This window comes from Micromys minutus (genome assembly GCF_963924665.1).
Source record: "Micromys minutus genome assembly, chromosome: 19".
NCBI lineage: Eukaryota > Metazoa > Chordata > Mammalia > Rodentia > Muridae > Micromys > Micromys minutus.
The window spans coordinates 32,227,657-32,280,184 of NC_137954.1; the positions used below are offsets into that span (position 1 = coordinate 32,227,657).

The window sequence follows — 52,528 nt, forward strand, 5'->3', positions numbered from 1 at the left end:
CTCCCTCCTCTATCCTCTGACCTCCCAGATCCTCTCTCTCTAGCTTCCTTCCCCCCCGCCAGTCACTGGCTTTTCTTTATTTTACTAATTAAAATGGGAAGGTTCAGATGAAGTCACCTCTTGAGTATGTGACTGGGCAACCCTTCTTGGGGAAGTTGAATTAACATTAAAATACGAACAACTTCAGGACAGCCCATATAGGGTCTTGCATATTCTAGGCATGTGCTGTGCTACTGAGCTACATCCACCGCCACGAGTTTTCTTCAAGTTACTCTTCTAGATTCCAGTGCAGATACACAGGAGATATTCTTGAGATGGTGGGACTATGGCTACTTTTCAAGTCATACCCCTTATGTCTCCTATACCAAAGGCCATTTAGAGGTAGCAAGATTTTTAGGTGGCATCCCATCTTCCCCTTAAAACCACCTTTAGTTTGGTTTACCCCAGAGAAGTGATCTCTCTCTTGGTTTCCTTAGTAACAAGATGTCCTACTTTTATTCTTCTTGCTGTGATAAAATATAACAAAAAGCAACTTAGATGGTTATTTTGGCTCACAATTTTAGGTGACAGCCTATCTTAGGGTTTCTCTTGCTGGGAAGAGACACCATGACCCCAGCAACTCTGTTTTTCCCCAATTTTATTGGATATTCTCTGTATTTACATTTCAAATGTTATACCCTTCCCCCTACTCCCCTTTCTCCTCCCCTCAACTTGCTTCTATAAAGGTGCTCCCTCTCCCAATCACCCTCTCTACCTCAGTGCCTTGGCTGGTTGATGATGTTGTTCTTCCCAAGAGGTTGCAAACCTTTCAGCTCTTTCAGTCCTTCCTCTAGCTCTTTCACTGGGGTCCCCGTGTTCAGTCTGATGTTTAGCTACAAGTATCCTCATCTGTATCTGTATGACTCTGGAAGAGCATCTGAGGAGACATCCATATCTGGTTCCTGACAGTAAACACTTCTTGATGTCAGCAATAGTACTTGGGTTTGGTGGCTGCATATAGGATGGATCTCCAGGTGAGGCAGTCACTATAGATCTTTTGTTCAATCCCTGCTCCTCTAGTTGTCTCCATATTTCCTCCCGTTTTGTCCTCCCTAAAGAAGAACTGAGACATCCACATTCTGGTCTTTCTTCTTTTTGAGCTTCATAAGTTCTGTGGATGGCTTCTTGGGTATTCTGAGCTTTTTGGTCTAGTGTACGTTTTAAGTGAGTACATACTATGAGCGCTCTTTTGTAACTGGGTTACCTCACTCAGGATGATAGCTTCAAGTTCCATCCATTTGCCTAGAAATTTCATGAACTTGTTTTTAATAGCTCAAAAAATATATTGCACCGGACACAGTAATAGTGGGAGACCTCAATACCGCACTCTCACCAATGGACAGATCATGGAAACAAAAACTGAACAAGGACACTGTAAAACTAGCAGAGACTATGAACCAACTGGAATTAATAGATATCTATAGAACATATCATCCTAAAACAAAAGAATACAACTTCTTCCCAGCACCTCACGGCACCTTCTCGAAAATTGACCACATAATTGGACACAGAACAAGCCTCAATCGATATAAGAAGATTGAAATACTCTCATGAATCCTCTCAGATCACCATGGTCTAACACTGGTTTTTAACAACGACAAAGACAACAAAAAGCACACATACACATGGAAATTAAACAATGCCCTATTAAACAATAGCAGGGTCAAAGAAGAAATAAAGAAAGTAATTAAGGATTTTCTAGAATTCAATGAAAATGAAAACACGACATACCCAAAACTATGGGATGAAATGAAAGCAGTACTGAGAGGAAAACTCATAACTCTTGAGTGCTACCAAAAAGAAACTGGAGAGAGCATACACTAGCAACCTGACAGCACAGTTGAAAGCTCTAGAACAAAAGGAAGCAGATACTCCCAAGAGGAGTAGACGGCAAGAAATAATCAAACTTAGGGCAGAAATAGACCAAAGAGAAACAAAAAGAACCATTCAAAGAATCAACAAAACCAAGAGCTAGTCCTTTGAGAAAATTAACAAGATTGATAAACCCTTAGCCAGACTAACTAGAGGGCAAAGAGAGAGTATCCAAATTAACAAAATCAGAAAGGAAAGTGGAAAATAATGAGTGAAACTGAGGAAATTCAAGAAATCATCAGATCCTACTACAAGAGCCTATACTCAAAAAAGCTGGAAAATCTGGAGGAAATGGATGAATTCCTAGACAGATACAAGATACCAAAGTTAAACCAGGACCAGGTAAACCATCTAAATAATCCCATAACAGCTAAAGAAATAGAAGCAGTTATCAAAAGCCTCCCAACCAAAAAAAAAAAAAAAAAAAAAAAAAGCCCAAGTCCAGATGGGTTCAGTGCAGAGTTTTATCAGACATTTATTGATGACATAATACCAATACTCTCCAAACTATTCCACAAAATAGAATCAGATGAAACACTACCTAACTCATTTTTGAGGTTACAATAACCCTCGTTCCTAAACCACACAAAGACCCTACAAAGATAGAGAACTTCAGACCAATATCACTTATAAACATTGATGCAAGGGTACTCAACAAAATCCTTGCAAACCAAACACATCCAAAATCCAACAACACATCAAAACAATCATTCATCATGATCAAGTAGGCTTCATCCCTGGGATGCAGGGATGGTTTAATATAATGAAATCTATCAATGTAATCTACCATATAAACAAACTCAAAGAAAAAAAACCACATGGTTATCTCACTAGATGCTGAGAAAGCATTTGACAAAATTCAACACCACTTCATGTTAAAAGTCTTAGAAAGAACAGGAATCCAAGGCCCATACCTAAACATAATAAAAACAATATACAGCAAACCAACAGCCAACATCAAACTTAACAGTGGGAAACTTGAAGTAATCCCACTAAAATCAGGGACTTGAAAAAGCTGCCCACTCTCCCCCTACCTATTCAACATAGTACTGGAAGTCCTGGCCAGAGCAATTAGACAGCAAAAGGAAATCAAAGGGATACAATTTGGAAAGGAAGAAGTAAAAACATCACTATTTGCAGATGACATGATAGTGTACTTAAGCAACCCCACAACTTCCACCAGAGAACTCCTACAGCTGATAAACAAGTTCAGCAAAGTGGTTGGATATAAAATTAACTCAAACAAATCAGTAGCCTTCCTATACTCAAAAAACAAACATGTAGAGAAAGAAATTAGGGAAAAGGTACCCTTCGCAATAGTCACAAAAACTATGAAATACCTTGGTGTGACTCTAACTAAGCAAGTGAAGGACCTGTATGACAAGAACTTCAAACCTCTAAAGAAGGAAATCGAGAATGATCTCAGAAAATGGAAAGATCTCCCATGCTCATGGATGGGAAGGATCAACATTTTAAAAATGATCATCTTAACAAAAGCAGTCTACAGATTCAATGCAATCCCCGTCAAAATTACAACCCAGTTCTTCATTGAGTTGGAAAGAGCAATGTGCAATTTCATCTGGAATAACAAAAGACCTAGAATAGCGATATCTATCCTCAACAACAAGAAAACATCTGAGGGAATCACAATCCCTGACCTCAAGCTATATTACAAGGCAATTGTGCTGAAAACTGCATGGTACTGGTACAGATATAGGCACATGGATCAATGGAATATAATAGAAGATCCAGAAATGAGCCCTCACGTATATGGTCACCTGATTTTTGAATAAGGAGCTGTAAGCATGCAATGGAAAAAGTACAGCCTACTCAACAAATGGTGTTGGTCCAACTGGCACTCAGCATGCAGAAGAATGAAAAGAGACCCTCTCTTACCTCCTTGTACAAAGCTCAAGTGCAAGTGGATCAAAGATCTCCACATTAAACCAGGTACACTGAAGCTATTAGATGAGAAAGTAGGGAAAAGCTTAGAACTCATAGGCACAGGAGAAAATATCCTGAACAGAACACCAATGGTTCAAGCTCTAAGGTCAAAGATTGACAAATGGGACTTAATGAGATTACAAAGTTTATGTAAGGTTAAAGACACTATCAAGAAAACAAAATGGCAGCCAACAGAGTGGAAAAAGATCTTTACCAACCCCACATCAGACAGAGGCCTAATATCCAAGGTATACAAAGAACTCAAAAAGCTAGACACCAGAGAATTAAACAACCCTATTAAAAATGGGGTACAGACTTAAACAAAGAGTTCTCAATCAAGGAATATCAAATGGCTGAGAAAAATCTAAGGAAGTGCTCAACATCCTTAGCCATCAGGGAAATGCAAATCAAAACAACCCTGAGATTCCACCTCACACCAGTCAGATTGGCCAAGATCAAAAATTCAGATGACAGCAGATGCTGGCGAGGATGTGGAGAAAGAGGAACACTTCTCCACTGCTGGTGGGGTTGTAAACTGATACAACCAGTCTGGAAATCAGTCTGGCGGTTCCTCAGAAAACTGAACATAGTACTACCTGAAGACCCAGTTATTCCACTTCTGGGCATATATCCCAGAGAAGCTCCAACATACAACAAAGATACATGCACCACAATGTTCATTGCAGCACTATTTATAAGAGCCAGAAGCTGGAAAGAACCCAGATGTCCTTCAGTAGATGAATGGATGCAAAAATTGTGTTACATTTACTCAATGGAGTACTACTCAGCTATCAGAAACAATGACTTAATGAAATTCTTAAGAAAATGGATGCATCTAGAGAATATCTTCCTGAGTGAGATAACCCAGTCACAAAAGAACAGACATAATATGCAGTCACTGATAATAGGCTACTAACCCCAGAAAGCTCTGAACACCCCAGCAACAACTCACAGACTGTGTGAAGTTCAACAACAACAACAACAACAAAATAATATATTTTAATTAAAACAGAACGGTGTCACATCCCCGTTTCCTCCGTACAGCCCCTCCCAGTCTCTCTCCTATCCCCTCAAATTAATAGCCTCTTTTCCTATCTTATTATTACATATGTACATATGTCTATGTATATGTACCCACAAATACTTAATTACAACCTTAAAATGTATTCGTATACTTTTATGCAAAAATGCTGAAAATTTGTACATTTATCTTTGTTTTTTAAAATAAAGTAAAAAAAAGTAGCTGAGTAGTACTCCACTGTATATATGTACCAGAATTTCTGTGTCCATTCCTCTGTTGAAGGACATCAAGGTTCTTTCCAGCTTCTGGCTATTATAAATAAGGCTGCTATGAACATTGTTGAGCATGTGTCCTTGTTATATGTTGTAGCTTCTTTTGGATATATGCTCAGTAGTGGTATAGCTGGCTCCTCAGGTAGTACTATGTCCAATTTTCTGAGAAACTGCCAACTGATTTCCAGAGTGGTTGTACCAGTTTACAACCCCACCAACAGTGGAGGAGTGTTCTTTTTTCTCCACATTCTTGCCAGCATCTGCTGTCACCTGAGTTTTTGATCTTAGCCATTCTGACTGGTATGAGGTGGAATCTCAGGGTTGTTTTGATTTGCATTTCCCTGATGACTAGAGATGTTGAGCATTTCTTTAGGTGTTTCTCAGCCATTCAGTGTTCCTCAGTTGAGAAGTCTCTGTGTAGCTCTTTAACTCACTTTTTAGTAGGATTATTTGATTCTCTAGAGTCAAACTTCTTGAGTTCTCTGTATATATTGGATATGAGCCCTATATAAGATGTAGGATAGATTAAGATCCTTTCCCAGTCTGTTAGCTGCCATTTTGTCTACTTGACAGTGTCTTTAGCCTTACAGAAGCTTTGCAATTTCATGAGGTCCCATTTGTCGATTTTTGATTTTAGAGCATAAGTCACTGGTGTTCTGTTCAGGTAATTTTCCCCCGTGACAGTGTGTTCTAAGATCTTACCCACTTTTTCTTCTATTAGTTTCAGTGTATCTGGTTTTATGTGAGGTCTTTGATCCACTTGGACTTGAGCTTTGTACAAGGAGATATGAATGGATCAATTTGCATTCTTCTGCACACTGACTGCCAGTGGAGCCAGCACCATTTGTTGAAGAAACTACCCTTTTTCCATGAAATGTTTTTAGCTCCTTTGTCAAAAATCAAGTGACCATAGGTGTGTGGGTTTATTTCTGGGTCTTTGATTCTATTCCATTGATCTACCTGCCTATCCCCCAGAAGTTTTTTTAATTGTTGAGAATGGCTTTTGCTCTCCTGGGTTTTTTATTATTCTAAATGAATTTACAAATTGCTTTTTCTAACTCTATGAAGAATTGAGTTGGAATTTTGATGGGGATTGCACTGGACTTGTCAATTACTTTAGGCAAATTGGCCATTTTTTACTATGTTGATCCTTCCAATCCATGATCATGGGAAATCTTTTTATCTTCTGAGGTCTTATTAAATTTTTTTCTTCAAAGACTTGAAGTTCTTGTTGTACAGATCCTTCACTTGCTTGGTTAGGGTCACCCCAAGGTATTTTATATTCTTTGTGACTATTGTGAGAGGTGTCAATTCTCTAATTTCTTTCTAAGCCTGTTTGTCATTTGAGTAGAGAAAGGCTACTGATTTGTTTGAGTTAATTTTATATCCAGCCACTTTCCTGAAAGAGTTTATCAGCTGTAAAAGTTCTCTTGTGGAATTTTTGAGGTTACTTAAGTACACTATCATATCATCTGCAATAGTAATATTTTTTACTTCTTACTTTCCAATTTGTATCTATTTGACCTCTTCTTGCTCTGGCTAGTACTTCCAGTACTATATTGAATAGGTAGGGAGAGAGTGGACAGCCTTGTCTAGCCCCTGATTTTAGTGGAATTGCTCCAAGTTTCTCATCATTTACTTTGATGTTGGCTACTTGTTTGCTGTATATTGCTTTTACTAATTTCAGTAAGAGCCTTGAATACCTGACCTTTCCAAGACTTTTAACATGAACGAGTATTGAATTTTTTCAAATGCATTCATAGCATCTAGAACGATAATCATATGTTTTTTCTTTAAGTTTTTTATATATTGGATGACATTAGTGGATTTCTGCATATTGAACCATCCTTTCATCCATTGGATGAAGCCTACTTGATCATAGTGAATGATCATCTTGATGTGTTCTTGGATTCCGTTTGCAAGAATTTTATTGAGTATTTTTGCATCAATGTTCATGAGGGAAATTAGTCTAAGGTTCTCTTTCTTTGTAGGGTCTTTGTGTGGTTTAGGAATGAGTGTAATTGTGACTTCGAAAAATGAGTTGGGTAGCATTCCCTCTTTTTCTATTTTGTAGAATAGTTTGGAGAGTATTGATATTAGGTCTTCTATGAAGGTCTGATAGAATTCTGCACTAAACCCATCAGGTTTTGGCTCATTTTTGCTTGGGAGGTTTTTGATGACTGCTTCTATTTCTTTAGGAGTTATGGGGATGTCTAGATGGTTTATTTGGTCCTGATTTAACTTTGGTACCAGGTATCTGTCTAGAAAATTGTTTATTCCCTCTAGATTTTCTAGTTTTGTTGAGTGTAGGGTTTTTGTATTAGGATCTGATGATTTCTTGAATTTCTTCAGTTTTTTTTCTTTTTGTTATGTCTCCCCTTTCATTCCTGATTTTGTCAATTTGGATACTCTGTGCTCTCTGGCAAGTCTGGCTAAGGGTTTATCAATCTTGTTGATTTTTTCAAAGAATCAGCTCTTGGTTTTGTTGATTCTTTGTATAGTTCTTTTTGTTTTTATTTGGTTGATTTCAGGTCTGAGTTTGATTATTTCCTGCTGTAAGCCCCTCTTGGGTGTATCTGCTTCTTTCTGTTCTAGAGGTTCCAGTTGTGCTGTCAAGTTGTTAGTGTATGCTTTCTCCAGTTTCTTTTTGGAGGCACTGATCACTATGAGTTTGTACTCATAAGTTTGGGTATGTTATGACTTCATTTTCGCTAAATTCTAAGAAGTCTTTGATTTCTTTCTTCATTTCTTCCTTGACCAAGCTATTATTGAGTAGAGCATTGTTTAGCTTCCATGTGTATGTGGGCTTTTGGTTACTTTTGTTATTATTAAAGACCAGCCTTCGTCCATAGTGATCTGATAGAATTCATGGATTATTTCGATCTTCTTGTGTCTGTTGAGGCCTGTTTTGTGACTGACTGGTCAATTTTGGAGAAGGTTTCATGAGGTGCTGAGAAGAATGTATATTCTTTTGTTTTAGGGTGAAATATTCTATAGATATCTATTACATCCATTTGGTTCATTACTTCTGTTAGTTTTACTATGTCTCTGCTCAGTTTCTGCATCCATGATCTGTTCATTGATGAGAGTGGGGTGTTGAAGTCTCCTACCATTATTGTGTGTGGTGTAATGTGTGCTTTGAGCTTTAGTAGAGTTTCTTTTATGAATGTGGGTATTCTTGTATTTGGAGCATAGATGTTCAGGATTGAGAGTTCATCTTGACAGATTTTTCTTTTGATGAGTAAGAAGTGTCCTTCCTTGCCTTTTTTCATGACTTTTGGTCCAAAAATCTATTTTATTTGATATTTGGATGGCTACTCCAGCTTGTTTCTTGGGACCATTTGCTTGGAAAGTTTATTCTCAACCTTTTACTCTGAGATAGTGTCTGCCGCTGTTGCTGAGATGAGTTTCCTGTATGCAGCAAAATGCTGGGTCCTGTTTATATCCAGTCTGATAGTCTATGTTTTTTTATTTGAGAATTGAGTCCATATTGATGTTAAGGGATATTAAGGAATAGTGATTGTTGTTTCCTGTTATTTTTGTTTTTAGAGGTAGAGTTATGTTTGTGTGCTTTTCTTCTTTGGTGTTTGTTTCAAGAGGATTGATTAGTTTATTGATTTTCTATGGTATCTACTGCTCCTGAGATTCTCTTCTCCATGTCTTGTTTTCTGTTGCTGATCCTAGCATCTATGACTCCCGATGTCTTTTCTAGGTTTTTGAACTTCAGGCCTGTCTCCTTTTGTATTTTATTCATTGTTTCTATTTCTGTTTTCTGTTGCTTCACCTGGTTGTTTGTGCTTTACTTTAGCTCTTTAAGTGATTTTTGTGTTTCCTCTTTAAGGGCTTCAACTTGTTTGTGTGTGTTCTCTTGTTTTTCTTATATTTCTTTAAGTGTGTTATTTATTCCCTTCTGAAAGATCTCCATCATCATTGTGAAGTACAATTTTAAGTCTAAATCTTGTTTTTTTCTGGTGAGTTGGGATATCCACTATTTGTGGTGGTGGGAGAACTGGGTTCTGATGTTGTCAGGTTGTCTTGGTTTCCGTTTCCTAGAGTGTTGCGCTTGCCTCTTTTATTTTCTTCTTACAACTTAATTTAAAAAAGAGAGATACATCGGCCCCGGCAGCCATCTTCCAGTTAACTCGCCAACATGACGAACACAAAAGGACAGAGGAGAGACACTCGCTATATGTTCTCTAGGCCTTTTAGGAAACATGGAATTGTTCCTTTGGCTACATACATGCGAATCTACAAGAAGGGTGATATTGTAGACATCAGGGAATGGGCACTGTTCAAAAAGGAATGCCCCATAAGTGTTACTACGGAAAAACCGGAAGAGTCTACAATGTCACCCAGCATGCTGTGGGCATCATTGTAAACAAGCAAGTTAAGGGCAAGATTCTGGCTAAGAGGATCAATGTGCGGATTGAGCACATCAAGCACTCAAAGAGCAGAGACGGCTTCCTGAAGCGGGTGAAGGAGAACGATCAGAAGAAAAAGGAAGCCAAGGAGAAGGGCACCTGGGTTCAGCTGAAGCGCCAGCCTGCACCACCCAGAGAATCCCACTTTGTGAGGACTAATGGAAAAGAGCCTGAGCTGCTGGAGCCCATTCCCTATGAATTCATGGCCTAATGTATAAAGATAAATAAAGGACCTGGACTACAAAAAAAAAAAAAAAAAAAAAAAAAAAAAAAAGAGAGAGCGATACATGTACAGATTTTTAAAGGCATTTTGGCATAAAACTATATGAATATATTTTTGTCAGTACTTAATTCTTTTAAAGGTTTGATAGTATGCATTAAAATCTTACTAGTTACCATAAGCATAAAGTACATGTAGAACACAATGTAATATGGAAACAGTCAAAGTTTTCTTGGTGTGTATAGATTAAACATAATGATTTTTGAATACCAAAAATTGCCACAAGTCTATATTCTTAGCTCTTGTATTATTAAAGATTTAAGGTCTTGGTATACCACACTCTGAGAGGATACTATATCCTTTTTTTTTTCTAAGAAACTGAGGCTTTCACTTTTTGGCCTTTGTTTTTCTTGAGCTTCATATGACCTGTGAGTTGTTTCTGAGGTATTCAAAGCCTTCTGGTGCTAGTATCCAATTATCAGTGACTGCATATTATGTCTGTTCTTTTGTGACTGGGTTACCTTACTCAGGATGATATTCTCTAGATGCATCATTTTCCTAGGAATTTCATAAAGTCATTGTTTCTAATAGCTGACTAACACACTCCATTGTGTTAATATACCACAATTTTTGTATCTACTCATCTACTGAAGGACATCTGTGTTCTTTCCAGCTTCTGGCTATTATAAATAGGACTGCTATGAACATTCTGGTGCATGTGTCTTTGTTATATGTTGGAGCTTCTCTGGGGTATATGCCCAGAAGTAGAATAACTGGGTCTTCAGGTAGTACTATGTCCAATTTTCTGAGGAACTGCCAGACTGATTTCCAGAGCAGTTGTACCAGTTTACAACCACACCAACAGTGGAGAAGTTTTTCTCTTTCTCTTTATCCTCAGCAGCATCTGCTGTCATCTGAGTTTTTGATCTTAGCCATTCTGACTGGTGTAAGGTGGAATCTCAGGGTTGTTTTGATTTGCATTTCCCTGATGACTAGGGATGTCGAGCACTTCCTTAGGTGCTTCTCAGCCATTCAATATTCCTCAATTGAGAATTTTTTTGTTTAGCTCTGTACCCTATTTTTTAAAAGGATTGTTTGATTCTCTGGCATCTAACTTCTTGAGTTCTTTGTATATATTGGATATTGGACCTCTGTCGAATGTGAAATTGGTAAAGATCTTTTAGAAATCTGTTGGCTGCCGTTTTGTTTTCTTGACAGTGCCTTTAGCCTTACAGATCTCATTAAGTTCCATTTCTCGATCCTTGGTCTTAGAACACAAGCCATTGGCTTTCTGTTCAGGAAATTTTCTCCTGTGCCTATGTGTTCTAAGGTTTTCCCTACTTTCTCTTCTAATAGTTTCAGTGTACCTGGTTTAATGTGGAGATCTTTGATCCACTTGCACTTGAGCTTTGTACAAGGAGATCAAAAAGGGTCTACTTTCATTCTTCTGCATGCTGAGTGCCAGTTGGACCAACACCATTTGTTGAATAGGCTGTCCTTTTCCCATTGAATGTTTACAGCTCCTTTGTCAAAAATCAAGTGACCATGCTTGCACTTACCTCTTGCCATCTTGTTACAGGTGATGCTAGGTGATCTTGTTTCTTACTGGAGCTTGTCCCTCTTGTAGGTCTATGGTCTCCAGAGGGAGATTGTTCCTTGGTGTTCATCTCTCTGGGTAGGATGTATGTTTAGATGGTAGAGATCAGTTCTGATGCAGCTGGGCCAGGACTGGCCTTGGGCCACAAAATTGTACACCCCCAGGCATTACTGCCACCTGTACTGTGAGAGTTCTGGGTGGCCTCTCCTGGACCCCAGCAACTCTTACAGGGAAAATAGTCAATTGTGGCTGGCTTGCAGTTCATAGGTCATTACATCGTCATCATTGTGGGAAGTATGGCAACACACAGGTAGACAGAGTGATGGAGAGGTAGCTAAGAGTTGGACATCTGGATTGGCATCTGGCAGCAAGTTTGAGTGAGCTGTTAGATCTGGCTTGAGTTTCTCAAACCTCAAAGGCAATCCCCAGTGACACTTTCTGCAACAAGGCCACATCTCTCAATAGTGTCACTTCTTATGAGATAATGGGTACCATTTTCATTCAAACCACTGCACAACCTATCATTACAGGGGAGTCAAAGTGAAAGGAACTTCACAATAGTCACATGACATCCACAGTCAAGAGTGAGAGAAATAAGTGCATGTGTACTTACTACTCAGTTCACCTTCCCAGGACAGTGAGGGCAGTTCTCTACAGACATGTCCAGGGGCCAATCTGATCTTGACAAATATTTACTGACATTCTTCTCAGGTGATGATTCTAGACAAAACTCAGTATCACCACCACATGAGGTAACATTTTCACTCCTATTACTGTTTCTTATGAACAAGAAATGATACATGATTTGTAGATACCTTGCACACACACACACACACACACACACACACACACACACACACACACATATATGGCTATGGACACACACATATACATATTTATGTATCTACTGCCTCCATGAGATCCAGTTGTATACACAGATATGTAGAAATGTGTGTATGACATTTTCTCTATTTTCTCACACTGATGTCTTTGTTCAGGGTCTATAATGTGTCTCAAGCTCTGTGCTCTCTTGGACTGAGCGCTGCAGGTAGAAGATGGTAAGTGTTGGCTTCTAGCCCTGCCCGGTTCACACCTTGCTAAGAAGACAAACAAGTGTGAAGTATTATGAACAAAAATTCAGCAAGACTTACTGTGTTTGGATATGTGTTAAGAGTTGTGAATGGATATTAAATTCCATACCCATAACCACCTAGCTGGTTCATCTTTGAGTTATTGTCTTAGTTTATACACAGGTTGTGTCGGGTATATAACATTTCTATCACAATGCATAATTTTCTTCCAGAAGAAGCATCAACAATTCAATAACCTAAATGCTGTAACTGGTCTTGACTTTTGCTTCCAGCTTGACTATCCCACTCACATTCTTGAATGTGATGTAGGTAAATTGTTTTCTTTATGAGATCTACTTTGAAATACTAACAATGGCCAAGTTAAGTGTTTATGCCTGCTGGTTTTGTATGTCCACTTGACACAAGCTAGAGTCCTCAGACAGAAAGAAGCATCCATTGACGAAATTCTTTCATGAGATCCAGATGTAAGGCATTTTCAAATTCAATGATTAGTTGGGGAGGGCCCAGCCCATTATGGGTGGTACCACTGCTGGGCTAGTAGTTCTGGCCTCTGTAAGAAAGTAGGATGAGCAAGCCAGAAAGCAGCACCTCCCCATGGCCTCTGCATCAGCTTCTGCCTCCAGGTTGTCATCTGCTTGACCTCATGTATTGACCTCCTTTGGTGATGAATGGCTATATGGAATTATAAGTGGAATAAACTCTTTCCTTCCCAACACACTCTTTTGGTCATGGTGTCTCATCACAGCAAAAGCAACTCTAATTAAGACATGGTCTCCCCAACCCTGTTATGGGTGTTTTAGAAGTCTTATTTCCTGTGCATTTTACAGCGACTCTTTGAATCAAGTATTATTATTTCTGTCAAAGAATTAAGGTCTAGAAAGACTGAGGCATGGCTGTCTGGAGTGGGGGAAAACCAATTCATGCAAGACAATCTCAGACTTTGTTGAAGACCCTTAGCTTCTAATTACTTTTCACTTCCTCATGCCCTGTTTTCCTTTCAAGATGCAATCAAAACTCTTCTTCAAAAAGCCTTCCGGGGCCAGGTCCACTGGGCACATAGCTTCAAATACCAGCATTTGAAAGGCAGAGACAGGCAGATCTCTGCAAACTCTATGCCAGCAAGGGCTGCACAGAGAGTCTCTGCTCTCTGGAAACACTGTCCCCTCTTATTATGTAACTGGGGGAAATTTGTCACCTTTAAGTTTTAATTTTCATTAATAACTTCACTAGCCACCACCTTGAGGCAATTGCTGCCTTAATTAAACTCCACGTTTTTCCTTCCTTCCTTTTTTCTATTTCTTTATATTTTTCTTATCAGTTTAGAGTAATTGAATGCACATTTCTTGCACTATCTGTGCTGTCTTGCACCGAATGAGGTTTTGAAAAATCTTTTTCATTGGCTTTGGTGCTTCCCAAGTGGCTATCTTTCAAAATAGAACCGTAAGCAGGAAGTTAATTGGCAGGTGCTCCAAATAGCATCCCTTATGTATTCAGAACAGCAACACCTGACTACCTTTACCTGGCATGCTGATGCGTTTGAGCTATGCTTTATATAGATATTTGCACTTCTAACAAATAGGTTGCACGTTTAGATAACCAATGGCATCCCATGACCTTGGTTTTATAGGTTGTCTGATTGGAGGTTGAGATTTTGGTCTAAAGCTATACCGAGATGGTGCTCACGGGCAGATAAATCTGAGTGCAGACACACTTGAATGAGGTCTGGTCATAGTCTAATGAGATTTTTAAAGATAATTTTGGATAAAGATTTAGAGCTGGGGACATAATTCAGTTGGCAGAGTACTTGCTTAACATCCACGAAAGCTTCAGTTTTATTCTCAGAGGTGCATTAAAACCCAGACATGGCGGTTCACACTTGTATCCCAACACTCAGGAGACAGGGGAACAAGTTCAACCTCATTTAAGTGAGTTTGAGGCCAGTCTCAGTCTGAATTATATGAGACTCTGTGGGAAAAAAAAAAAAAAAAAAAGAAGCAGAATAAAATTAATGGAGTCAAAGTTCTTTTTAAGTATGATTTATGTGGTATTCTTGTTTCATGCTCTGAATAATTATAGGGACACCCACACCATCCTACGAGGGACAGCGTTATTATTAAGATTAAGCATCAAAGTTTCAGATCCCTGGGTACTGCATCTTGACTTCTATCATTTCTGTCTTTTATTAGCTTTCTATCACCTGTAAAATGACTCTAGTACACATCCTCATGTCACAGTCACTGAAATCTGTCCTTTTCTGCTCCTTTTTTGGGGTGGGGGAGGGTATCATATTAGCATACAGGGCCTTCTTTCTTTCCCATCAGAGAGGCTGAAGAAGAACACTGTATTTTTTTTTTAAATGAAAGAGCTCTTTCAGCCATTCACTTCTAATACACAGAAAACACACACACACACACACACACACACACACACACACACAGAGTTACTGATTGAGGATAAAAATATAATTCCATTTCCTTGTGAGTCTAATCAAAAACAGAGGCTCTGAATGGCAGCTTCACCCCTATCCAGATACTTGCAACTAACCAAGAAGACTTGGAGGAGAGGAGCCAGTTGCTATAATTCTCTATACTTTGTTCAATTTGACTTCTTAAAAATTATATTTGGAACATATATACGACCCATAGAAATTAATTGTATGGAAGATTGGCACAAAAACAGAGGTGGTAGCTAATGCACAAGGAAGAAGTGTGAAGTTGACTCGCTTATTAAAATTGGAAGAGGAATGAGGGAGCCACTGACTTTATCCATGACGTCATTTACATGGAATGGCCCACCTTGAGGCTAAACTCTACTAGTGTGGGGATTCTCCAGTGTTTGACTAGATTTAGACACATAGCGAAGTGGGTGTGTCAGGGTTTCTTGGGATCAAGACTAGGAGACCCTGGCAAGTAGATAGTTCAGTAGGTAAAAGAGGTAACTGAATCAGCATAATGACCCAGGTTGGAAGTCTGTGGACATGAGTTTGATACCCAGAACCCACATAAAATCCCAGATGCCTTAGCACACGTCTGTAACCCCAGTATTCCTACACTGAGATGGGAAGCGTAGATAGAAGAACCTTTAGTAAGCCTGTGGGCCAGCTAGCCTGTAACCTATACTCCACAACAGCAGAGACAAGAGAGACTGCTTCAGTAAGATGGAAGGTGAGAACTAACTCTTAAAAGTTGTCTTTTGATTTCCTGTAGTAGTTTAAATAGGTATGGCCTCCATAAACTCATGTGTAGGAATGCCTGGCCCATAGGGAGTGACACTACTAGGAGGTGTGGCCTTGTTGGAGTAGGTGTGGCCTTGCTGGAGTAGGTGTGTCACTGTGGGGGTGGACTTTGAGGTTATATATGCTCAAGCTATGCCCAGTATGGTACACAGTCTCCTGCTGCCTACAAGTCAAGGTATAGAGCTCTCTCTCAGCTCCTTCTTCAGCACCATGTCTGCCTACATACCACCATGCTTCCCACCGTGGCTATAATAGACTAAGCCTCTGAAACTGTAAGCCAGTCCCAGTTGAATGTTTTCCTTCATAAGAGTAGCCATGGTCATTGTGTCTCTTCACAGCAAATGAAACAAATGAAACAGAAATCAATGAAGTCACTTTCGAGTAAAGGAGCTAAACACCGGTGTTTATGAAAATGTTTCATTTCTTAGGGATATTTTGAGCAATACACTCAAAAAAGGAATTTTGAGACAGAAACAACAATTTTGGGACAGTGACATTAGTGTTTCCATGTGAGTGGACTGATGTCAGGGTAGTGTGCCATTGACAAAGACATGGACAAGAATGTTACAAATGGCAGGAGGCATCGTGCAGTGTGGTGGCTGGGGACTGAGGTGGGCTCTGGGACTCCCAGGCAGTACCTGCAGGAGCTGTCCTCTGTCTGATGCCTCTGCCCCCTCTCCTAATTAGGAAGGGTCAAGAGCAGGCAGTGTAGAGAGATGGACAGAGTGGTAAACCACCGAGTAGTGGAGAGTGCTGTGTTCGCAGACATTCAGATCCCTCTGCACGCCCCCAGAACGGTGACTCATAGGGCAGGAAGACATTGAGGAATGTGCGAGGAGGTACCTAGTACATAGACAACCGAATGCATCAACTATTGAGGAACATATCGACCTGCTGAGGCCTGTAGTCTACTAGGTCAGAACATAGCCCCTTCCTTCAAAAAAACAAACAAAAACAATCAGGCAAGCACGCAAGCAAACAAACCCAGTTCTTATTTTGTGTTTCATATTCCAATTCCTGGTTTTCCTGTCAACCATTGTTCTGAAACACTAGGTATCACTGAATTCCAAACGTCTGATACTTTCTCAACGTCGTACTCAAGGATTTGTACCTTCCTGTTGACCCTGTATTTCTAGGAGTGGGCTTTGTGCTTCCTCCAAGCCCACTGAGCTGTGGTGCTGTCTGTCTCTCACCTTTTCCTGTTTCCAGTGATACTGCAGCACTTGTGTGGGGGGTATGACAGTCCACATCCTAATTTTGTCCCTTTGTTCCTAAAAGCTCAAAATTGGCTTATCTCCCATTCTGTTAGCAGCATCCACCTGTAGGCTGTCTGTAGTAGTTCTTTCAGCTCTTCCTATTGAGATATCTTTATACATATTTCTTGCCAAGAGCCTATGGATCTGTCATGCTGTCTCACAGCGCACCACAGAGCCACTAGCTCCTATGAAAAGATGATTTAAGAACTATTGATTACATTGAATATTTCCCACAAGTTTGTACAATGGGAAACTACTAAGGGACATTAAAGTAGATGTCTGCGTGTCTTCCCAAAATGAAAATAGACAAATCCTGGAGTTTAGAATTAGACAGATGTGCAGCAGGAGAAGGAATGGATGGAGTGCTCCTTTATCCTGTGATTCCTGATACAGTTATTCAAGCCATTTAATCATACCATCTTCACCCTGAAATAAGGATAAAAGTCTATCAAAGAGTCAAAGGAAATTATTATATCCCTAAATACAAGTGAATCGGCATCAACCAGAAGTGATCTTTTTATACACAAGGGCCCATCAAGGAAACATAGTGACTAAAGCCAGACAAATGTAGGCAGACTCTACCATAGTAGTGGGATTAACCCACTTTGTTATCTTTGTGATTTGGAAAGTAGTTTTTTATAGTCACTCCTGACAGGTGTTTTTTGCCCCTGCCTCCTCCCTCCTCCTCCTCCTCTGTTTTTTCTTTTCTTTCCTTTTTCTTTTTTAGCTCGATAACAATTGTATTAACATTTTCAAGTAAAACAAGTCAGAGAAGCTGTAAATCTATGCAGTTGTGAGGAGGAAGGAGCTGGCAAGTGGAGAGTAAGCCTCTCAGTTTTAAGTTAGGTTTGGAGATCACATGGTAGGTAAAGACCACATGGCAAGGTGTTCACTTTTCAGGTAGAGCGAGAAGCTCCAGGTACCAGGGATAACAAGAATGAGCTTTGTAAGTCCAGGAATGAAAGAACAAGAGACGAAAAGAAAAAAGCAAAGAAAAGATTACACTTTTCTGAACTGGACTCAGAAAAGTGGGCAGGAGCATGGCAGAGACTCCACAGGCAACTGTTGCTTTTAAATCTAAGATAAGGTTGGACTTGCCAACACAAGCTGACATGGAAATTACTATGTACTTCAGACTGGCCTAGAACCCGGGGTGATCTTTCTGCCTTAGGTTTCTGACTGTAGTGATTACAGATGTGAGCTAATTCATCGATGTCACAGCAGTCATCTTTAAAACTTCTCTCAGAATAAAAATTTGCTTGAAGAATGTCCAGTGTGATTGTTTGTATATGCTTGGCCTGGGGAGTGGCAGTATTTGGAGGTGTGGCCTTATTGGAGTAGGTGTGGTCTTGTTGGAGGAAGTGTATCACTGTAGGCATGGGCTTTGAGACCCTCATCCTAGCTGCCTGGAAGCCAATCTTCCCCTAGCAGCCTTCAGATGAAGATGTAGTACTCTCAGCTCCTCCTGAACCATGCCTGCCTGGATGCTGCCATGTTCCCACCTTGATAATAATGGACTGAAACTCTGAGTCTGTAAGCTAGCCCCAATTAAATGTCCTAATAAGAGTTGCCCTGGTCATGGTATCTACTCACAGCAGTAATAGTGACCAAGATCACAACTTTATTCTAAGAGCTAGGCAGGGTTCTTCAGAGAAACAGAATGAACAGGATGTCCAAATGCAAAGGGAGGTTTGTTATGAGAATTGGGTAACATACTATAGAGGCTGACATGTTCATGTGTCATTTGAAAGCTGGAGAACCAGAGAAAATGGTGATATGGTTAAATTTGAATAAAAATGCAGGAACCAATGGTATAAAAAACATGAAAGCCAATGATATAAATTTCATCATTCAAAGGCATGGGGGTCAGTCGTGACAATGTCTAAGGGTAAGGTAGAAGAAGGTGGATATCCCAGCTCAAAAAGAAGAGAGTTAGCTACTAGTCTTTTTGTTCTATTCATGTCTTGAATAGATTGGATGGTGGCCTGCCTTACCCCATTATGCTAAAACAACTATAACAGAACATCTGAGATGTAAGACTGGGTAACTTATATTAAAAAACAAACAAACAAACAAAACCAAAACCAAACAAACCAAAAAAAAAAAAAAAAAAACCACCAAAACCTCAAAAACCATCAGGTGCTATCTGTGCGAGTCTCTGCCTCATATGCAGAAGCCAAAAGGGTAAGAAAGAGACAAAGCAGACGCCCTCACATGACAGAACAAACAGGCCCACAAGCCCTCTTTATCACAGCATCTGTCTATGCAGAGCAGGGACCTGTTTGTTAAGTATCACCGAGGCCCCAGGAAACTGGTAGAAAGAATTGTGCCTTTGGGTTGTCTTCATGGCACATGCTGAGGGTAACAGAAGCCCTTGGAATCCAGATTCACATCACAGGAGTGAGAAATATCCCAAGCTGAGTGGGATGCAGTCACATCATACGCAGCACTTCCCCCCCTTTCGAGTTACAACATGTTCTAGCTGATGGCTAGAGATATCTCAGACCTTTGACTGGTGCCTGTGTATGGCAGATTGTACAGCTATGGCAGGGAAGAAAAACCTGGGGAAAGCCTAGAACACCCCGTCTTTTACAACAATAAGGGTTACCCAGGATGGAGGGAGAGAGGAGGAGAGAGAGAGAGAGAGAGAGAGAGAGAGAGAGAGAGAGAAGGGAAAATCAATGGCTGTTTACTAGTTTATATTAATGATGGCTCTAAAAAAATAAATAAAAGCTAAACATAGCAAGTTCTTTCAAGTCAGAAGGATCCTTGAAGGAAGTACACAAGGGTCCACGTGAGGTTTCTGCTGAGGAAGTAGGGCTGATGCCAGGTTTACTTCCTTTCCAGAATGGGTACATAAGGGGTTCCCCCAGCAGAAGGAGGTATCATTCTCTCCTCTCCCGAGTCTCTCTCTTTACTGCACCTGAATCCTATCTACTGACACCATGGGTTGCTGTGGCTGTGGTGGCTGTGGCTGTGGTGGCTGTGGCTGTGGTGGCTGTGGCTGTGGTGGCTGTGGCTGTGGTGGCTGTGGCTGTGGTGGCTGTGGCTGTGGTGGCTGTGGCTGTGGAGGCTGTGGCTGTGGTTGTGGTGGCTGTGGCTGCTGTGGCTGCTGTGGCTGCTGCAAGCCTGTGGTCTGCTGCTGCCGCCGATGCTGCTGCAGCTCCTGTGGCTGTGGCTCCTGTGGCTGTGGCTGTGGGAAGGGATGTTGTCAGCAGAAGTGCTGCTGCTGTCAGCAGAAGTGTGGCTGCAAGAAGTGCTGCTGCTAGGCTTACTACATCCCTCAGGATCTCTCCTGCATACCCCTCGCCCATATCTGGACTTCTCCTGCAGATAGGTGAGTTGTGTCAGTCTATCTGTTCCTATTTGTCTGTAGGTCACAACTGTGACCTGAGTCTATCCATTTTGTAACAATTATAGAAATTAATATGCAGTCTTCTCCATAAATCACCACATTCTAATCACAACTGTAACAGAATGCAGTAAGTAGTTAATGATGTACCTTCTTAAATCGCCCGTTTTTATGTTCTGTTTTTACCTCTGCAAATCTTATCTGTGTACACAAAGCAGCTCCTGTCTCAATAAATTACACTAAACCAACCTCAAAGATTCATCTTTTTTGTGCCCCACCCCCTTTTACATTCTCTAAACTTCCCCGGACCCAAGAATTTTATCTCAGAAGATAAGGCAAATCAATTTGGGAAAGGGTAGCATTGGCTCCAAGGTGAGATAAATGGTTTGCAGCTGATAGCGGATGAATAGTCCCTTTGTGAATTGAGAGGGGAGGGACGTGAGGGTGGGAAACTTTGTCACTCTCAGCACTTCAATGTTATCAATGAGAACAAACCACAAACCTCTCACTTGACTGCAACCAAAAGCTGATTAGCTCACCTTCAAATACTGAAAACAGAGAAAGGGTTGTGGGAAATAAAGAAGTTTGCAACCCCATAAGAACGACAATACCAACCAACCAGAGCTCCCAGGGACTAAGCCACTATCCAAAGAGTACACATGGATGGACCCATGGCTCCAGCCTCTTATATAGCAGAGGATGGCCTTGTTGGGTATCAATGGGATTAGAGGCCCTTGGTCCTGCCAAGGCTTGATGCCCCAGTACAGGGTAATGTCAGGGTGGGAGACAGGAGGAGGTGGGTGGATGGGTGGGTGGAGGAGCACCCTTAGAGGACCAGGAGGAGGGGGGATGTGGGATAGGGGGTTTTTGGAGGGGAAACCAGGAAAGGATAACATTTGAAATGTAAATAAAATATATATAATAAAAAGAAGATCGCCCTCAAATGCTCATATGTAAAGCCTGATTTTGACGATCCTCATTTTGAAGGCTGCTTTCTGCCTACTCCTAGAGTCCTATAGCGTGCCAATCTTACTGTTCATGGTCTCACTGTTGAGATCACTCCAAGGATTCCTTGGGTCTTGTTGCCTTTCTTGTCCATGATCTCAGTAGTGCATTACATACTTCTCATGGACCATCATACTTTACAAAGTCTCTAGGTCATCTGATTCATCTACCCAAGATCTGGATGGTGAAGTTGGGCTATAGATAGCTCGGGTATCATGAAATTCCTAGCTGCCACTCTAAACCACAGGCCAATGTCAGTTATGATGTGAAATCAACAGTATAATAAAGAACCTCAAATCACAAACAGAGAGTGTCCGACCACACAAGGCAATATGTTCCTCAAATGCCTCTGTATTTAGTCTCCCCTCAGGCCTTACCCCATTTCTGTAGACTCCAGATTCTAGCTCTTTGGGGGATTCATATAACAACAGAATGAGAATGAATGGAGTTGGTTGGAGGAGGTGCCAGCAAGCAGTAGGTGGTCAGGCTGAACCAAGGCCATCCTGGCTCTTTCAGTATATTTCCCAGGAGGACATTTGTGCAACCCATCAAGGTCTATCTAGAGTGCCGTCTCGTAGCTCTAAGCAGAGCCTAGGCCAGAGTAGAAACTCACATGGGATATGGCACATGGAATGAACAGAATCAAAGGAAGAAGCGATTAGTGAACCAGTACTCCAAGATTAAAGTGATGCCCCTGGAAAGCTAGCTGTTGTTTCCAGGGGCTGTTAGGGTGGTGCTGATGGTGTGGGTGAATCTCCTGGCAGTAATATGACATATGGATTGGGTATCACCTGTGTTTGTCTGTCTCTGATGCCTTGTCCATTGATCTTCAGATTAGCCAAAACCATTTAGTTACTGTCAGCCTTCAGGATTTATTCTTGGACCCCGCCCATCTGACTCATTCTCTTTCCCTGTACCTATCTACTCTTGGAATTGCTTTTTTTTACACGGAGCCTGCTGTCTTCCAAGAGGGAGGATGGAAGGGAGAGAAGAAAAAGAAGAAGAAGAAGAAGAAGAAGAAGAAGAAGAAGAAGAAGAAGAAGAAGAAGAAGAAGAAGAAGAAGAAGAAGAAGAAGAAAAAGGAGGGAGGGAGGGAGGGAGGGAGGGAGAGAGAGAGAGAGAGAGAGAGAGAGAGAGAGAGAGAGAGAGATAGAGAGAGAGAGAGAGAGACTGTTCATGAGTTCATGTTCACTCATCTGACTCTAAGGCCACTGATTCTCATTTAGGACCTGAACCAGTCTTTTGCACAGCAATACTGACCAGAACTCTGGGACACACACATCCTTTTCTAGGACCCCAAACCAATTCCTTCCAGATGTTTGCTTTTCTTGTCCATTCCCTGGGAACAAAGTTGATCGTGGCCCATGGAAGTAGAAGAGGTGTGCTGTGCGGGTAGGGGGAGTTGGTGGGTTACGTGTTATGCTAACACCACTAAGTGTAGGCATAGATTTCTGAAGGACACATAGACTATTTTATTCTTAAGCCAGATCTCAGACATGGTCATGAGAGGACACAGAACAAAGGCTGAGGGTATATAGAAGGTCAGGAGAGTATAATAAGCCAATCTTATTATACTCACAGGTCCCTGAGAGATAAATCCACGCATGCTGACACGCGGATCACATGGTTGTGAGCTGCAAGGTAGGAAAGTCAGTCACACATGCGAGGAGCAGAGTGACTTCTAGACTCTCCCCAGTGAATCTTACAACAAAAAGTGGCAGCCGATTTTATTGGTGCCTCTAAGTCATACTAGGTCTCATTCAGGGATGGGCAGGAAGAGAAACTTGTGACCAGAAATTACTTTATTAATTTTATTAGGTACCTGACCAGACAACCTAGCAGGGATGCTCAAAATTTACAAGGCAGTGTAGCACTGCCATCGCATGGACATCAGACATGGTGTTGGTACCGGAACATCAGGACACAATTGTATACACAGGCAAAGTTTGAGTGAGTGCATGACACCAGCCAAGCGACCTGAATGAAGGATATATAAAGTCCCTGGGCTTTTGGAAATGTGCTCCCTCTGACTTGTCTGCTGAAATCCTAACTCCCAACACCTCAGAAAGTTCTACATCTTGTCAAGTTTACAAACAGGATGTAGATCATCATGGATTCATGGCACAAAATCTTTGCGGGGAGCATGGTGCAGTCCGTCGTCTCTGGCAGAGGGGTGGCCTCCCAGCATCTTCTTTGCTGCGACCAAGGACCAGCGGGCAAGGGAACGACCAGCATGGAGGGGCCGTGGACCCCCGCGAGTACAAAGCGGGAGACCTGGTCTTCGCCAAGATGAAGGGCTACCCACACTGGCACGCCAGGATTAATGAACGCCCAGAGGGTGCTGTGAAGCCTCCAGCAAACAACTACCCTATCTTTTTATTTTATTTTATTTTTTTGGTACCCACGAAACTGCATTTCTTGGTCCTAAAGACCTTTTTCCCATATAAGGAATACAAAGACATGTTTGGAAAGTCCAAAGGAAAGGATTTGGATTATCAGAAATTGAAAGTAATCCAGGAGTGGAATTTACTGGGTACCAGACAATTCAGCAACAGAGCTCTTCTGAAACTGAGGGAGAAGGTGGAAATACTGCAGACGAAAGCAGCGAGGAAGAAGACGATAGAGTAGAAGATGGAAAAGGCAAAAGAAAGAATGAAAAAGGAGGCTCAAAATGGAAAAAGTCCTACACTTCAAAGAAGTCTTCTAAACAGTCCCGGAAATCTCCAGGAGATGAAGATGATAAAGACTGCAAAGAAGAGAACAAAAGCAGCTCTGAAAGTGGAGATGCTGGCAACGACGCAAGAAACATGACTTCAGACTTGCAGAAAGCCGGTGAAGGGACCCAACTACCGTAGAGAATGCTGCACACTGAGAGGAACCACAAGGTTAACTGTTCAATTGTCTGATTCTTGGATTTGATATGAACCAACAGTCTTTGTTGTCACTGACAGAGCCCCAGTGTGTGTGTATTACAATCCTCTCTGTTCTGCTAAAGGGAAAGAGAGACATCTTAGCCTTTTTTAAAGGTTATTGGCTTAATTTAATGTTATTTGGTTGCATGAAGTTGCCCTTAACCACTAAGAATGATGAAGATTTTGCAGATTTCTCTGAGTCTAGGCTCCCTCTCCAAGGCAGTCCCAGTCATCAGCTTCCTGCCTCTACCCCAACATCATCAAATACTCAGATAAATAGTAATTCACATTTTTAGATGACTACTCAGCATAATACTTCAGGAAGGGGTTTTCTTTATAGCAGAACCCAAGAACCAACTCCTAGATACATACTGTTGATATATTGGAGATGAAATTAGAGTCATCTTTCAGTTTTAAGGCCATGTGTAAAGTTTAACCATATTGTACAATACCTATTCTGTATTAGAAATAGCTAGTTGAAACTTATACTTCTCAAGACTCATGTTCCTGTGTACACAAACTGAGTTTGTATGTGAATTTAGTGAGTCTTTTTATGTTCTATCAAAATAAAGCAAGGATTTATACTTCCCCCTCCCCCCAAAAAATCTTTGGCTTCCTATTTCTTATGGCCTTGGCATCTTCTTTCTCGCCCTGTCATACTTGGTGTTGTGGACCCATGATACTAGTCCCATAGTGACAGTGGACACATGTTGGTGGTGGACACATTCTGTAGGCAGAGCTGAGGTTCGGTGTGGTTTAGGCTGGAGACTGTAGAGGGATCTCCCGACTGCAATGTGGGTCAGCTAAAGTGTTCTCTCTGTGCTCACGAATACTTCCCTCAACATATAACCACACATATTCAATCACAGGATTAGGACAAAAGCTTTATGACCTCATTTTAATGTAATATTTTAAATTTTCTCTGAAAACAGGCAATAGGATTTCAGGAAACTTCCACTGTGACCAGAGCCAGTAAGTATGACCAGAGGTGAAGAAGTGGAGAAAGGGTGATCCTCTGTATCAAAAAGGGACAACAGAGATAATCTTCACAGAAGCTCTCCCATGTGAATGCAGTGAAATTGCTCTCCCATGTGGATGCAGTGAAATTTTGCAGGGGAGACTTAGGTGTGTTCCTATTGGAGAGATCTGTTTTCACCTGTACTCTAGGGCAGAGTGTTCAGCATCAGAAATTTGAGACCATGCTTTATATGTTGTACAATTTTAAATGGCAGGAGAGTGTGTTCTGTGGTGGCAAATTGAGCATTTTGATATTTTAGTGGAGAGAAGTAACTCTCGATCCAACTGGCTGAACAGTTGATGGTTTAAAGACATTTTTTTGTGATCTTCTCTGGCCAGCATTACCTGAAAACAACAAAAGAAAACAGAAGGATTTTGATCAGCCTTTGTAGGAAGAACAGCTTCCTCCCAACAGACCAACTGACCCTAATATCCTGCTGATCAGATTTTGAAAACTAATGTGTCCTTAGAAAACTAGAGAGGTTAGAGGAGCACTGCCAAAATTTCAAGTATATGTTATACATGAAGTTACAGAAAACAACACACACACACACACACACACACACACACACACACACACACACACCAAAAGAAAACAAAGCCTGCTGTTTGTCCTCCAGGCCAATGGTAAATGTCTTCATTAGCTAAAAATAGAAAGACATTGTATTACCTATATTTAAGTATTCAGTGTTTTTGATTTATATATGTATGTGTTTATACATGTGAGTATGTATGTGAGTGTATATGTGTGTGACACAGTGATTATGGGTGTGAGGGTGTGCATGAGAAAGAAAGAGAGAGAGAGAGAGAGAGAGAGAGAGAGAGAGAGAGAGAGAGAGAGAGAGAGTGTGTGTGTAAAACAGGGTTTTGGATGTATTCATAAAACTTAACTTTCACAATCTGAGGATGAGATGTCTTCTAGAGACTCAGGTAGTGAGGGTGTGGTCCCAATACAGGAGACATGGGCCATGTCTGAGGGTCTGATTTCATAAATGTGTTAATTCACTATCAATGATGGGCCACAAAGAATTGAGGGAAGCTTCTAGTTAGGCCTAGTTGAACATGTGAGTCCTTGTTTCCAACTGCTTGCCCTATTATGTGTTCTCTCTTTATACCCAATTACTAGGAGTGGTGTATCTTTGATCTATCATGTTTCCAGTGGTGCTGTTTTGCCTCTGTACAAGTAGTATGGAATGGGGTGAAGTAAGAATGAACTGAGAACTCTGAAACCATGAGCTTACATGTATGTCCCTCCTCTAAGTTGACCTACTTAGGAATTGTGTCTCAGTGACAGAAAGCTAAAAGACAATTTGTATCTGGTACTTCTTGGAAATGGAACTCCAATCAGAGGAGAAGCAGATCCGTGAGGAGTGTCAGGATGTTGACAGGATGACTGACTATTGTTGAGCACAGAGGAGAGAGAACTGGCCTGAGGGTTGTTGACCCTCTCTGCCACCTCTGGTGTCCACCGAAGGCTTTGGTAAGGATTTAGAGAATGTTTAGGAATGGGGATGCAGTCACACCAAAGAAGAGACAATAGAAACATTCAGTGGTTATTTGCATTTTATTAGAAAACAAAAATTATATTGGATAAGTACAAATAAATAAAAAGCATAGAGACAGGAAAGCAAGAGGGAAGAAACAGTCCTTTATCGGCAGAAACATCCAGAATAACTTGAGTCTCCATTCTGAAGGAGCACAGTGGGATGACTACTGCCGGGCTTGGCTATTTGTTACTGGAGAGCAAACAGCTCAGAAGGGATGTTGGAAATACCAAAGGAGAAATAAAGGAAACCAGAATCCAGAGGCAAAGCCATATGCCAGGAGACATGCAATGACAGGTAGGAGAAGGTAAAGCTGGTGTGGAGGTTTGAGGAAAGGATCTGGTTTCCTGGTGCCCATGACCCTGAAAGAGATCTGGTAGCCACATTAGCAGCAGCACTTCTTGCAGCCACACTTCTGCTGACAGCAGCAACATTTCTGCTGACAACATCCCTTCCCACAGCCACAGCCACAGGAGCTGCAGCAGCATCGGTGGCAGCAGCAGACCACAGGCTTGCAACAGCCACAGCAGCCACAGCAGCCGCAGCCACCACAGCCACAGCCACAGCCACCACAGCCACCACAGCCACAGCCACAGCCACCACAGCCACAGCCACCACAGCCACAGCCACCACAGCCACAGCCGCCACAGCCACAGCCGCCACAGCCACAGCTGCCACAGCCACAGCCACCACAGCCACAACAACCCATGGTGTCAGTAGAGAGGACTCAGGTACAGTGAGGAGAGAGACTCAGGAGAAGAGAGGAAGATGTGATGCTCCTCTTCCAGGGGGAACCCCTTAAGTACCATCTTGGAAAAGGGAAGGGGAAGGGGAAGAATGGAGGACACATGACCTGAGGTCACTTCCTTGTAGAGCAGCTGCTGTTTTCCTAGTGGGGTCACACAAAGTTCTGCCTTGTTTATATCCCATGCACTTCATGTGACATCACACACTTGCTATCAGTGACTTTTATTTTGTAAAACTGACTCACAAGCAAGAGTAGGTGGTGTTGGGGAGGGACACTCATCTTGAATGAACATACTACATCTTCCAGATTCACAGGGATGTGGACATCTCCTTGAGTGCATCCTTTCCATGGTCCTCTTCAGTGTGTGTCTCTCCATCAACTGCTTGAAATATCCCCAGTTTAATAGGAAGTCTCAATGTGAAGTCAAATTAGGAATATCCAAATAGAATTCTCCCCAATCCTTGAAATTATTTCTACATTACTATGATTTTCCCATTAACTGCCCAGTTAGTGCCTTGTGAGTTGGCCCACTCCCTATTTAATTAAAAAAGAGAAAGAGACTATAGAAAACCACATGATTCTCCTCTTTCTTAACTCATGAAACTATGTTAGTTCAGTTCTAGTACAATCATCCCTCCTTTCCTTCTCCTGGACTTACCCCCTTCCTGCTTCAGTTCACTGGCCTGAATTTAATTTTTGTAGGTAATGTTCCCTTGTATATCCTCTGGTGTAAGTCGTTCCCATTTGACAATGAAAACACAATCCAGTGCTCTTGACTCCATCTTTTGCCCTGGGGCCTCTTTTGGTGTCCCACTTTCACACTTCAAATGTTCCTCCTAGTTCCCAACACTCTACACAGATGCTCCAACACACTTTATTTGCCGATCTTCCTCTCTCTTTCTTCAGTGTCTACTCTCCCACTGGATTCACCAACAGCTTTACGTAGGACGACACATCTCAAGTTTTCCTCAAACCAAGCCATTATGAACCAACCAAGTATAAGGTGTGACCAATGAACACATCAATTAGCTCATGAAGCTTCCAACCTGAGATCCCCCAGTTCAGCTTTGCCAGTCCAGGAAACAGGCTCTGGCCAATGAGGCAATCCCACAAGAGCTGAGGAGATCTTCTGGGATCCCAATCACCATTGAGCTGTGCTCAAGCTCTCCGTGGTCACTGGCAATGCTTCTTTGGTGTTTACTTGGAGAAAAGTCTTTACCTGTGTTTCTGGTGCTTTGGTTTATATGGTTACACTCACCTTACTGGGGCCAAACCTGAAACCTCAGCAGAACCCTCAGCAAAGACCTTTATCTCATATCAGTATGTGCCTTCCATTCCTACTCTAGCTATGAACAACTCTCTTCTGATCCTGTTGAGCCTGCACTATGTCCAACCTGCTGACCTATGCACAGTTTCCTTAAACAGCTAAACAGTAAGAATAAGGTCTCAGGGAGAAAGAGCCCATGTGAGCATATTGGTAACTATGCAGCTTGGTTTATTATGAACTTAACACAAGTTGGAGTTATCACAGGGAAAGGAGTCTCCGTTCAGGAAATGCCTCTGTGAGATCCAGCTGTAAGGCATTTTATCAACAGTGATCTAGGGGGAAAGGCCCAGCCCATTGTGGTTGGGGCCATCTCTGGGCTGGTAGACCTGGGTTCTATAAGAAAGCATGCCGAGAAAGGCAAAAGAGGCAAGCCAGTAAATAACATCCCTTCGTGGCCTCTGCATCAGCTCCTGCTTCCTGACCTGCTTGAGTTCCAGTCCTGACTTCCTTTGGTGATGAACAGCAATGTGGAAGTGTAAGCTGAGTAAACCCTTTCCTCCCCAACTTGCTTCATGTTCATGATGTTTGTGCAGGAATAGAAACCCTGACTAGACAATGTCTTACCTGTAAATTAATATCCAGACAGAGAAAAAACTTTTTTGTTCCCCAAATCAAACCATAAAAAATCATTGTGTCATCAAAATGCATATTCCACAATGACTTTGTTTTGTTAAAAAAATTGTCATTAAGTACCCACTCTCTGTTAGATAAATCATACACTAATGTGTCATATGCAGAGGTGGGAATGGTGACTGCAGCCCAGGTGACACCATTGCTGGTAAATAGGACAGTGGTGTTTGCACTTGGCAGTGACCTTTGACTCTTTTTATTTTCTCCTTCCCACTCCACAGACTTCCTTTTCCTTTCAAACTCCCTGAAGGCAGGCATTAGGCCTCATCTTTACTTGTGAACATCATAGAAGTCCACATCCATGTGTACCAGGGACTCCCTGAAGATGCCTGTGGTTTACAAACCCAGCCCACGGCATCACAGAATGACAGATATACTTCCAACAGAATGAGGGGAGATGGAAGACCACACATTGCTTGCACACCATTTCGGGGTCCCTGGAGCCCAGAATTCTTCCCAGAATTGTTAGGTTGTTTGGATTCATACTGGAGTGTAGTTTAGGAAGCGCAAACATGACTGAAAAATGCAGAAGTCAAGGCTGTCTGGAAATAGAGGTAAATAATAGGTGGTGAGATTCTCACATGTATAGCAAGTCATGTGACAGTAAGGAAGTGGTCATGTGCTCCCTTCTGGAGTCCTCAGCATTGGTACTTAAGGGACTGCATCTGCAGGAGGAGCATCACACCTTCCTCTTCTCTTCTGATTCTCTCTCCTCACTTTACCTCAGTCCTCTCTACTAACACCATGGGTTGCTGTGGTTGTGGTGGCTGTGGCTGTTGTGGCTGTGGCTGTGGTGGCTGTGGCTGTGGTGGCTGTGGCTGTGGCTGTGGTGGCTGTGGCTGTGGTGGCTGTGGCTGTGGTGGCTGTGGCTGTGGTGGCTGTGGTGGCTGTGGCTGTGGTGGCTGTGGTTGTGGTAGCTGTGGCTGTGGTGGCTGTGGCTGTGGTGGCTGTGGTTGTGGTGGCTGCGGCTGCTGCGGCTGCTGTGGCTGCTGTGGCTGTGGCTCCTGTGGCTGTGGCTGTGGGAAGGGATGTTGTCAGCAGAAGTGCTGCTGTCAGCAGAAGTGTGGCTGCAAGAAGTGCTGCTGCTAACATGGCTGCTGGCCTCTGGTTTTGTGCTGAATGTAACTTATAGAGGTGAGCAGGTCTTTCTGTCTGTCTTTCTGTCTGTTCCTGTTGAGATTGTTAGTCACCAGCAGGAACCTAGTCTACTGTCATTGCCAGTGAAGTGTGGCATTTTTATAGTTGTTATTCTGACAACCCTTCCTAGGCACCAAGCAAATGAATGAATCCCTGGTCTCCCTTCTTACTTATTTTTCCATCATGTATGTGGCAGATGTAGTCTTGCTGTGACATGCTATGACATCCTACAGTTCCTGTAACTCTCACCAATGACCTGTTTTCTCATCGAATTAACATATCTGTAATCACAGAATTTCTCTTGCTTAATAAACTTCACTAAACTGTGCTCAAACTGTTGACTCCTGTGTCTCCTTTGCTTTCCGGTCCCTAATCTGTCTTTCCACAGGGAGAAATAAGTTCCATCTTGACAGACAGGACATTCTGGACAAAGAATTAGCAGAGGACTAGAGACGGGATGGATTATGGTGTACACAGACAGCCAGTGATGGCTGATCCTAGGGCAGATAGATCTACTGGATATTGGGGAGGAACAGGTCCTTGCAGAGTCATGGTTTCAAGCTCAGATTTCTCCTTTTGTTCCCATGTACTGGCCATGATCTGGGCAGCGTTGCTCTTTCAGGAGATCCCTGCCAGGACTTGCCACCTCTCCATGTGCCTGCAGCTGCTGTTGTAAACCATTGCAATGGTCATTCTCTAGGGTCAGCATGGTTGCATTTAGTTTGTCCTGGGAGATGGATGGTTCTAACTCTGGACTTGCCTGTGGATTGTTTGCAGAGAGAACAAACAGGTGAAAGGGGCTATTCTCTCTAAATGTACCTGGCACCTACCCATGGGTTTGGGGCCCAGAGGAATGACAAGAGGGTCACAGAAAAAGCCATCAGAATGTCTCCCATTTCCTACTCTGCTTTCTTATGAAACACAAATATGACAGGTAATCCTGTGTCACATGTCTCTTATACCATTATGTTCTCCCCACATGTGAGTTTCACACTGTACAGCAAAAAAAAAAATTATTTTCCTTAAAAATTCTTTATTTCATGTATGTGAGTACACTGTAGCTGTCTTCAGACACACCAGAGGAGGGCACCATATCCCATTACAGATGGTTGTGAGCCACCATGTGGTTGCTTTGAATTGAACTCAGGACTCTGGAAATGCAGTCAGTGCTCTTAACCACTAATCCATCACTCCAACCCAGGAAATATTTTTGTTAAGGTTGTTTGTATTGACCATTTTTGTCATGCAAGAAATATAGTAGCTATTGCAACAAGTGTGAATGAACACTTATGATACAGTGAGCCAAAATCAATCCAAGTTCTTTCTCTTTAAGTTGAATGTCTTGGATTCTTTTGTTCCAGTACTAGAAGATTAACTCTGCCATATCTACTGTAGGTTTCTTCATGCATAAAGGTATATGCTCCCAAATCTTTCCTAGTTTCCCATAGTGTTTTCTGGTCAATCTGTGTAGAATCCAGATTCCAACACAACTGTAGTTCAGTTCGCAGCATAGGGAGCAATAAGAAAGACAGGCATTGCCATATGGTTTCGGCTATGAAGGTGGGCCAATGTGTTTACTATGTCTTACTTGGACCTTCTAGGCTTGTCTTCCTTGTCATCCTAAGTAGAGCAAGGCATTGAATAGGGGCACAAACAGGTATATCTGAAACCACGGAATGATTCATCCAAATCAATCATTCATTGTTCATGAGTTCAAATAAAATGGTACTTCAGAGATGAGCCAATGCCAAGTTCCCCTCCTTCTGGAAATTAGGCATGGTATGAATGATAGATGATTTAAGCAGTCAGGGTTTTTTGGGGGGGTTTCAAAAAATGAATCCCAAACCAAAACAAGCATTTCTGTCTTTGAAGCCTTGTCCATATGTAGGATCCCTGAGTCTCTGATACCCACAGGTTACCCAGAGCCTCTTAGTTACTCTCAGCCTCCAGGATTCACTCTTGGGCCCACTGAGTCCTCCAGTCCTCCTGTGTGCACACTGGGAATTTGACCTTCCATTGGTACCTTGTATCTGACTAGGGAGGAGTGAGGAGAGCTCAGATTCATCCATCTGATTTATATTTAGTCATTCACTCAGCCCCTTGAGCCAGCCCCTTGAGCGTTAGTGCTGGTCAGAAGAACTCTGGGTCATCCAAGCTGTTGTAGAACCTACGACCCAATTCCTTCTAGGAGTTTCCCTTTTCTCACGCCCTGGAGCTAAGTTTGATCTTGGTCTATAGCATTAGATAGTATGTACATTCGTGAATAAAGGAACAAGGGAATGTGTTTGAGCATTAGCTCAGTTAGTGAAGTGCCTGCCACACAAATGTAAAGACACAAATATAAAGACATGTGTTTAGATATCCATCACCTACATCAATCTAAGCCTGAAAGATGCCTTAGTTAGGATTTCTATCAATATGGTAAAACACTGTGACCAAAAGCAATGTGTGTGTATGTATATGTGTGTGTGTGTGTGTGTGTGTGTGTGTGTGTGTGTGTGTGTGTGTATGTATGCATGTGTGTGTTGGGGGGAGATTTAATTTATCTTACAGCTTGTAGTCCATCATCTCAGGAGTTTAGGGCAGGACCTCAAGGCAGGAACCTAGAAACAATAGCTGATTTGGAGGCCATGCCGGAACACTGCTTACGGGCTTGCTCTTCATGGCTTGTACAGCTTGGTTCTTGTAGCAACCAGGATCATCTAACTAGGCATGGTACCACCCAGACTTGGCTGGGCCTTCACACATAAATCAGTAATCAAGACAATACACCCATAGACTTGCACACTGGTCAATGTTGAAGGGATATTTTGTCACTGTGGATCTTTCATCTCAGACAACCTTAGTTTGTGTTGAGTTGACATAAAAATAGCCTGCAAAGAGTGCCTACTGTATAACCCAAAGACTTAAGTTTAGACTTGGGAAATGAGACTTCACATGACTAAGGCTTCTTCTACTGATTCCAGACAATGCTATCCTCTGCTACATATGTGGTTGGAGTTGTGTGTCCCTCTGTGTGTACTCTTTCATTGGTGGTTTAGTCCCTGGGAGCTCTGGGAATTCTGGTTGGTTGATATTGTTTTTCGTTTATGGTTTTGAAAACTTTGTCAACTCCTTTAGTCCTTTCTCTCGCTCCTCCATTGGGGTCCTAGTGCTCAGGCAAGTGGTTAGCCAAAAGCATTCTCATCTGCATCAGCTAGGCTCTGGCAGAGTCTCTCAGAACACATTCCTATCAGGCTTCTACCAGCAAGCCCTTCTTTTTCTTTCTTTTTTTACTGTATATATTTTATTGACATTTTAAATTTTAACCCCTTTTTGGTTTCCCCTCGATAAACACCCTATTTCATCCTCTTACCCTGCTTTAATAGGAGGCCACTGACACTATTTTTAGTAGGTAGAAAGATATTGGGCAGCCTTGTGTCTAGTTCCTAATTTTAATGGAATTGATTCCAGTTTCTATTTAGTTTAATTTTGGCTACTGGTTTGGTGTATACTCTTTTTTATTATGTTTAGTTACGGGTCTTGAAAATCCAATTTTTCAAAGACTTTTCTTTTTTAAAGAATGGGTGATGAATTTTGTCAAATGCTTCTTCAGCATCTAATGAGTTGATTGTGTTGGTTTTTTTTGTTTGTTTCTTTGAGTTTGTTTATATGGTGGATTACATTGATGGATTTCTATATACTGTAGCATTTCTGCATCTCTGGGATAAAGCCTACTTGATCATGGTGAAAGATCATTTTGATGTGTTCTTGGATTCGCCTCATTGAGTACTTTTGCATTGATAATCATAAGTGAAATTGGTCTGAAGTTCTCTTTCTTTGTGTGGTTTAGTTATAATAAGCGTATTTGTAGCTTCAAAGAACAAAGTGTGTAGTGCTCCATATTTTTGTATTTTGTGCAATAGTTTGAAGAGTACTGATGTTAGGTCTTTGAAGGTCTGATAGAATTCTGCAGTAAAACCATATTGTCTCGGGCATATTTTCTATTGGGAGACTTTTGATGACTGCTTCCATTTTGCTATAGGTTATTGGACTGTTTAGATTGTTTATCTGATCCTTATTTAACTTTGATACATGGTATCTGTCTAGAAAATTGTCCATTTCATTCAGGTTTTTCAGTTTTGTTGCATAGGCTTTTGTAGTAGGATATTTAAAATTTTTGAATTTCTTCAGCTTTTGTTTTTATGTCTTTCTTTTCATTTCTGATTTTGTTAATTTGGATATTGTCTCTGTGCCCTCTAGTTAGTATGCATAAGGGTTTTTCTATCTTGTTGGTTTTCTCAAAGAGCCATCTCCTGGCTTTATTGATTCTTTGTATAGTTCTTTTTGTTTCTACTTGGTAGATTTCAGGCCCAAGTTTAATTATTTCCTGCTGTCTACCCCTCTTGGGTGTATTTGCTTCTCTTTCTTTTAGAGCTTTCAGGTGTGCTACCAAGCTGCTAGTGTATGCTCTCTTCAGTTTCTTTTTGGAGGCACTCAGAGCTATGAGTTTTCATCTTAACTCTGTTTTCCTTGTATTCCATAAGATTCTGTATGTTGTACCTTCATTTTCCTAAAATTTTAAAAATACTTTAATTTCCTTCTTCATTTCTTTTTTGACCAAGTTATCATTGAGTATGGCATTGTTATGCTTCCCTGTGAATGTGGGCTTTCTGTTGTTTTTGCTGTTATTGAAGCCCAGCCTTTGTCCTTGGTGATTTGATAGAATGCATGGGATTATTTTAATCTTATTGTATCTGTTGAGCCCTGTTTTGTGACAGATCATATGGTTAATTTTGAAGGAGTTACCATGTGGTGCTGAGAAGAAAGTATATTTTCTTGATTTAGGATCAAATATTGTGTAGATATTTGTTAATCCATTTGATTCATAACTTCTGTTAGTTTTACTGTCTCTATTTAGTTTCTGTTTCCATGATGTGTCCATTGATGAGAGTGGGTTGTTGAACTATTATTTTGTGTGGTGTAATATATGCTTTGAGCTTTAGTAGAGTTTCTTTTATGAATGTGGGTATTCTTGTACTTAGAGCATAGATGTTCTCAGTTTAGCTTTGATGAGTAAGAAGTATACTTTCTTTTCTTTTTAATGACTTTTGTTTGAAAATCCATTTTATTCTATATTAGGAAAGCTATTTTAGCTTGTTTCTTGTGTCCATTTTCTTGGTAAGTTATTTTTCCCCAACCTTTTACTCTGAGGTAGTGCCTGTCTTTGTTGTTGAGATGAGTTTCCTTTATGCAGCATAATGCTGGGACCTGTTATGTATCCAGTCTTTTTTAGAAGAATTGAGTCTATTGATGTTAAGGAATATTGTGAAACAGTGACTGTAATTTCCTGCTATTTTTGTTGTTAGTGGTAGAATTGTGTTTGTGTGCTTTTCTTCTTCTTTTTGTTGTTTCAAGAGGATTAGTTTCTTAATTTTCCAAGGGTCAAGTTTCCATCTTTGTGGTGGAGTTTTCTATCTATTATGTTTTGTGGGGCTGGGTTTGTGGACAGATATTGTGTAAATTTGTTTTTGTCTTGGAATATTTTGGTTTCTCCATCTCTGTTGATTGAGATTTTTGCTGGATATAGTAACCTGGGCTGGAACTTGTGTTCCCTTATGGTATGTATAATGTCAGTCCATGATCTTCTAGCTATCGTAGTCTCTGTTGTAAAGACTGGTGTAATTATGGCTGGTCTGCATTTGTTACCAGTTCTTCTTCTCTTACTGCTTTTAGTATTCTTTCTTTGTTTTGAGCATTTGTTGTTTTGACTACTATGTGTTGGAAAGAATGTCTTTTCTGGTCCAGTATATTTGAGGTTCTGTAGGCTTCTTGTAAGTTCATAGTCATCTCTTTTTTAGGTTAGGGAAGCTCTCTTCTATACTTTTGTTGAAGATACTTACTGGGCCTTTCAGTTGGGTGACTTTTCTCTCTTCTACACCTATTATCCTTAGATTTGGTCTTCTCATTGTATCCTGAATCTCCTGGAAATTTTGAGTTAGGAGCTTTTTGATTTTTGCATCTTCTCTGACTCTTTTGTCTATGTTTTCCATGTTGTCTTTTGCCCCTGAGATCCTCTCTTCCACCACTTGTAGTCTGTTGGTGATGCTTACATCTATGACTCTTGATTTCCTTATGTTTTCTAACTCCAAGGTTGTTTCTTTTTGTGATTTCTCTATTGTACCTATTTTCATTTTCAATTCCTTCACCTGTTTGAATGTGTTTTTCTGTCGTTTTTTGAGTGATTTCTCCTGGTTCTTTCTATATATTTTTTTAACCACTTTATTTTAAAAAACAAAGATAAAAGAACAAATTTTAAGCACTTTTGCATAAAAGTATACGAATACATTTTTGTCAGTGCTTGTTTTTTTTTTTAAAGGTTTGATAGTGTGCATTAAGATCTTAATCCTTACAATGAGTATAAAGTACATGTAAAATGAAATGTAACCTGGAATTAGTCAAAGTTTTCTTGGTGTGTAAGGACTAAGCATAATGGTTTTTTCTTTTCTTTTCTTTTTTTCTTTTCTTGAACTTCATATAGTCTGTAAGTTGTTTCCGGGGTGTTCAGAGCTTTCTGGGGTTAGTATCCAACTATCATGACTGCATATTATGTCTGTACTTTTGTGACTGAGTTATCTCACTCAGAACAATATTCTCTAGATGAATTCATTTTCTTAAGATTTTCATAAAGTCATTGTTTCTGATAGCTGAGTAGTACTCCATTGTGTAAATGTACCACAATTTTTGTATCCATTCATCTACTGAAGGACATCTGGGTTCATTCCAGCTTCTGGCTCTTATAAATAGTGCTGCAATGAACATTGTGGTGCATGTATCTTTGTTGTATGTTGGAGCTTCTCTGGGATATATGCCCAGAAGTGGAATAACTGGGTCTTCAGGTAGTATTATGTCCAATTTTCTGAGGAATCGCCAGACTGATTTCCATAGTGGTTATACCAGTTTACAACCCCACCAACAGTGGAGAGCTATTCCTCTTTCTCCACAACCTCGCCAGCATCTGCTGTCATCTGAATTTTTGATCTAGGCCAATCTGACTGGTGTGAGGTGGAATCTCAGGGTTGTTTTGATTTGTATTTCTCTGATGGCTAGTGATGTCGAGCACTTCCTTAGTTGCTTCTCAACCATTCGATATTCCTCAATTGAGAACTTTTTGTTTAGCTCTGTACCCATTTTTAATAGGGTTGTTTGGTTCTCTGGTGACTAGCTTCTTGAGTTCTTTGTATACCTTGGATATTAGGCCTCTATCTGATGTGGGGTTGGTAAAGATCTTTTCCCACTCTGTTGATTGCCATTTTGTTTTCTTGACAGTGTCCTCAGCCTTACGAAAGCTTTGCAAACTCATTAAGTCCCATTTGTCGATCTTTGACCTTAGAGCATGAGCCATTGGTGTTCTGTTCAGGAAATTATCTCCTGTGCGTATGTGTTTTACGGTTTTCCCTACTTTCTCTTCTAATCGTTTCAGTGTACCTGGTTTAATGTGGAGATATTTGATCCACTTGCACTTGAGCTTTGTACAAGGAGATAAGGGTGTATTTTCATTCTTCTGCATGCTGAGTGCCAGTGGGACCAACACCATTTGTTGAATAGGCTGTCCTTTTTCCATTGATTGTTTATAGCTCCTTTGTCAAAAATCAGGTGACAATATATGTGAGGGCTCATTTCTGGATCTTCTATTCTATTCCATTGTTCCACATGCCTATCTCTGTACCAGTACCATGCAGTTTTTAGCACAATTGCCTTGTAATATAGCTTGAGGTCAGGGATAGTGATTCCCTCAGATGTTTTCTTGTTTTTGAGGATGAATTTCGATATTCTAGGTCTTATGTTATTCCATATGAAATTGCACATTGATCTTTCCAACTCAATGAAGAACTGGGTTGATATTTTGATGGGGATTGCACTGAATCTGTAGATTGCTTTTGGCACGATGGCCATTTTTACAATGTTGATCCTTCCCATCCATGAGCATGGGAGATCTTTCCATTTTCTGAGATCTTCCTCGATTTCCTTCTTCAGAGGTTTGAAGTTCTTGTCATACAGGTCCTTCACTTGCTTAGTTAGAGTCACACCAATGTATTTCATAGTTTTTGTGACTATTGTGAAGGGTATCTTTTCCTTAATTTCTTTCTTCACATGTTTGTCCTTTGAGTATAGGAAGGCTACTGATTTTTTTTTGAGTTAATTTTATAACCAGCCACTTTGCTAAACTTGTTTATCAGCTGTAGAAGTTCTCTGGTGGAGTTTTTGGGGTCACTTAAGTACACTATCATGTCATCTGCAAATAGTGATGTTTTTATTTCTTCCTTTCCAATTTGTATCCCTTTGATTTTCTTTTGCTGTCTAATTGCTCCATCCAGTACTTCCAGTACTATGTTGAATAGGTAGGGGGAGAGTGGGCAGCCTTGTTGAGTCCCTGATTTTAGTGGGATAACTTCAAGTTTCTTACTGTTAAGTTTGATGCTGGCTCTTGGTTTGCTGTATATTGCTTTTATTATGTTTAGGTATGGGCCATGGATTCCTGTTCTTTCCAAGACTTTTAACATGAAGGGGTGTTGAATTTTGTCAAATGCTTTCTCAGCATCTACTCAGATGACCATGTGGTTTTTTTCTTTGAGTTTGTTTATATGGTGGATTACATTGATAGATTTCTTTATATTAAACCATCCCTGCATCCCAGGGATGAAGCCTACTTGATCATGTTGAATGATTGATTTGATGTGTTCTTGGATTCGGTTTGCAAGGATTTTGTTGAGTATTTTTGCATCAATGTTCATAAGTGAAATTGGTCTGAAGTTCTCTTTCCTTGTAGGGACTTTGTGTGGTTTAGGAACGAGGGTTATTGTAGTCTCAAAAAATGAGTTAGGTAGTGTTTCATCTGATTCTATTTTGTGGAATAATTTGGAGAGTATTGGTATTAGGTCATTAATAAATGTCTGATAAAATTCTGCACTGAACCCATCTGGACTTGGGCTTTTTTTGGTTGGGAGAATTTTGGTGAGTATTTCTATTTCTTTAGGTGTTATGGGATTATTTAGATGGTTTACCTGGTCCTGGTTTAACTTTAGTATCTGGTATCTGTCTAGGAATTCATCCATTTCTTTGAGATTTTCAACTGTGTTGAGTACAGGCTTTTTTAGAAGGATCTGATGATTTCTTGAATTTCCTCAGTTTCAGTTATTATGTCTCCACTTTCACTTCTGATTTTGTTAATTTGGATATTCTCTCTTTGCCCTCTAGTTAGGCTGACTAAGGGTTTATCAGTCTTGTTAATTTTCTCAAAGAACCAACTCTTGGTTTTGTTGATTCTTTGAATGGTTCTTTTTGTTTCTCTTTGGTCTATTTCTGCCCTAAGTTTGATTATTTCTTGCCATCTACTCTTCTTGGGTATATCTCTTTCCTTTTGTTCCAAAGCTTTCAACTGTGCTGTCAAGTTGCTAGTGTATGTGCTCTCCAGTTTATTTTTGGAAGCCCTTAGGGCTATGAGTTTTCCTCTCAATACTGCTTTCATTGCATCCCATAGGTTTGGGTATGTTGTGTTTTTGTTTTCATTGAATTCTAGAAAATCCTTAATTTTTTCTTTATTTCTTCTTTGACCCTGCTATCGTTTAATAGAGCATTGTTTAGTTTCAATGTGCATATGGGCTCTTTGTTTTCTTTGTTGTTATTGACGACCAGCCTTAGACCATGGTGATCTCAAAGGATGCATGGGAGTATTTCAATCTTCTTATATCTATTGAGGCTTATTTTGTGACCAATTATGTGGTCAATTTTCGAGAAGGTGCTGATAAGAAGGTGTATTTTTTGTTTTTTGTTTTGTTTTAGGATGATATATATATTAATACCAGTTGGTTCATAAGCTCTGTTTGTTTTAGTTTGTCCTTGTTCAGTTTCTGTTTCCATGATCTGTCCATTGATGAGATTGGGGTGTTGAGGTCTCCCACTATTATTGTGTGGGGTGCAGTGTATTTTTTGAGCTTTAGTAGTGTTTCTTTTATGAATATCGGTGCTTTTGTATTTGGAGCATATATGTTAAGGATTGAGAGTTCCTCCTGACAGATTTTCCCGTTAATGAGTAAAAAGTGTCCTTTCTTATCTTTTTTGATAACTTTTGGTTTAAAATCTATTGTATTCCATATTAGAATGGCCATTCCAACTTGCTTCGTGGGGCCATTTGCTTAGAAGGTTTTCTCTCAACCTTTTACTCTGAGAGAGTGTCTGTCTTTATCTCTGAGATGAGTTTCCTGTATGCAGCAAAATGCTGGGCTTTGTGCATGTATCCAGTCTGATAGCCTATGTCATTTTACTGGGGAATTGAGTTTATTTATGTTATCAGATATTAAGGAATAGTGGTTGCTGTTTCCTGTTATTTTTGCTTTCAGAGGTAGAATCGTGCCTGTGTGTCTTTCCTTTTTTGGTTTTCTTGCTTAGGAGTTTTCTTGTTTTTACTAGGATGTAGTTCCTCTCATTGTATTGGGATTTCCACCTATAATTTGTTGTAGTGCTGGATTTGTGGTCAGATATTGTGTAAATTTAGTTTTGTCTTTGAATATCTTAGTTTCTCCATCTATGGTGATTGAGAGTTTTGCTGGGTATAGCAGCTTGGGCTGACACTTGTGCTCTCTTAGGTTCTGCATTATGTCTGTCCAGGATCTTTTAGCTTTCATAGTCTCTGTTGAGAAACCGGGTGTGATTCTGATTGGTCTGCCTTTATATGTTACATGACCTTTTTCCCTTACTGCTTTTAGTATTCTTTCTTTGCTTTGGGTACTTGGCATTTTGACTATTATGTGTTGGGAGGAATTTCATTTCTGGTCCAACATATTTGGAGTTTTGCAGGCTTGTTTTATGCTCATGGTCATCTCATTCTTAAGGGTAGGAAAGTTTTCATCTACGATTTTGTTGAAGATATTTACTCTGCCTCTTAGTTGATATTCTTCTCCCTCTTCTATTCCTATTATCCTTAGGTTCGATCTTCTCATTGTGTCCTGGATCTCCTGGAAATTTTGGGTTAGGAGATTTTTGGTTTTTGCATCTTCTCTGGCTGTTTTGTCTATGTTTTCAATGTTGTCTTCAGCCCCCAAGATTCTCTCTTTCATCTCTTGAAGTCTGTTGGAAATGCTTGCTTCTGTGACTCCCGATCTCTTTTTTAGGTTTTCTACGTCTAGGGTTGTCTCTTTTAGTATTTTCTTTATTGTTTCCATTTTCATTTTCAATTCCTTCTTCCATTCCTTCATCTCTTTGGTTCTGTTTGCCTCTAGTTCTTTGAGTTCTTTGAGTGTTTTTCTTGTTTTTTCTTTAAAAGTTTGTAATTCTTTATGCTTTTCCTCCCGGTCATGTCTAAGTATCTCTGTCATCATCTTGAGGTATGATTTTGGGTCTGAGTCTTCTTTTTCTGAAGTGTTTGGCATTCCACTATTTGCTTTGATGGGAGAGCTGGGATCTGGTGTTGCCAGGTTGTCTTGGTTTCCCTGCGGTATGTTCTTTCGCTTTCCTCTTGCCATCTTGTTGTCTGTGTTTATATGTGGTCTTGTTGTCAGTGTTTGGTTCTCACCTTCCCCTTATACCTGGCCTGTGTCCCTGGATCTCCACATGTTCCTGGTGGGAGATGGCCTGAGCGACTATTCTGTACACACTGGACTCCGGCTGGTAACAGACAGCCCAAAGCAGGGTTCCTGCTTCCCTGAACCAAGCAAGGCCTGTGACCTTGGATCTCCCTCTATAATTTTTAAAAAGAGTTATTCATGCACCTCTCGAAGATCTTTGTCAACATGAAATATGTTCCTAAGTGTTAATGTTGTTTTACTGGTGAGTTGGGATATCCTCTATTTGCAGTAGCAGGAGAACTGTGTTCTGATGTTGCCAGGTTGTCTTGGTCGTTGTTTCTTAGAGTCTTCTGCTTGCCTCCTGCCATTTTGTTATAGGTGATACTAGATGATCTTGTCTCTTGCTGGAGCTTGTCTCTCTTGTGGGGCTGTGAGTCTATGGTCTCCAGGAGGAGATTGTTCCCTGGTTTCTGCTCTCTTGGTAGGCTGTAGGTTGTGATGGCAGTTTCCAGTCCTGATGTAGCTGAGCCTGGTCTGGCCTTGGGCCTGAAATGTGTCCTTCCATGCTGCACTGCTCCCTGTGCCATGAGAGTTCTGGGCAGCTGTTTCTTGGGGTAGACAGTAGGCAGAAGCTGTGACTCATCCTTCCACGTTGTCCCTCCTGCAGCTCTTCTGAGCATCCATAGACTGTTGGATGGCTGACAGTTCTGATGAAACTTTGTGATTTCTTTATTGCTTCTCTTTTCATTTTTTGATCCTGTATGGTTATTTTAATTTCCTTTACCTGTTTGGTTTTGTTTTTCTATAGTTCTTTAGAATTTTTGTGTTTCCTCTCTAATGACTTCTACTTGTTTACCTGTATTCTTCAGTATTTTATTAAGGGAATTATTCATGTTCTTCTTAAACTCCTCTCTCATGCTCATGAAATGTGCTTTCAGATTCAAATCTTGCTTTTCCAGTGTGATGGGTATCCAGAACTTGCTGTGTTTTGAGAACTGAGTTTTGATGATGCCAATTACCTTCATTTTTGTTGCTTAGGTTCTTATGCTTACATCTCACCACCTGGTAATCTCTGGTATTAGTTGGTCTTGTTTTCGCTTACTGGAGCTTGTCCCTTCTGTGGGTCTGTGAGCCTGTGATTTTAGGAGTGAGAACATTTCTGGAAGACGAATTTTCTCTGGTCAAGATTTCAGTATGAAGGGCTGTGGGTCAGCCTTAGCATTGTGAGCAGATGAATACCAGAAGGGTCTTATCCCAGGCTTCTCCACAGATCCTTTTACTTGTGTGCTCCTGGCGGGTCTTTCTTTGGACAGTTATTGAAGTGAAAGTGGGGTCTCACCTATGGGCCTAGATTGAGAGCACTCCTGTAAAACCTGCTCTCTCTTGGCAGAATTTGTTTATAGAGGATTGTGGGACAGCCCTAGCTCTTAGCACCATTCCAATGTATTATTTCAAAATTTCTCTGAAAACAGGCTATGGGATTTCAAGGTTTTTCAGGAAACTTCCATTGTGAGCAGAGATAAATTAATGCAGAGGCCGTGAGTGTAACTAGAGTGAAGAAGTGGAGAAATGGTGATCTTCTTTATTGAAAGGCACAGCAGGGATAATCTCCACAAAGTGTCTCCCCAAGGTGTGGATGCAGTGAAGTTTTGCTGGAGTGACTTAGGTTTGTTCCTACTGGAGAATTCTGTTCTCACATGTACTGTAGGATGACATCTCTAGTACCAGAAATTTGAGACCATGCTTCATACCTGGTATGATTATAAATGGCAGGAGAGTGTGCTCTGTGGTGTCAAATGAGCATTCTGATAATATTATAATGAAGAGATGTAAATCTCAAGTCCCCTAAAGACTGGCTGAGCAGTTAATGATTTAAAGCCATTTCAGTGATCTTCTCTGACCAGCATTACCTGAAAATAACAAAAGAAAACAGAAGATATTTGAGCAGCCTTTATAGGATGAACATCTCCCCAGAAGGACATGTGACCCTAACATTCTTGCTGAGAAGAATTTCAAAACTAATGTGTAGTTAGAAATCTAGAGAGGCTATAGAAGCAATGTCAAAATGTGAAGTGCATGCCATAGATGAAGTTACAGAAAACACTGCAAACACACAGACCCACAGACTCAAACACACACACACACACACACACACACACTCACTCACTCACAGAAACCAAAAGAAAACAAAGTCTGTTGTCTGTTCTCCAAGGAATGTCCTAAATGGATAGAAATAAATGTTATCTGTATTTCACTATTCAATGTTTATGTGTGTGTGTGTTTATACATGTGTGTTATTATGTCTCTGTGGGTTAATGATTGTGAGGCTGTATTATGTTAAGGTTGTGCATATGAGTGTTTGTGTGTGTGTATATGTGTGTATATCAAACAAGGTTTGGGATGTATTTGTGGAACTTGATAATCACAATCTGGAGCTGAGATATCTTCTAGAGACTCAGGTAGTGAGGGTGTGGTCCCAAAACAGGAGACACGGGCCATGTCTGAGGGTCTTATTTCATCAGTGGGTTAATCCACTATCAATGACGGGCCACAAAGAATTGAGGGAAGCTTCTAGGTGGACCTAGTCATACATGTGAGTCCTTGTTCCCAACTGCTTGCCCTATTATGTGTTCTCTATTTATACCCAATTACTAGGAGTGGTGTATCTTTGCTCCATCATATTTCCAGTGGTATTGTTTGGCCTCTGTACAAGTATTTTGGAAAGGGGTGGAGCAAGAATGAACTGAGAACTCTGAAACCATGAGCTTACATGTATGTCTCCCTTCTAAGTTGACCTACTTAGGAATTGTGTCACAGTGACAGAAAGCTAAAAGACATGTTGTAACTGGTACTTCTTGGAAATGGAACTCCAATCAGAGGAGAAGCAGATCCGTGAGGAGTATCAGGATGTTGACAGTACAACTGTTGGTGACCACAGAGGAGAAAGAACTGGCCTGAGGGTTGTTGACCCTCTCTGCCACCTCTGGTGCCAACCGAAGGCTTTTGTAAGGATTTAGAGAATGTTTAGGAATGGGGATGCAGTCACACCAAAGAAGAGACAATAGAAACATTCAGTGGTTATTTGCATTTTATTAGAAAACAAAAATTATATTGGATAAGTAAAAATAAATAAAAAGCATAGAGACAGGAAAGCAAGAGGGAAGAAACAGTCCTTTATCGGCAGAAACATCCAGAATAACTTGAGTCTCCATTCTGAAGGAGCACAGTGGGATGACTACTGCCGGGCTTGGCTATTTGTTACTGGAGAGCAAACAGCTCAGAAGGGATGTTGAAAATACCAAAGGAGAAATAAAGGAAACCAGAATCCAGAGGCAAAGCCATAGGCCAGGAGACATGCAATGACAGGTAGGAGAAGGTAAAGCTGGTGTGGAGGTTTGAGGAAAGGTTCTGGTTTCCTGGTGCCCATGACCCTGAAACAGACCTGGTGGCCACGTTAGCAGCAGCACTTCTTGCAGCCACACTTCTGCTGACAGCAGCAACATTTCTGCTGACAACATCCTTTCCCACAGCCACAGCCACAGGAGCTGCAGCAGCATCGGTGGCAGCAGCAGACCACAGGCTTGCAACAGCCACAGCAGCCACAGCAGCCGCAGCCACAGCCACCACAGCCACAGCCACAGCCACCACAGCCACAGCCACCACAGCCACAGCCACAGCCACCACAGCCACAGCCACCACACCCACAGCCACCACAGCCACAGCCGCCACAGCCACAGCCGCCACAACCACAGCCGCCACAGCCACAGCCACCACAGCCACAACAACCCATGGTGTCAGTAGAGAGGACTCAGGTACAGTGAAGAGAGAGACTCAGGAGAGGAGAGGAAGATGTGATGCTCCTCCTGCAGAGAGAGATCTTTAAGTACCATCTTGGGAAGGGGAAGGAGAAGAATGGAGGACACATGACCTGAGGTCACTTCCTTGTTGAGCAGCTACTGTTTGTCCAGCAGGGTCACACAAAGTTCTGCCTTGTTTATATCCCATGCACTTCATGTGACCTTGCATACTTGCTAGCAGTGACTTTTCCTTTGTAAAACTAAGTCCCAAGCCAGTGATGAGTACCTGGTTTCAGGGAGGTGCACTCGTCTTCTAGGGGATACCAAAACTTTGAAATGTGTGGAGGTGGACATCTTGTTGAGAGAAATGATTCTTCTTTTTCTATTCTTTTTTAAACTTTTTTTGTTTTATGTGTATGAATACACTGTAGCTTTTTCAGACACACCAGAAGAGCATTTTGGATCCCATTAAATATGGTTGTAAGCCACTGTGTAGTTGCTGGGATTTGAACTCAGACACTTTGGTGCAGCAATCAGTGCTTTTAACCACTGAGCCATGTCGCCAGTGATCCTCCTTTTTCTTCGCTCCTTAACCTGTGTGTTGGTTACTTTATGGCACAATCTTTGCTCCTTTCATTCCCTTCCCTGGACTCACCCCCTTCCTGATCTAATTCACTGGCTTGGATTTAAGTTTGTAGGTAATGTTCTCCTGTGTATCCTCAGGTGTAAGTCATTCACACCGGACTCTGACAACACAATCTACCCATATTCTGCTCTTGACTACATGTTGCTCTGGGGCCTCTGCGGCACAGTTAGTGTCCCACTCTCACATTTATGTTAATATTCCCCTGAGTTCCCACCTGCTACACGGATGCTCCACCATACCTTATTCGTAATGCATAAAAATCCTGTTTGAAAGCTTCCTTTCTTTTTAAAAATATTTAAAAGTTATATTATACTCATACAATTACACTTTAGCTATCTTCAGACACACCAGAAGAGGGCATTCGATCCCATTACAGATGGTTGTGAGCAACTATGTGGTTGCTGGGAATTGAACTCAGGACCTTTTGATGAGCAGTCAGTGCTCTTAACAGTTGAGCCATCTCTCCAGTACTAAAAAGTTCCTTGTTCTTTCTTCAATGTCCACTTTCCCACTCCATTCAAAACAACTTTAAGTCGGGCCACAAAATTCTAATTTTTTTCAAACCAAGCTCTTATGAACCAACCAAGTACAAGGTGCCATCAATGAACAGATCAATTAGCTCATGAAACTTCTAACCTGAGATCCCCCAGTTCAGCTTTGCCAGTCCAGGAAACAGGCTCTAGCCAATGAGGCAATCCCAGAAGAGCTGAGGAGATCTTCTGGGATCCCACTCACCCTTGAGCTGTGCTCAAGCTCCCCGTGGTCATCTGCAATGCTTCTTTGGTGTTTACTTGGAGAAAAGTCTTCACCTGTGTTTCTGGTGCTTTGGTTTATATGGTTACACTCACCTTACTGGGGCCAACCCTGAAACTCCAGCAGAACCCTCAGCAAAGACCTTTATCTCATATCAGTATATGCCTTCCATTCCTACACTAGCTACGAACAACTCTCCTCTGTTCCTGTTGTGCCTGCACAACCTGATGACCTATGCATAGTTTCCTTAAACAGCTAAACAGTAAGAATAAGGTCTCAGGCAGAAAGAGTCCATGTGAGGATATTGGTATCTGTGCAGGTTGGTTTTGTATGAACTTAACACAGTTGGAGTTATCACAGAGAAAGGAGCCTCCGTTCAGGAAATGCCTCTGTGAGATCCAGCTGTAAGGCATTTTATCAACTGGTGATCAGGATGGAGGGTTCAGCCCATTGTGGGTGCCATCCCTGGGCTGGTAGACCTGGGTTCTATAAGAAAGCAAGGTGAGCAAGCCAGAGGAAGCAAGCCAGTAAGTGACATCCCTCCATGGCCTCTGCATCAGCTCCTGCTTCCTGACCTACTTGAGTTCCAGTCCTGACTTCCTTGGTGATGAACAGCAATGTGGAAGTGTAAGCTGAGTAAACCCTTTCCTCCCCAACTCGCTTCATGTTCCTGATGTTTGTGCGGGAATAGAAACTCTGACTAGACAATGTCTTACCCTGAAAATTAATATCCAGACAGACAAAAAACTTCTTCCTTCCCAAGTTCAAACCAAAAATATCATTGTGTCATCAAAATGCATATTCCACAATTACTTTGTTTTGTGAAAACTAATTGCCATTTAAGACCCACTCTCTGTTAGATAAATCACATACTAATGCTTCATATGCAGAGGTGGGAATGGTAACTGCAACCCAGGTGATACCATTGCTGGTAAATAGGACAGTGGTGTTTTTACTTGGCAGTGACTTTTGACTCTGCTTTTATTTTTTCCTTCCCACTCCACAGCCTGTTTTTCCTTTCATACTCTTCGAAGATAGGTACCAGACCTCATCTTTACTTGTGGACATCACAGAAGTCCACATCCATGTGGACCAAGGGCTCTTTGAAGATGCCTGTGGTCTACAAACCCAGTCCACAGTACCACCCAATGACAGATATACTTCCAACAGAATGAGGGGAGATGGAAGACCACACATTGCTTGCACAGCATTTCTGGGTCCCTGGAGCCCAGAATTCTTCCCAGAATTCTTAGGTTGTTTGGATTCATAATGGAGTGTAGTTTAGGAAGAGCAAACATGACTGAAAAATGCAGAAGTCAAGGCTGTCTGGGAATAGAGGTAAATAATAGGTGGTGAGATTCTCACATGTACAGCATATCATGTGACAGTAAGGAAGTGGTCATGTGCTCCCTGTTGGACTTCTCAGCATTGGTACAAAAGGGACTCTTTCTGCATCACATCTCCCTCTCCTCTCCTGATTCTCCTCACTGCACCTGAGTCCTCTCTACTGAAACCATGGGTTGTTGTGGTTGTGGAGGCTGTGGCTGTGGTGGCTGTGGAGGCTGTGGCTGTGGCTGTGGTGGCTGTGGCTGTGGAGGCTGTGGCTGTGGAGGCTGTGGCTGTGGATCTTGTGGCTGTGGCTCCTGTGGCTGTGGCTGCGGTGGCTGTGGCTGTGGTGGCTGCTGTGGCTGCTGTGGCTGTTGCAAGCCTGTGGTAGTCTGTTGCTGCCACCGCAGCTGCTGCAGTTCCTGTGGCTGCGGCTGTGGCTGTGGGAAGGGATGTTGTCAGCAGAAGTGCTGCTGCTGTCAGCAGAAGTGTGGCTGCAAGAAGTGCTGCTGCTAGATGGGATGCCCGGCCTCTGGGCTTCTGCTATATGACACTGGTAGAGGTAGCCTGTCTTACTCTCTGTCTGTCTGTATGTCTGTCTGGTTGTTGTTTCCTGTTTGAATTTGTGTCACCAGCAAAAACTGAGCCTGTTACCACTGCCATTGCAGTCTGGCATCCCTATAGGTGTCATCATGACAACCCTTGGTAGGCGCCGAGCAAATGAATGAGATCCCAGCTTTCTTTGTCACTTACTATTCTATCATGAGTGTGGCAAATGTAGTCTGGCTGTGCGATGCTATCATGCCCTACATTTGTTGTAACTCTCACTAATGATGTGTTTTCTCATTGCATTGATATTTCTGTAATCACTTGCTTAATAAAGTTCACTAAACTGGTCTCAAACTTTTGATTCCTGTGTGTCTTTTTTGTTTTCTGGTCCCTGAACTGTCTTTCCATTGGGAGAAATAAGTTTCATCTCAACAGACAGGACATTCTGGACGGAAATCTAGCAGAGGACTAGAGACGGGATGGACTGTGGTGTATACAGACAGCCAGTGATGGCTGATCCTAGGGCAGATAGATCTACTGGATATTGGGGAGGAACAGGTCCTTGCCGAGAGTCATGGTTTCAAGCTCAGATTTCTCCTTTTGTTCCCATGTACTGGCCATGATCTGGGCAGCTTTGCTCTTTCAGGAGATCCCTGCCAGGGCTTGCCGCCTCTCCATGTACCTGCAGCTGCTGTTGTAAACCATTGCGATGGTCATTCTCTAGGGTCAGCATGGTTGCATTTAGTTTGTCCTGGGAGATGGATGGTTCTAACTCTGGACTTGCCTGTGGATTGTTTGCAGAAACAACAAACAGGTGAAAAGGGCTATTCTCTCTAAATGTACCTGGCACCTACTTATGGGTTTGGGGCCCAGAAGAATGACAAGAGGGTCACAGAAAAAGCCACCAGAATGTCCCCCATTTCCCTCTCTGCTTTCTTATGAAACACAAATATCACAGGTACTCCTGTGTCACATGTCTCTTATACCATTATGTTCTCCCCACATGTGAGTTTCACACGCTACAGCAAAAGAAATATTTTCCTTAAAAAATTCTTTATTTCATGTATGTAAGTATACTGCAGCTGTCTTCAGACACACAAGAAGAGGGCACCATATCACATTACAGATGGTTGTGAGCCACCATGTGGTTGCTTGGAATTGAACTCAGGACTCTGGATGTGCAGTCAGTGCTCTTAACCACTAAACCATCACTCCAACCCAGGAAATATTTTTGTTAAGATTATTTCTATTGATCATTTTGTCATGCAAGAAAAATAGTAGCTATTGCAACAAGTGTGAATGAACACTTATGATACAGTGAGCCAAAATCAACCCAAGTTCTTTCTCTTTAAGTTGAATGTCTTGGAATCTTTTGTTCTAGTACTAGAAGATTAACTCTCCCATATCCACTGTAGTTTTCCTCATGTGCAAAGCTATGTGTTCCCAAATCTTTGCTAGTTTCCTATAGTGTTTTCTGGTCATTCAGTGTAGAATCCAGATTCCAACACAACTGTAGTTCAGTTAGCAGCATAGGGAGCAATAAGAAGGCAGGCATTACCTTGTGGGTTCGCCTATGAAACTGGGCCAATATGTTTACCATGTCTTATTTGGACCCCCTAGGCTTGTCTTCATTGTTATCCTAAGCAGAGCGAGGCATTGAATAGGGGCACAAACAGGTATATCTGAAACCACGGAATGATTCATCCAAATCAATCATTCATTGTTTATGACTTCAGATAAAATGGTACTTCAGAGATCAGCCAATGCCAAGTTCCCCTCCTTCTGGAAGTCAGGCATGGTATGGATGATACATGATTTAAGCAGTCAGTTTTTTTGGGGGGGGGTTCAAAAAATAAACCTGAACTTAACAAACATTTCTGTCTCTGATGCCTTCTCCATATGTAGGATCCCTGAGTCTCTGATACCCACAGGTTACCCAGAGCCTCTCAGTTACTCTCAGCCTCCAGGATTCACTCTTGGGCCCACTGAGTCCTCCAGTCCTCCTGTGTGCACACTGGGAATTGGCCCTTTCATTGGTATTTTGTATCTGACTAGAGAGGAGTGAGGAGAGCTCAGCTTCATCCATCTGATTTGTATTTAGTCATTCACTCAGTCCCTTGAGCCATTCCCTTGAGCATTACTGCTGGTCGGAAGAACTCTGGGACATCTAAGCTGTTGTAGAACCTACAACCCATTTTTTTCTAGGTTTTTTTTATCTTCTTGTCTCATGCCCTGGAGATAAGTTTGCTTTTGGTCTATAGCATTAGATGGTAAATACATTTGTGAAGAAATGAACAAGGACGGGTGTTTGATAATTGGCTCAGTCAGTGGAGTGCCTGCCACACAAATATAAAGACCCGAGTTTAGATCCCCAGGACCCACATCAATCTCAGCATGGCAGGTGTTTTTTTTGTTTTTTTGGGTTTATTTTTTTTTTTTGTTTTGTTTTTTTTTTAGAATTTCTATAGTTGTGGTAGAACACTGTGACCAAAAGGAACATGTGTGTTTGTGTGTGTGTCTTGGGTAGGTTCATTTTACAGCTTGTAGTTATCATTTCAGGAATTCAGGGCAGGACTTCAAGGCTTGTACAGCTTGGTTCTTGTAGCAACCAGGATCATCTAACCAGGAATGGTACCACCCAGACTTGGCTGGGCCTTCACACAAAAATCAGTAATCAAGACAATACATCCATAGATTTGCACACTGGTCAATGTTGAAGGGATATTTTGTCACTGTGGTTCCTTCATCTCAGAAAACCTTAGTTTGTGTTGAGTTGACATAAAAATAGCCTGCAAAGAGTACCTACTGTATAACCCAAAAACTTAAGTTTAGATTTTTGCAGGCCATGTAAAAGCCAGATAAATAAAACATGTTTATATAATTCCAACATGCCTCTCTAAGGAGATAATAAATAGATAGCAAAACACATGGGCCAGATAGACAGGTATTCACAGCTGTGATATCTATTCTCAAACAAAATGGAAGGCAAGCACCAATACCCACGGTTGTCTTCTGACTTTCATTGTACAAAGTGTACACATTAATATAATACAAGTATATACATGCACACACACACACACACACACACACACACACACACACACACACACACATACAAGAAACAGACAAAGAGAGTGAAAAGAGAAAGGAAAAGAAAATGGGAGAGAGAGAGACAGATGCAGAGATGGAGACAGAGAGAGTAAGCAAGAGAGAGCATAAACAGTAGTGCTCATATGTAACTTGGGGTAATGAAGTAAATAAAATTCTGTTTCAG

The 52,528-nt window shown here is 41.3% G+C and overlaps 5 protein-coding genes and 2 pseudogenes across 7 annotated transcripts; 5 read left to right on the forward strand and 2 right to left on the reverse strand.

Annotated features, from left to right (window-relative positions):
* The first annotated feature begins 9,298 nt into the window (after positions 1-9,298).
* Positions 9,299-9,780, forward strand: LOC308433363 (large ribosomal subunit protein eL21-like; annotated as a pseudogene). The gene has a single exon. The product of its transcript is annotated as a large ribosomal subunit protein eL21-like (transcript).
* A 10,133-nt stretch (positions 9,781-19,913) lies between these two features.
* Positions 19,914-20,237, forward strand: LOC308433404 (uncharacterized protein; the record flags this gene model as incomplete). The annotated part of the gene is made up of 1 exon (XM_080933446.1): positions 19,914-20,237. One exon carries the CDS (start codon positions 19,914-19,916, stop codon positions 20,235-20,237), a length of 324 nt encoding a protein of 107 aa, XP_080789572.1.
* A 3,206-nt stretch (positions 20,238-23,443) lies between these two features.
* Positions 23,444-24,180, forward strand: LOC308433237 (hepatoma-derived growth factor-related protein 3-like; annotated as a pseudogene). Its single transcript has one exon. The product of its transcript is annotated as a hepatoma-derived growth factor-related protein 3-like (transcript).
* Positions 24,181-27,183: 3,003 nt separating this feature from the next.
* On the reverse strand, positions 27,184-27,507 carry LOC308432928 (uncharacterized protein; the record flags this gene model as incomplete). Its single annotated transcript, XM_080932814.1, has 1 exon — positions 27,184-27,507. One exon carries the CDS (start codon positions 27,505-27,507, stop codon positions 27,184-27,186), a length of 324 nt encoding a protein of 107 aa, XP_080788940.1.
* Positions 27,508-30,247: 2,740 nt separating this feature from the next.
* LOC308433317 (uncharacterized protein) lies at positions 30,248-30,592 on the forward strand (the record flags this gene model as incomplete). Its single annotated transcript, XM_080933333.1, has 1 exon — positions 30,248-30,592. The coding sequence occupies one exon, from the start codon at positions 30,248-30,250 to the stop codon at positions 30,590-30,592; it is 345 nt and encodes a 114-aa protein (XP_080789459.1).
* A 15,045-nt stretch (positions 30,593-45,637) lies between these two features.
* LOC308433318 (uncharacterized protein) lies at positions 45,638-45,973 on the reverse strand (the record flags this gene model as incomplete). Its single annotated transcript, XM_080933334.1, has 1 exon — positions 45,638-45,973. The coding sequence occupies one exon, from the start codon at positions 45,971-45,973 to the stop codon at positions 45,638-45,640; it is 336 nt and encodes a 111-aa protein (XP_080789460.1).
* A 2,921-nt stretch (positions 45,974-48,894) lies between these two features.
* On the forward strand, positions 48,895-49,221 carry LOC308433319 (uncharacterized protein; the record flags this gene model as incomplete). The annotated part of the gene is made up of 1 exon (XM_080933335.1): positions 48,895-49,221. The coding sequence occupies one exon, from the start codon at positions 48,895-48,897 to the stop codon at positions 49,219-49,221; it is 327 nt and encodes a 108-aa protein (XP_080789461.1).
* Between the last annotated feature and the right edge of the window lie 3,307 nt (positions 49,222-52,528).